This window comes from Magnolia sinica, chromosome 16 (assembly GCF_029962835.1).
Source record: "Magnolia sinica isolate HGM2019 chromosome 16, MsV1, whole genome shotgun sequence".
Classification (NCBI taxonomy): domain Eukaryota; kingdom Viridiplantae; phylum Streptophyta; class Magnoliopsida; order Magnoliales; family Magnoliaceae; genus Magnolia; species Magnolia sinica.
This window is the reverse complement of record NC_080588.1, coordinates 2,334,506-2,406,594: the sequence shown is the minus strand read 5'-3', so window position 1 is coordinate 2,406,594 and position 72,089 is coordinate 2,334,506. Positions and strand designations below refer to the sequence as shown.

The following is a 72,089-nucleotide window of genomic DNA, read 5'->3' as shown; positions in this document are numbered from 1 at the left end:
AGATTCTATGTGAAAGTCGGTCATTCGTGGGGGTTTGCATTGATGACCACCTTCCACCGCCTCTGCCTCAATACTCAAACGCATCCACTATGCCTAACGTACCACCGATCTTGGTGCCTTTTGGATCACCAGGTGACGCAAGGAAGGACGTGAGGTCGAGCACCGTCTTCCTCAAGAGGATAACTATGCCGAATCTACGGAACTTCTCTGGACTCCTCACAGAGACTTCTCGAATCCACGAGGAAAGAAAGTAGAAAATAGAAATAAATTCTAATAAATTTGAAATTGATTAATGAATGAATAAAAATGAGTTCACAACCCTTTAAATATGGGTACCAAGCAATGGGAGAGAAATCAAAGCAAACTACAACTAAAACCCCTAGAATTCGCAACTTACCATAAATAGTCAACATAGTATTTATAGATAGTCGTGATGTCTACTAGTGCGCAAGGTTTTCGGCCAAAAATAGTAAGTGTCCTATTTGGCTTCACCAAACCGTTCTCCTAATTTTTCTAAGCTCTTTTCACGTTGGACGCAACTCCTAAAGCCCAACGGATGAAGAGTTATAATCAAACTAAAACTTACTATTTATAGTAAAAATGAAATTAAAATAGGGAAATGACCGTCGATCTGGTGGTATTTCGCAAATCCGGCTTGGGCAACCTGGCGTAGCGGGGTTGGTTGGCTAAAGTAGCTCGTTCTACCCCAAAATCATATATTTTATGTCAGATAACTCATTCTGGATTGCGAGATACGCCTGATTTAAGGTCCGATGGTTTGGATCACTTCTGTCGTCGATCCACTATGCCTGACGTACCACTGATCTTGGTGCCTTTTGGACCACCAAGTTAGGCATCCCAAGCATCAAAGCCTCTCCTCATGTGTCCGTCTACTGAATGCACAGATTCTTGACACATTAGCCTTCGCCAGCATGTTTTGTAACCCCTCTTGCCATGTGTGCAGGATGGGTTCGACAAAATGATAAGCTCTAATATCTCGAAAGCTCTAGGAATCGTTTGAAACCATGGATTTAGGGGGATTTGAGGGGGTTTCAAATCCCCTGGTTGTTTGGCACCATGAAGTAACCGGGGTTTCAAATCCTCTCTAAGAGGGGGTTTGAAATCCCCAATGAGAGCTTAGATTACATCTAAAATCTTTTCAAAAGTTGCATGTGTAACATGTGTCATTGGACTATTAATTTATTAGGCACATGGCTCACTAACTATATCTCAAAATAATTAGATTATCAATTGCATCGATATAATTACTTTAATATGATGATGAATGCCATTCAAACATTGTCCATGTAAATCAATGGTTAAAAATCATTGGTTAGTCACTCGAACTTCATCTTGTGCTCATGGCCCATCCAAGACTTGGAATTTCTTCATTTTCGGGCAAAGTATATATTTCAACGGACTTATTACAACCACTGTGTCAAACATTACATATGTTCACTAATTAAATATATTAAAGTTGATTTAGTAATTAAATTCAAACCCCTATAAATATACTATGCAAAGCTACTTTTGGATTAAAGTTGATTCTGAATCTAGGGTGTTAAACACAATAATAGGATTTCAAATCCACGGGGTTTCAAATCCAAGGGGCTTTAAATCCACGGGGTTCCAAATCCACGCTCCCAAATGAGCCCTTAAAGTCCCGTGCTGTCTTTTTCCAAAGCCTTTATTGTGGATAGAAATCGAGAGGATTTAGGGGCTACCTCGAGCCCCGCGCTAGTGACGTGTCTAGTTGTGAGGTGTCTTGAGCCCCCATCTACAACTCGTGCTACGTGGCCGCTCCCCATCGAAGAGATGTCAATTTCGGTAGACACGCCTGATATGTAGCATGCAGGGAGGTGTAATATCAGTAACACATTATTTTCCTCGTCAACTCGAATGTAAGGTGTTGCCTTCAAAACTCTTCGGTCTCGAGTGCATCGATTGTGGGGATGACTAGTTCGTATGTGGATGTGATGAACCCTGACCAGGGTATGATTACTAGGATGGACGATGAATCTCTAATTGTTCTAAAGGGGGAAATTTAGTTCCCAACCGAAGAGAGCTCAACAGGAAGCGTTGCATTAAAGTCGTTTAATCTTTGCCGCTATTGAAGACCATTCCTCTGGACCCGCTCTAGCTTCGCTACGCAACACGGCTCACTTGAGCACCCATGAGAAGCTGGGTTTGAGCGGGGCCTCTCCTTCTGATTGTACGATCGGTCCATTTTATACCTTTTGTAACATCCTGAATTTTTACTATTTTAGATTGCCAAAAATCCTTAAATATTTTTTTTATAACTAGCATACGTCATCACTTACTGACTTTTGATGCTCAAAGTGTGCCTATACGTGGGTGGTACTGATAAAGAACCGCACAAATAAGATTAATCAACCATAGAAAGCCAATGAATCCGACCAATCACTTAAACATCGAGTTTAGCCCCATGATTTGCCCACATATGGACCAAATCTAGCCAACCTATCACTGACCAATCAAGATAACCATAACCAAATAAAGACCTACCTAAAGCAGAGACAACTATGGGTCGGATCTTGATTAATAAACCAAATCAACCCGGTCACTCATTTAGCCTAATAACAACGATCTAGAGTAATCATGACCGAATCACTATTTTTGCTAATTTCGAATAGACCACACTATGAACTTAGTTAATCAAGACCCTAACAATTGCGCCCAAGAAATCTCCCTACCCAATTCATTCAAAAAATGCCCAATTATCCAAACAAACTCTAGACCGCTCATTAGTGGGTCACTAGTTCCAAAATTATAGAATGATGTCCATCTCACCGGGCTTCACGTCCATTATGGTGGCGAATCAAGATAGTACCCAGACCTGCATAACTTGGGCCAGAGGCCGAGTGCCTGAAATGCGTAAATACCTAAGGCTGAAACCTGAAACTTAAGTAAAATGAACCTCCCACTCTTTCACAGAGTTGTGGCTTTCCGACCGTTAGATTGTGACTAAACTTGAGTTATAAATTCAAGATATTTCCATGCTTATATCCGTATAGTCGCGACCCCAATCGAACACTGACGACCGTCAATCGTAAGTAGGGTCCCTACGGTCAAGGCATCCGATCTCCACCAAAATTGATTTGATCGCTCATCGTATGATGGGGCACATGCCCCATAGTGAGGATGGGCCAGCAGACCCTTAAAGTAGTCCTATGGGCCAAAATTCAACCCACTAAGGGCATGCATGCTAGAAAAGGGCCCCCATGGCCATTTAGACATAAAATTTGGGTTATATAAGGCCTAGAAATTCACTCCCTCACTCCCATATAAAATTTCAGCTGCAATGGAGAGAGGGAGTGGGGAGAAGTGGATGAAGGAACTCCTTGGGGGAGCTGATTTGGGAAAATCCCCATTGCCGCCGCCCACAACGGACCCCGCAACCACGCCCCACCATAGAGAGTGGCCCACTGGCAATAGAAAGGTAAACCTCCAGCCCTCTCCAAATTTCAGCATTGTAGAACTATTTGCATGCGCCCTTACGAGCTAATTCCGTCAGCGCAGGGCCTCGATATGCCAATCCATGACCTGAAACCTTAGGAGCGGCACCATGAATCGACAGACTACTCCTAGGTGCGGACCATTAACCTTTAGTGACCAATTATCGAACCTAGGTTGCAATTAATGATTGTGTTGTGCGAAATTGGTGCGCATTTTAATTAGCAAGAAATCTTGTATTGTTAGTCTTCTGGGAATTTGCCAAAATCATGCTTAGTATAGTCGATGTTTGCTTCCATGCTAATTTAGGCCAAACTATTGAATTGTTGCCTGTGATTTATTCTATTTTCTGTCACATGCAACTAATTTCTGAATAATTGCAAAGTCTGTGATGAATTGGGGCATTGTGCCCGCATGCCGGTCATGATGTTCGATTGAGTTGAATGCACAGATCTAATGTCCTGCATGCCCGATTTATTGCCATGGATGCCTGTAATTTTTGTTAATTGATTAGCCAATTGGGTTAGCCAGTAAATTACAAAAAATCGCACGGGCAGCCCATCGGGTTGGCTGCCTAGGGGCTGATCTGACCAATCCAGGTCGAACACGGATAGCCAACAGTAGTTGGACTACAAAGGATGCTCGTACCCAATGCCGGATGCTCCGTAGTTGGCCTAAATCGTCCGAATTGGCCCACTAGCTGACCAACCATGTATGTTCACCATGTATGATCACGCCTGTTTGAACCTGAGACACCTCACGCCCCTAGAATGCCCATTTATAACTGATATGAAACGATCCATAAGTCTCACGAGCTGGGCATGGTGGTATGAGACACTATGCTCGCATTGTAGGCCTACGCTGGGGCGGCGAGCCTCCTCTTAGTGACCACGAGCAACCCAGTTTACAACTCGTCATTTGCATGAGTCAATTAGGAGTGACGAACCCAATCGGATCAAGAATCACAAGCATGAGGCCACTACGGCCGCCCCGGGCCTCGCAATTGGATTTGGGCAATGATTTTGTAAGGGTGCCTGAGCTTTCCTAATCTTGCTGGATGAACAAACATAAATAAACACACGGCTAACATGACCATTGTCACATTGCATTACCTAGATGTGGCGACTCGGCAGTTGAGATCGTGTGATGAGGGAGTGTTGGTCATTTGCAAACGTAAGATGGAGTCGCTATGAGGGAGTGTTGGATTGTGAGGGCATGCATCATATCATAATAGCATGCACGTACATTAATAAGAGTATTTAGGGATTGTATGTTTATGTTGCTTTTCATTAATTGTGCCTGCAAAATTGATAATTTGTGTAACCTGATGTTAATGGAACCACTGAGTTGATCACTCACTCCTATTCTGGGACAGTATTTTAAAACGTCAACTAGACACTTTTGTAGATGTAGGTACTAGGAGTCTAATGTATTGGGGGAGGCTCACATAGACTCGAATGAGTCCTCATACTTCCAATTGCTGGATGGGTCGATGTAGGACACTTTCAGGACGTTAATGAGATTTTAGAGTCGATACATTTTGTATTTTTGAAACTGTATATTTTGCTTAGTTGTAGTCTCATACTCTGAATAAACATATTTTACTTGTTAGTTGATTTATTTGCGTTAAAATTTATATTTATTTCAAAGTATATCGCATAGTCTAATTTAATTCCATGAATTGCTCAAATGTCAGGTAAAACGAACTATAGAACCCCGCTTCCTCAAAGCATAAGTGGCACCCGGGATATTGGGAGTCGAGTATCTACTTGGCCCCTGAGATCTGGGGCGTTACACCTTTGGTCCTCCGGATATCTTATTTTAAGATTGTTCGCTTCCCTTCTATCAGCTTGACAATTTCATTACCCCCCTCCCCCACGTCCCCTGTTTCTAGAGGTGGGCATCGAATCGAGTCGGACCAGATTGGGTCCAACTCGACTCGATCCGAATTTTCAAGTAACTAACCCGAACTCGATCCAATCCGGGACCGAGTCTGGGTCAGCTGACTAAATCCGATCCGATGCACGGCTGGCCTGACCCGAACCAAGTCCGACTCAGTAAGGGAAACTGAGTCGGATCGGGTTGGGTCTGTGGGTCAAACTATGAGGTATCTGTTATTTCCAAACCGTCCATCCATTTGGAGAGTCTGTCTTAAGGTTTGAACCGAAGAATAAGACAGATCTAAAGATCAGTTGGACCACATTGTAAAAAACAGTGGAGGATTGAACGTTTACCATTGAAACCATTTTGGAGATTATGAAAGTTTCGGATCAATATGAAATTTGTTTTTCCTCTTCATCCATGTATTTTTAACCTTATTAACGGATTAGATGGAAAATAAATGTTATGGTGGGCCCTATGAATTTTTAAATGGTGAAAATCATTATCCTCGCTGTTATTTTCGGTGTGGTCCATTTGAGCTTTAGATATGATTCAGTTTTTTTTCTAATGCTCTAAAATGATCACAAAAAATAGATAAACGGTATGGATATAATAAATACATCATTGTGGGGCCCATGTAACTTTGATCTCATTTAAGCCGTTCGTACAACTCGGAGCTCGAGGTGCGTCTGCACTCGTCTTCGCATGACACGTATCTGCACCAGCTGTATAGTTGGTGTCGTGTTTCACACGAAATTGGATTGCATGTCTGAGTTACTCAGTACGATCTTATCTACTGAGTAAACTCTGTTGGGCCCACCGTGAATGCATGTGGTTTATCCACGCCGTTCATTTGTTTTTCCAAATCATTTTAGGGGTTGAACCCAAAATTGTTGTATATCCAAAGCTCAAGTGGACCATACCACTTGAAAAGGTAGAAGTATTGATTTCCACCGTTGAAAACTTTCTAAAGCCTCCAGTGATGTTTATTTGTCTATCTATCCTGTTAATAAGATCAGAAATTCGATTCGAATCGGATCGGGTTGGATCTGTCGGATCGGATCAGTTTCTGCCCAGCTCTACCTATTTCCCAACCCCCTGAGTTCATTTTCTAAAGTTGACCCCTTCGACGTTGATTTTATCAATTCGACTGACGGCTAGGACCTTTGTCCGTCGTCTCAGCCTAGGCAAAAACCTTTATCTTGCAAAGGAGGATTAATGACCTAACTTGGTTGTCAGCCCCCCCTTCTGGTTGCACGATCGGTCAATTTCATACCTTTGGTCTTCCAGATGTCTCCTTTCAGGATTGTTTGCTTCCCTCGTATCAGCCCGACACTTCCATTACCCACGTGCCCTGCCTCCCAAACGCCATAAGTTCATTTTCTAAAGTTGACTCGTCTGAGGTTGATTTTATCAATTCGCCCGATGGGTTAGAACCTCTGTCCATCCTCTCAGCCCAGGAAGAAACCTTTATCTTACAAAGAGGGATCAATGACCTAACTCGGTTCTTAGTCTCCATAATCCTAATAGAGTGGAAACGATAACATAATCTAAAAACTAGGCATCCAATAAACAAGTAATTAATTGTCATGCTGTCAAGCTCCTTTCTTGTATATTATATTGGTATTGTTGGAGTCAATGCCCTAGAAAACCATTTATGCCCTTATCCGTTAGCCACAAAAATATAATTTTACAAATCTTAGCCATTGATTGTGGTGACCATGGGTCCTAGATTGAACATGTAATGTGCCCTAAATAGATTTAATATTGCTCTCATTCACTAGGTTTGTTGAGGAGTGATTCCTCCGGTAGTCATTAGGAACTTAAGATTAGATATGACGGTCATTGACCAAGGAGAGTCGTGGTCCATGGATCTCAATACCTTATTAGACCATGATCGTCACGGGTGCGTGATACACACCGGTGGGTATAAATTCATGAGATGCACGGCTATCTTGTGGGGAGACTGACTTGGGTCAGGATGAACAGTTTTCACCATCGGGAGTCGACTTGGTGTCGGTTTTTGCATTGCCTTTACCTTGCACAAGAGTGTGAGTGTGTTATGTCCATATGATTTAGGCTCGGACCTTTGGTCACTTACATTGGCAAATCGAGATCAAGTCAACAGTCTGGGGGCCCATTAGCTTGGACTGTGATCGTGAGATAGGACTTGATGATACATGAAAGATGGTTTAACCCTTATATATGAGAACGTATAAGGGTTATGATTTGACTGGTTGACTTTGTCTCTTCTTATGAGGTCCATGCAAGAGCAAATAAAGTGGACATAGCTAGATACTTCCGTCAAGAGTTGTTGATTCTTACAAGGACCAACAAGTGATCCACTAGTTTGTTTAGGAACATATTTATAGCATTGATCTGAATATATCCAGGACTCATCAAGTGGTTTTTCCACTAGGCCCATCACTCTAAATGTTTTATTCAGATATTCAAAGGATTTTAATCGATGAAATTTTTGTTTTAACCGTTAAAATTGCTTTGAATGCACTTAATGATAACCTAATGGCCCGAATCTAATGATCCACTTTTGATAGGCATGAGATATGATCATTAGTGGATACAACATGATAGTAGAAGGATTGAATCATGAGCATATACATGGATGGTGAGGATTGACGGGCTTCCTTCACAATAGGTTACACCGAAGTTCATAGAGTGGTGGAGCACCATACTGGGTGCACCTCTAAAACTTTAACCCCTCCTTATTTATATGATCATATTCTAGAAGAGATGAAGAGCTAACCATGAACATCCCCACCCAATAGGACGTGTAAGCATGAGGAAAAAGAGAAAATCTGAGAGATAATAAAAATCAACTCCATCTATTGTATTCATATGTGGTCCACTTATATGGATGGTATACATCTTCCATGGCATTTACTAGAGGATTAGACGTTGGGTTATTTCAATTTTCTAGTATTGAGATAAATCAGGGAGAGACTCCTTGATTTAGGAGATCGACATATTGGCATCACAGAATCTCCTTCGTGTACATCACGTGCAAGTATGATTTCCACCATTTATGGATTCGTACTCTTGCTCTGGTGGAAGAGTCTCAGGAGTTTCAACACTCGGTCACGGGTTCGAGTATCCGTAGGTGGTGAAATCCCACTATAGTGTGAGTGTGTGGGGGTGTATGTGCGTGTGTAAAAAATTAAAAAAAAAAAAGATTTCCACCATTTATATTTTTTTATATTCTAAAAGGAAATTTAATGTTATTGCAAATGGGGATTCTTGGGATGGGTCCCATGATCAAATTGTATTTTACTATATTCCATTGCGTTTGCATGCTAGGGACGGAACAAGTTTCTGTAGAACAACCCCGTACATAAAAGTATTATAAACTAAACTAGGTTTTCTCCCAGTCCATGATCCAAATGGGCCTTTCAGTGTGGCCTTACTTGGAACTCGATTAAGGATGTGGATTGCAATTTTGATCGTGTTACCCCTTAAAGATCCACACAATGTTGAAGTATTAATCGTACCACACATCATATCCTTTAGGTTATGATTATGCATTTTAACCACACCATTCTACTCTGATACCCCAGGTATAATTTATTTAGCAATGATGCCACAATCTTATAGATATTTAGCAAATGGTCCTAGATTATGCATTGTTTTGTCATACCTTTCATAGATTAACCACCATGATAAGATCTAAGGACTTTAAATTTCTATTGAGTTGATTCTGTGGCACATGCTATGAGATATTTAATTTTTCATTTATAGGGTATAGGTATTAATAGTGAGAGTAATCATTCATGAATGTGATAATATATTTCTTCTCGTTTTAAGATATAATGAGGAATTCTCCATAGATGTTTGTATATATTACATCTAAAAGTCCTATGTTCAGAGTGGCACCCTTCATCTCGGCTTTGGCGTGCTTACCCTTTGTACGGTCAATGCAGACCCTAAATTCTTTATAATTCATAGAGTGAGAAATTCCTTTTGGCATAAGTATTTTCATCATTTCATGAGAGATGTAGCCTAATCGATTGTTTCTTAATATAGAGAAATTTTCATAACTAAATATACAAAATAGACATGCTCATATGAATTAATAGACATCCATTTTTAAAAATAAATAAACATAAATTAAATATCAAAATTTAAGAGTTATGCATTGCATTATCATTTAATTGACTGAGGCCTTCAATCAAATTCCTAAAATTATAATGGGTTTACTTCATCAATTCTAGCGGAGGGCCTAACACATCATCTCAATTCTTCTTTTGAGTCAAAATCACAACACGCAAGTCAGTCTTCTACATATGCAGCTAATTGGTGATGATTTTATAAAATCAGAAAACCCAACACCTTTGAGTGAGACGGATCTCTTAAACTTATGTTACTACTTACTACTACCAATCACTTCATACCACTTAAATCACGACAAACAACGGCGTTCTTATGTCAACCATTGTCTACAAATAACCCAAATGTACTCATCAAGCCTACTTTAGTGACTAACATGACCAATTTCACTAATGTGATCTTACTCAATCTTAGCCATTAACCTAAAAGTCCATTTTTACTCAGAATAATTGTCTAGTCTAACTGTCATGAGCAATTATAGTTGGAAAAATTCCACAAAAATCGGTGCCTAAGATCGGTCACGGAGAAATGGGTTCGCAACGGCCAAAGTTCCAACCTTTAATCCATGTTGGGCCAATGCAAGTATAGTAATCTTGCTTGCTCCACTGAACTAAAACAAACCTTTAATCCATTAAGGCTAGTCCCACTAAAGCACGTACATGGAAGGGATGGGACACGGATTGTGTAGTGAGGAGATCACCACCCCTGTGGATACTTTGTGGGCTCCACCGTTATGTATGTATTTTATCCATGCCGTCCATCCATTTTTTCAGTTCATTTTAGGGTATGAGTCAAAAATTGAAGCATATATGAATCTCAAGTGGACCACATCACAATAAACAGCAGGGATAATGACATCCATCGTTGAAACCTTCCTAGGGTCCACTGTTATGTTTATTTTCATCCAATATGTTCATAAGGTAACATGAGCCTGGATGAAGGGAAAACAGAAATATAAGCTTGATCCAAAAATTTTGTGCCCCCAAGAAGTTTTCAACTGTAACTGTTCAATCCCTCATGTTTTCTGTGGTGTGGTCCAATCTAACTTTAGATATGCTTCAATGTTAGTATCATATAATAAAATGAGCTGGAAAAACGGATGGACGGAGTGGATAAAACACATACATCATGGTGGACCCTACAGAGTCCGGTCAGCAGGGATATATAAGTGGTGTTCGGGTCACCACCCAATCCACTTCCTTTTGATCACCTGGCAATGCGAATGTGGGATTAGCACCGTCCATACATTTTCTTGGTATGTGGTCCCTGATGAATGGATGCCACATCACCGTGAGATGTCTGGGCCCAAACAATGAGAGGCCCAGACTCGAACATTGAAACCCAGCTATTAAGCCCAAGCTCTAAGCTTTTCTTCCAAAGTCCTTGCCCACAACAAACACCACAAACCCGCCTTGGATGGAAATCGATCAGGCAGGGGCTCTGTTGGACCCACAGCTATGTATGGCTTTTATCGACACCGTTCATCCATTTTTTCAGATTATTTTAGAATCAAAGCACAAAAATGAGGCAGATCCAAGGCTCATGTGGACCACACCACATGAAGAAGCTGTGATAATGACGCCACCGTTGAAACCTTCCTAGGGTCCACCATGATGTTTATTTTCCATCCAACCCGTTCATAACGTCACACAAATCCAAAACTTCTGTAACCCCAGGAAATTTTCAACGGTAGGCGTTCAACCTCAACTATGTTGTCCTCTTGTGCCTTAGATCTGGTTCATTTTTGGGTTCCCATTAAAAAAATCTGGAAAAATGGATGAACGGTGTGGATAAACCCATACATCGCTGTGGGCCCTACAGAGCCCCTACCTGGACGGTCCAGGTGGAGCAGAACGTAATCTGCTTCCAAATCCCAAGACCATCTTACACCAACGTCATCTCTGACTTTAAAGATCTGAATGCGATTTGCAACCTTCGTAATCACAGATCCAAGCAGCATCAATCTCCAGAATCTACGGATAGCGACTGTACGTCGTTGTCCTACAGAGTGGACCCTACAGCCTAGGATGTCTATGGGCGAAAAAGAGCCCAATACCCTCTTGTTAGCTTAAAAAATTGTCAAGTCCTAGGGTACCATTACCCAGGCCATGTATGTGCCTTACATCCACTCCGTCCATCCGTTTTGATAGCTCATTTTAGGAAATAATCATAAAAATGAAACAGATCCAAATCTCAGGTGGACCACACCATAGGAAAGTGGTGATTGACCATTAAAAACTTCTTGTTGGCCACAAAAGTTTTGGATCAAGCTGATATTTGTGTGGTCCCTTCTTCCAGGTCTTTGTGACCTTATCAACGGGTTGGATGGCAAATAAACATTCCGGTGGCCCTTTGGAACTTTTAATGGTGAATATTCGATCGCCACGGTTTCCTGTAGTGTGGTCCAATCAAGATTTAGATCTGCTCCATTTTTTGTATCAAGCCTTGAAATAAGTTGTAAAAAATGATGGACAGTTTGGATGTAAGCCACATACATTACGTTGGGCCCCACAGTGAGGAATCCACCGAAGCTGTGCCCCTCTTTTACTTAGAAGGATCGTGTGTATCCCAATCTCTGGTTGTTGCCTACAAGTGGGCCACAGGCATGTCTCCAACCATCAATGCATCTTCTCGCCATGCATCATATTGGAGGTAGATATCTTTGACCTACTAAGGTTTTCTAGTTCAACCGTCTAATCTCTTGATGTGACATACTGTGAAAATGATTTTTAAAAACCTAAATGAGTCCGGTGGTCCCCGAGCATGTCATGGCCCAGCCCAAAAGTCTAACGGTCCAACGGATCATCTTGGCCTATGGATAACTCAAATGAAATACATTGATGTAGGGAGGCTGCAGGCTTATTTTTGACACAACCAAACTGAAAGAATCTCAAATGAAAGCTAACATGTTTATCAGATTCAGTCCAGTCCTATATATGGTATGACCTACTTGGGATATGTGCACCTAATTAAAGAAATTTTCATTTGAAATGTTAAGTGAAAATCAGCCATAATTTTTTTATTCAGGTATCGTTATGGTACACACCACCTGTAAAGTTTTACAGGTCACCTGGGGTCAACCAACCTGCATCCGGCGCTTGGGTCTGTCTTATGGAAAAATGTTCCTTCCAATTCAAAATTGCATTTTTAAGAAAAGATTAATATTTTATATAAATTTTAAGTTTCATGTATCAATTTCATTTTAGAGTTTTAAAATATGCAGTTTTCTTAAGATTTCCTTCTAACCATGCTATGAACTATTCAACACAATTAAATTAGGGTTATTTAGTTTTATAGATTTTATTATTTCCGATAAATTCTAATTTAGTTGAATTTAGACTCTTAATTAGAGTTTTTGCTTTGTCTTTATAAGTGATGTAAGAGGAAAGCATGGGCAATATTATTGAATAATAAAATTTTAAAATTTTTATTTTTTTATAGATTTAAGAGTAACCTCGTGAATTCAAGGTTTTCTACATACTTAAGGCAGACTATGATCTAACTCTTCGTATACTTCCCTTAGTCATGCATTCACATTCATCTCTATAGAAATGGATGGAAATGAAATGTTTTTGTCATGGACGCATTTCTGAAGTGCTCTAACCATCACCTTTGAAAACTTCACCCTCATGTACTTTATACCACACTTTGGTTTTTTTCGTGATTTCTGTAATAAAATCACCTGCAATTTAACTAGCAAAAATCTGGTAAAGGTCATTTTCAACAAGTTGCTGATATCTTAAATGCGCATTAAAAAACCAAACCTTTTAGTTATTAAAAGCTACTTGTAAAAGTGGAGCCTACATATTCCATGCAAGAGGGGGGCCTTGAAGGGGGAGTTATTCAATACTAGAAATGGTACATGTAACAAATATCAAATCAAATTAAACGGACCAAATTGTGGTTACTTTCCACTTTTAGTTATCCCTGCCATGTATAATGCAACAAGCCAACGATAGACATTTTTATCGACAGAGGGTGTTTGATTTTTCATTTACTAGTCTAATTTATGGTAAATGAATAATGATTATTTACCAATGTATTTAGGGGTCGTTTGGCACCATGGATTTGAGGGGATTTCAAATCCCCTTAATTGTTTGGCACCAAAGCAATCGGGGGTTTTGAATCCACGGGTTTGAAATCCCCTCAATCAGGGGGTTTGAAATCCTATATGAGACCTTGGATTATAACTAAAATCATTCCCATGGTTACATGTATAACATGTGTATCACTAGACTATTAATATAGTGGACAAATGGCCCACTAATGATATCTTAAAATAATCAGATTATCAATCGCATCACTATAATTACTTTAATACGAAGATCAGCACCACCCAAACATATTGTCCATGTAAATCAATGGTTAAAAATCATTGGTTAGTCACTCAGACATGATCTTGTACTTGTGGCCCATCCGAGACTTGAAATTTCATCATTTTTGGCAAAGTACATATTTGAACGGGCTTATTACAACCATTATCTCAAAAATTACATAAGTTAACTAATTAGAGATATCAAAGTTGATTTAGTAATTAAATTCAAACCCCTGCAAATATACTATGAGTAGCTACTTTTGGATTAAAGTTTATTCTCAATCTAGGGCGTTTGGTGCCAAACACAACAAGAGGATTTCAAATCCAGAGGGTTTTAAATTTAGGGGTTCCGAATCTACGGGGTTTCAAATCCACGTTCCCAAACAGGCCCTTAGATTAGTGTTTCAAGGTTGACATTGATAGGGAGTTTGTAATCATATAATTTCCCTATGTAAAAGTTGTGGGGCCCCTTGTGATGTATGCATCTCATCTAGGTTGTCCATCCATTTTATTAACTCATTTTAAAATGAGGCAAATTTGATGCTCAAGTGGACTGCATTATAAGAAATGGGGGAATCGAACACCTAATGTTGAAAACTTCCTGGGCCATAAAAGTTTTAGATTGAGTTGATGTTTGTGTCGACCCTTCTTATATATTAGTGTGATCTTATGACCAAGTTAGATGACTAGATACACAATCTTATTAGTCCTATGAACGTTTAATTTTGAATAGTGAACATCATTAATCTATTGTTTCTTGTGGCGTACTGACAAGATACAATCTTGTAAGCCGTACGAACATTTAATTTTGAATAATGAACATTATTAACCCATTGTTTCTTGTGGTGTACTCCAATTGAACTTTAGGCTCCCAAAATTAAATGGTAAAATAGATGGACAATATGGATCGCAAAAAACATCACTGCAAGAATTAACATACTTTAACAGTATCCAATCCTTATTTGATTTCATGCATTTTGCGTCGTTTTAGAGGCATAATTACGTGGTTATTTTCTTCTTAAATAAACACCTTCAAAAGTCATTATTAGCTATTTAATGCTATTTACATGTATATGTGAATAAATAAATGCTCTATAACTTATGGAGAGCAATAATAAATGAGATTTTATTAAACATTAAATGAAATTTTAAAGATAATTGTATTTTTAAAAATTTAAAAATCTACAATTTGAAAATCCACATGGGACTCACCCTGATTCCGTGAGAAATGCCGTCCATTGGTTTTTTTTTTTTTTTTATCCCTATTAGAACATGATTCACAGACGAGCTAAATGGAAAACTTAAGTGAATCAACTAGAGTAAAATGATAGGATGGACAATTCACTAAACATTGCTAGTTCATCTTAGTTTGAATGTCCTTATGAACAGTTTAGATGGTAAATAGACATCATAGGTGGACCCTAAGACGATTTGGGTGGTGGACATTTCTGAATAGTGTGTATAGTCGGTAAGAGAAGGGGTTTTTGCTTATGCAACCAGGGTTCAAATCTCTTCGAGGATGGTGCGAAGCACCGTCTGCGCACGCGCGGCGTAGGCTGTAGGGCTACTTGGGTGCTTTATTAGGCGCACTTAGTATATACGCATCGTCACAAGGGGCAATAAGAGCCTTAGTCTTTTTGGCACACGGTTCAAATTTTTTGGTCCATGGTACCCTGATGTTTTATTTATCTTTTTTTATGATTGAGAGAAATTGTAACATAATTGTACATGTGACACCTATGTCACATGTCGCTTATGTCGATACAATTTTTCTTGTTGGATAACTGCTCCTATCTGAATGGGTACAGAAATAACTATCATATGATAAAAAGTTATGTCCTTTCATGGAAAGGCAATTATTTGTTGTGAATGAGTACGAATTTCTTAAAGATGCTTTTTAGTACTTCTTCACGAAGAAATCTATAACCTTTCAATTAATATAAATCCAGAATATTATAATCCAGACTAAGAAACTCTTAATCCTTAAGATTATATCATCTCCTGTGCAATTACTCTCAATCTATTTTATTATTGAGCTTTTTTTAAACGTCTTAAGACATATCAGTGTCAAAACTAGAGATCTGTTCAACACTTAAATGTGTAAAATTTCGTGTTTAAAATCAGATTGAGAATTCATTGTATCCTGAAGACAATTTGTAGATTTCCTTCATTTGCACTTGCTGGAATTTTCAGAAAAAAGGCAGGAATTCTGTTTTGAGAAATTGGCTATTCAAGTCGAGCCTTGAACTTGATAGATCTGATCGCTTCGTTATTGTTTTCTTCTATCATCCGTTGTTTATAAGAAACACTTACAATTTTAACAGTTTGGATGGTATATAAACATCATAGGTGGACCCTAAGACGGTTTCAGTGGTGGACTTTTCTACCCCACTGTTTCCTATTGTATGGTCCGATTGAGTGTTAGATCTATCTATTTTTTGGGATCATATCCTTACATTTGTACCGATGGATGGTTGGATTCATTCAATTGGTATTGTGGGCCCCACTTGTTACAAATTGAAAGGAATTGGAATCGGTAGTGACGCCTCTACAACCTATTGATTAGTACAAAAAATAAGCTTTATGGGCCACCATAATGTATGTATTTTATCATGTCCATTCATTTTGCCTCCTCATCATCCGGCATGAGCCCAAAAATGAGGCATTGGATCGCAAAAAAACATTACAGTGGGCCTTGCGAAGTTTTTATTGATGGGCGTTCAATCACCACCGTTTCCTGGTGTGGTCCACCAGAGATTTGCTTGTCCATCCATTTTATTAGCTCATTTAAAAACGAGGCAAATGTGAAGTAAAAGTGGACTACATTGTAAGAAATGGTGGAATTGAACACCCAATGTTGAAAACTTCTTGGGGCCATAAAAGTTCTAGATTAAGTTGATGTTTGTGTAGACCCTTCATATATATTAGTGTGATTTTATGACCAGGTTAGATGACAAGATACAATCTTGTAAGCCGTACGAACATTTAATTTTGAATAATGAACATTATTAACCCATTGTTTCTTGTGGTGTACTCCAATTGAACTTTAGGCTCCCAAAATTAAATGGTAAAATAGATGGACAATATGGATTACAACAACATCACTGTGAGAATTGACATACCTTAACAATATCCAATCTCTATCTGATTTCATGCATTTTGCGTTATTTTCCTGGCATAATTACGTGGTTATTTTTTTCTTAAATAAACACCTTCAAAAGTCATTATTAGCTATTTAATGTTATTTACATGTATATTTGAAAAAATAAATGCTCTATAACTTTTGGAGAGCAATAAAAAATGAGATTTTATTAAACATTAAATGAAATTTTAAAGATAATTGTATTTTTAAAAATTTAAAAATCTACAATTTGAAAATCCACATGGGACTCACCCTGATTCCGTGAGAAATGCCGTCCATTGGTTTTTTTTTTTTTTTTATCCCTATTAGAACATGATTCACAGACGAGCTAAATGGAAAACTTAAGTGAATCAACTAGAGTAAAATGATAGGATGGACAATTCACTAAACATTGCTAGTTCATCTTAGTTTGAATGTCCTTATGAACAGTTTAGATGGTAAATAGACATCATAGGTGGACCCTAAGACGATTTGGGTGGTGGACATTTCTGTCCCCACTGTTTCCTATAGTATGGTCGGATTGAGTGTTAGATCTACCTATTTTTTGGATCATATCCTTGCATTAGTTGGAGAAACTGATGGATGGTTGGATTTCTTACAAACATCTCAATTGGTATTGTGGACCCCACTTCTTACAAATTGAAAGGAATTAGTGGCGCCTCTACAACCTATTGGTTGGTACAGGAAAAGCTTTGTAGGCAGCCATGATGTATGTATTTTATCTTGTCTATTCATTTTGCCTCCTCATCTTAGGGCATGAGCCTAAAAATGAGACATTTGGATGGTAAATAAACATTACAGTGGGCCTTGGGAAGTTTTTATTGGTGGGCGTTCAATCACCACCCATTTCCTGGTGTGGTCCACCAGAGATTTTCATCTGCTTCAGTTTGGGTTCATACCCTAAAATGGGCTAGAAAAGTGGATAGATGGCGTGGATTAAAAAAATACATCATGGTGGGGCTCACACAGCACCGACCAGCACCAACGTGGGTAGTGGTGGGATCACTACCGAATCGAGTCGAATCTGAAAACGCGTGTTACAGGCATCGTACAAGTTATGGATCCTTGCCGCACAATCGGCCCACATCCTGAGTAGTTTGATGATCCAAACCGTCCATGTTTTGGAATTTATGCTATACGCACCATAATAAGAAAATTTTCTATGGCGTCTATTCAATTATAAAGATCAAAGGCTAGGATCACAGAAAACCAATTACCAGCCTATGAAGGCACGCCATGTTTTGTACCTCTATATTGAACTACACACGTGCCACATGTGTATGATCTGAACCATGTATGTTGTCGATTGACCGTAAACCAAAAATTTCTTCGATTAAGCTTTACCTTAACTACACAATAAATAGGCCTTTCCTCATATAATGAGAGCAGTTTCCGGTTTTTATCTTGTAGTGTCCATTTGCATGCCAGCAAGTAAACTACAACACTCTAAACACTGATTTGGGTAGTGGCCAATCACAGTTAGAAGAAAGAAATGGACGGTTTCGATTTTATACTTGTGTGCCACATGTTCAAAATGACATTGATGCATGGAAATGATACGACTCTTCGGCTGTACCAAAAAAAGATGTTGCGATATTTCGGACGGGGGTTCTCTGCGAAAGCCTTTTCAAAGGAAGTTGCTGCCTGTTATGCTAGGTGGGGCCCACCGTGATGTTTTTTAGAAATCAACCCCGTCTATCCGTTTTGAGAGCTAATTTAAGTATAACGGATCAAAAATCAGGTGGATAAAAAGCTTAAGTGAGACACACAAGAGGAAAAATTGGGGAAAGAATTTCCTACCGTTGAAACCTTTCTGGGAACCGCTTAATGTTTATATGATATCCAAACCGTTTATAATGTCATTCCCACTAGGATGAAGTGAAAAAATGAAGATATTATTCTGATACGAAACTTTTGTGGACATAAAAATATTTCAACGATGGTCACTGAATCCCCACTGTTTCCTCTCGTGCGTCCCACGTGATTTATGTATCCAACTCATTTTCCGTGGAATGTTCTAAAATAGGCTAGTAAAGCAGATGGACAGAGTTGATTTCTCACAAACATCACGGTGGCCCCACCTAGCATCCCACCGAGAACTTCCTTCTAGAGGAAAATCCGCGTCCGGAAATTTCGCGGGCTATCATGCAAAGGTTGGACGCTATGTGCCCGGTGACTCCAATACCAGCCAGCCGGCTTTTGTCTAAGCTTCGTGGACCCCACCATGATGTATATGTTTTATCCACACCGTCCATCCATTGTTTCAACTTGTTTTAGGGCATGATCCCAGAGACGAGGTAGATCCAAATCTTAAGTGGACCACACCACAGAAAAAAGTGTCAACTGAATGTCCACCGTTAAAAACTACCTAAGGCCCGCTGTAATGCTTCTTTTTCATCTAACCTGTTGAGAAGATCACGAAAACCTGGATGAAGGGAAACCACAAATATCAGCTTAATCCAAAACTTATGTGGCTGTGGAAAGTTTTAAATAGTAAGCGTTCAATCCCCACTTTTCTATGGTGTGGCCCACCTGAGATCTGGGTCTTTCTTATTTATTGAATCATGCCCTGAAATGAGCTAGAAAAATGGATGGATGGTGTGGATAAGACATATACATCATGGTGGGACCCACGGAACTTTGACACCATGGTGTTGAGATCACAGCCAAACCGCTTCATCAAAAATTGCACTAATTCCTCTAATTGATTTGGCCTTTTTTAATAGCCATTTTTTCCCAAATCAATGATCAATGTGATTCTTTTAGAATAATAAGCAATCTGTTATGAGTCCTAAGAAACAGATGAATCAAATTATTAATTGAACCTTTTGTTTTTTAATCCAGGAAAGTGGTCCTGATCTGATTTATCAAAGGCTACTGATCAAATGGTTAATATTAATCTGATTATTATGATGTTTGCATGGTCGCCCATTAAACGTGTGTTTGACATAATAAATGATTTAGATCAATTATCAATCCATGTATTCTATCCTATAATGCTCCTGTAAGCACATTATATCAATTTTCAAATTAAATCTTATTGTATACATATAGTTTTTTCATATACAATTATAAAACATCCATGTTTAACTTATATCAGATAAGATGATGTTTTTGATATTAAGTTTGTAGAGATGATAGAAATTATCATTTTACCTGTGCACAAATATAAAAAAGATTATCCCAACATTCAAACGGTTGTGATCCACCACTTTTTAAATGTCTAGATCAAATGCCATGCATGGCCCATCACTGGATGATCCGGATCAAGTGGGCCATACTGAGGTTTATATAACTCAAGCGATTTAAATATATTTAAATCGGTTAGTGGGAAATCTCTCTATCTATGTAAAGGACAAAAGTGTCACTTTACGTGGTCAAGTATTCTCTTTATCTTTTCAGGTCTGTGGGGCCCAGCGGATGGCGACAGACGGACGCGGATTGCCTGAAATCGGATTGCGGACTGGGTAAGTCAGCACGCTAGTCACTGCACTACAGCGTACTGGGTAATTTCTGTGGGCCCACTGTAAGCTGTGTCTTATCCACACCGTCCATTGGTTTTACCATCTTATTTTAGGATGTGAACCCAAAATCGAAGCATGTGGAAAGCTTAAGGGCCTGTTTGGCCGGGTGGAATGGAAGGGATTTAATGGTATTAGGGTGGATGGCATGGATTTCAAGGTAATGATGATGTTGTCAGTGGATTGTCTTAAGATCCATGGGATTGTTATATCTCGCGATTGCTATATCAAGTCTATTTGGCATGCCTGGCCAATCTTGGGATTAAACCTTCTCATCCCTTTTAATCCTTCTAAACAAACACGTCCCAGGCAAATTTGAACGATAAAGGTGGATTAGATGGGATTTAAAGGTATTGATGGTGTTGTCAGTGGCTTGTCTTAAGATCCATGGGATTGCTATATCACCGGATCAGGTCACCTTGGGATTTAAGGTAATGATGATGTTGTCTGTGGATTGTCTTAGGATCCATGGGATTGTTATATCTTCGGATTGCTATATCAAGTCTGTTTGGCACTCCTGGCCAATCTTGGGATTTAACTTCCAATCCATTCCGGTACCATCCAATCCCTTCCAATCTGCCCAGCCAAACGGGTAAGGGTACCACATTGTAGGAGATCGTGTGAATTTGAACAACTACCGTTGAAATCTTAACCCGGCCACAAATGTTTTGGATGAAGCTGATATTGTAATTTTCCCTTCATCCATGTTTTTGTGATCTTTCAAACAGGTTGGATGAAAAATAAACATTGTTGTGGGCCTTAAGAAGGTTTTTACGGCGGACATCATTATTTTCACTGTTTCCTGTGGTGGGGTCATTTGAGCTTTTGATATGTTCAAATTTGGGGTCGACCATTAAAATGAGATGAAAAAACGGATGGACCGTGTGGATAAGACATTACGCTCATGGTGGGCCTAACAGTTTACTCAATAAGACAATGTGTACTGGTTTCCACTTTCCAGTACACAATCCCATTTCGGGTTGGCTGTGACGCTGTCAGTAGCCAGTTGCTAGTGCCATGTGGACCACCGTGTATTTGTTTCATCCAGGCCGTGCATCCATTTTTCCTTAAAATTTTGGAAGACGAGACAAAAAAAGAAATCGGGGTATATACAAATCTCATGTGTACCACACCATGCGAAGCAGTTGCGTTTGAACACCTAATCAACGGAAGCAGTGCTGCGAAGACGAGCGCCAACTAGAGTAGTTTAACAAACGATTGCAAAGAGATCAAAGTTACATGGCCCCTATAATAATATATTTATTATATCCATACCGTTCATCCACTTGGGGAGATCATCTTAGAGGGTGAGATCAAAATTGAGTCATATCTCAGGCTCAAATAGACCACATCACAAATAACAGTGTTGACAATTATTCTCACCTTTAAAACGTTTGAGGACTTACGTAGCGTGTATTTTTCAAAACCGGATTGCGTACTGAGTTACCCGGCCATTTTGAATTCACGTAGTTTATCCATCCGTTGTTCTAGACCATTTTAGAATTCGGATTGCCTACTGAATTACTTAAGTACACTTTTATCGTACTGAGTAAACTCAGTTGGGCCTATTGTGAATGTGTGTGGATTATCCACACTGTACATCCATTTTTCCAACTAATTTTAATGGTTGAGCTGAAACTTGAAGTATGCCCAAAGCTCAAGTGGACCACACCACAGGAAACGGTGGGAATAATGACTTCCATCGTTGAAACCTTGGTAAGCCTATAGTGATGTTTATTTGTCATCTAACCTGTTCATAAGATCACAAAGACATGGATGAAAGGAAAATATAAATAACATATTGATTCAAAACTTCCGTGGCCCCTAAGAAATTTTCTACAGTATAATTTCAATTCACACTGTTCCATGGTGAGGTCTGGCTGAGATTTGGATATATTTCATTTTTGGTGTAGAGCCTTCAAATTATTTTTTAAAATATATGGACGAAATGGATAAAATAAGTAAATCATAGTAGACCCCATAGAGTTTACTCGATACGCTTAGCATGCTAAGTTATTGAGTACGCAGTCCACGTCCATCATTTTACAGGTGGAGTTCAAAATTGAAGTATATCAAAAGCTGATGTAGGCCCTACCACAGGAAACAATAGAAGCATAGTGTTGTCCACTTAATCTATGTATATGTCTTATTTTCGGCTCAAGTCTGAGAAGGAGTCATAAAATGGACAAACAACTTGGAAATAACATATACTTCATGTTAGACCCTATTTGGTGACGTCGACATATCAGCCAGTTCCGTGGTGCATGGTACACAAGCCGATACTGGCTTGAATAAAAAATAGGTGGTGGAAAATAAACATTACAGCTGCCCTCAGGAAATTTTTAATAGTGGGCGTTTAATCACCTATGTTTTCTTGTGGTAAGATACACTTGAGATTTGAATCTGTCTCATTTTTCGGACTCATGCCATGGAATGATCTCGAAAAATAGATGGACGGAGTGGATAAAACAAATATATCATTGTGGGGGCACGCATCCCTGTGTATCTACCTCGCCAGTCGCCCTTAGCAGCGTCAGTAGACAATGCGCGCTGGATAGTGCGTCGCGACTGATGGAAAACAAAGTGTCGTACAAAATTCTGTCTCCCTCTCAAACACCAAGAGGAAATCTTTCTCCCTCTCTCCCTCTCTGCAGGTAACAGAAAACTAGGGTTTGGGATTTACATTGTCTAACGTGGCTTTTCATTTCGAGAATATATTCATCTGAATTCTCATTATCTGTTTTTCGGGCATTTTTCTATTTGAATTCATGCTTAGATTTTTTTTATTTTTTTTTTTTGAATTTTTGGAAATTTCCCGACATTTGATAACTGCAGTAAGGTTTTTACATTTTCATTGTTACCCTCGTCCAGCAACTGCACTGGTGGGCCCCACAATTTTGTGACTCTGGACGTTCATGGGGTGGGGCCAGTGTCCTAGATGGGCCATGCCCCGGAAAATGACCTTAGTTACACTGTCGGCATTTCGTTAATGGTGATATCTGTACCACTGGCTGATACATCCATTCTCATGTTGCTGATATGATGGTTAGGATGGTAAGATGCTTAGTAGCACTGCCTGTCCTTTCTGGGCTTTGCTTGTTCATCAGGTGCGTCATGCCCTGAGAATGACCTTAGTTGCACGGCTGGTACTTTGCTACTGGTGAAATCTGCACCATTGGTTTGTCTGTCCATAAACATGTTGCTGATACAATGGTTAGGATGGTTAAATGGTCGGTACCACTGCCTGTCCATTGCAGGACCCGCCTGATGGACAGTCTGCATCGCTGGGGTCGTTTGGATGCCTGTAAAGTCCCTAAATTGTAAAGGGATTACAGGTAATCTAATTACAGGGGCTGTTTGGATGTATGTATTTGCCTGTAAAGCTTTTACAGGCTGTAAACAGATTACAACTTTTAGCTGTAATCTGAAACTGGTAAAAAACCATGTTTCAGATTACAGGTAAAGTCTTTATAGCTAAAAATGCATTATACATGTTAGAACACAATGGTTAATATACACTCATGATATGTGGGGCCCACTGTAATGTGTATGGTACATCCAATCTATCCATCATGTACTTCCCTTGATGCTTTCCTGTGGCCCTAAAAAATAGCTCGTCCATTATCAAATGGACCACACGAGGGAAGGATGGGACATCCACCATTGAAAATTTCTAGATTGCATTTGGGGCCCACTGTGATGGGTGGAAAACATCCAATCCATTTAGTGTGTGCATGCTTTAATGCTCTCTTAGGACCCTAAAAAAATCAAGTCCTTATGTGATTTGTGGATTTTGGAAGGTTCACCGCCCAAGCTCTATGGTATGAATACCTACTATATTCATTGTAAACACTTTACAGGCTAGCCAAACACACAATCTGTTCACCTGTAAACAAATTACCACTTAAAAGCCAAATGGAACAACATGTATACCGATTACACTTGAAGCTCTTTTCAGGTGTAATGTGTTTACAACTAAAAAAATTACAGGCATCCAAAGAACCCCTAAAATGTGGGTCCAGTCTCTAATGTTTTGCTTGTTCATTGGGTGGGACCACTGTCCTAGTTAGACATGCCCTGAGAATGACCTTAGTCGCTGTTGAAATCTGCACCATTGGCTCATCAGTCCATTAACATGTCGCTGATACGATGTTACCACTGGCCACTGCCTGTCCATTGTGGACCCTTCCAGTTGAACGGTGGGCCCTGCCAGTTGAACGGTCTGCATATGCTAAATTGTGGGTCCAGTCTCTACTGTTTTGCTTGGCTGAGCATCATACAGAACCTCTTCATTATGTAGGCTTTGGATGTTTAACTTTGTCTGGGAAATGGTAGTGCGCGTACACAGTGTGCATTGAGAGTCGGGCTCACGATTGTGCTACTGTTCAACGACAGTGGGTGGGAATCCAGAAATGTATTTCAAAACAGGGGTTAAAATCCAATTTTGAAATATTTGCTGGATTCCCGCAAATTGTCACTGTAGGGCATGGGATGTGCACTAAGATTCTGTGAACCTGCTCTGCAGCAAAGTTGGTCCCTCACAATTAGGAGCATGTGCGCATTACTGGCATTGGTGGAAAATGTCTCACTCCATGCAATGACAGTACGTAGGACTCTAGCACACATTTTTAATCTCCATTTCGAAATACGTTTCTGGATTCCCGGCCACTGTCGTTGAACAACAAGAGAAATGTGTGCATTGAGTATTGATGAACACCACGTTCATACAGTCTTTTCCCTTTTTGGTTTTTTGTTAGAATTATTTGGTACTTAGGGCCCGTTTGGACTCAATTCGCTAAAAGGAGGTTTCTGAAAAAGGATGGTTTCAACCCTTCTTTTTGGATAGATTGGTTTTTGCTGAGTCCATGTTTTAGTGCCTATTTTGTCTAGCGAGATGAGATGGAAGTTTGCAAAGTGCATCCAACCACACAACATAAATTGCTGTTTTTGATCAAAACCACATTCTGGCCTCAAACGCCTCCTGGGAGTGTGCGTTCAAACGAGCCCTTATGTTCAATTAGTATGCATGTTAGTGGGGACTGAAGCTAGTGCCTCTTGATGCATCCGGTTACAATTCCTCCTCCATGCCATTGCTTGACATGCGGCTGATCAAAACTGCTCATTTGATAGGTCAAAAGTGAATGGGAGAAAAGGGAGAGAGTTGAAGAGCTCTTCTCTCTTATCATCTTATTTATAATAAAGCTCAACCACAAAGAGACAAGTACGGTTGTTAAAAATGATAAAGAATACATGAAATAAGAACAAAGAGTTTGGTACTCCACAGGAGCACCAAAGCCAATGTAAACCACGTGTCATTTCCAACAAATTGGAATCCTAGTTACCTATGGTGCATTTTGCTTTTCTCGACTGCATGAGGACCCTCTGATTTTGATGCAAATGCTTTTGTTAATGTCATCATACAGACTTCCAATTGCTTATTTATTTATTTTTATCAATCCACGTGAGTCCAAATTTTGGCCCTATTAGTATTATAAAAATTTCCCCTCCTGATGTTGATTTTTCTTTTTGAAATTCAGTATCACAGAACATGAAATTGCTGTCAGATTCGTTTCCTATCTATTTTGCATCCTAATCTATCATATCTAGATATTTGTGATTTGTGAATAGTAACATTTGTTTCATATCCATGATACTTAAATATTTAGTAGTAAAACTGTATTCATGTTGTATCCAATCCATGTCGTGCCCATGCCATATCTGGGCATAATATTGCTGCTAATAGCTGTGTTTTTTCCTTAAATCTTAGACCTGCAGAGTGGTTTCTATTTTCTTTTTCCTCCTTCTTCTTCTTCTTTTCTTTTCTTTTTTCTTTTTTTTGCACGTTTTTTTTTTTGTCTTGCCTTTGCATATGGTTTTGACTTTTGATTTGGTTTGGTTTATTGGATAATTACGGTCTCTGTTATGATTTCTTCTTTTCTTTTATTTATTTATTTATTTATTTTGTAGGCCATTCATATAATTTGGGTAGATGAATTATGGCTTCTTCGGATGATGAGGAAGAGGTTGTTCCGCAATCTGTTACGAATTACCACTTCGTAGATGATAAAGATGAACCCATCTCATTCTCTGTTTTGCCGATGCAATGGGGCGAGGGGACAATCTTAGATGGGACGAAAAAGCCGATATTCCTTCATGGGATCGCTGATGGTGGGCTCCAAAAAATCTACAAACGGGTCACCGCATGGAAACTGGACCTGTCAGATGAACATCCTGAGATTTCTGTTCTTTCAAAGGAAAGCTGTTGGATAAAGCTTCAGAAGTCAAGGAAGAGCTTTGAGAATACAATCAGAACAATCCTGATCACTGTCCACTGCATTCATTTTGCTAAGAAGAATAGACAAGCATCAGATGCAACTGTCTGGGAACACTTGAGGAAAGTTTTCAGGTTTGGCAATTGATGCTATTATCATATCATTATCATTAGCAATTCATCGCCATCACACCACCATCACCACCACTGCTGCCCTTCTCCTAGTCAATGGGGGTTAGCTTTTAAATCATATAATGGCAAAAGTTCTATGGTGGCTGTCCATTGGACATCAACCTTCCTCTTTTACCTGGGCTTTTCAGCTGGTAAGGGCCGATGCTTGCTTGGGCACCGTAAGAGGATGGTTTAATCGGAAAAAATGCATATAAAATAAAATTCAACTTCTTGGTTGACCAATAACAGGTGATATGTTTGTTTAAATTGAAGTGAGCCAAAAAAGACAAATGTTGGATCCCCAAAGTTATTTACAACTTTATAAGAGTGCCACTTAAATTTCAGTGGCAGAATGTTAAAAGACACCTCCTAGTAACAACAAGGACAATAATAACAAAGATTCCAGTAATGCCAGCTTGCTGGAGGATTCTGAGTCCAGATAGCTTCCCATGAAAATTAGTTGACAAGCAAAGCTTGAGGATAAGGTGTAATAGGCCTTTTGATAAACTGCACCGAATCATGTGGAGAATCAACTATTATTTTCAACTGTTCTCAGTTTTATGTTTGTTAGATTTGCCAGTCTTATGGATTTCTTCATAACTTGCAGCTTATATGATGTCAGACCCTATGGAAATGATCTGTTGTATCACCTGCCTCTGATTAAAGCGCTGATTAAAAGAGATGAAGCAGTTGCGAAATCGAGGGTTTGTATGCTTCTCTCCTTAAATTCATCTGATTCTTAATGCAGCAAATACCATCTTTTTATTCTTTGGTGTGCCTTGAATTATTGGTTGGTGTTGAATTATTTCCTTTGGACATGTTTCCAACCATTAATTTCTTATAGTCAATAGAGATCATGGTAGAAGAGGAAATCATGGTGGTGCAGCTCCCTTGATCTCTGCCCCCTGCTCAAGTTACAGGGAGGACTGAATGAATCTTGGCAAGACATTTAAAAATCCTTTTGTAACATTGGAGTAAGATATTTTATTGTTGAGTGCTGAGGCCTAAAAAAAAACAGAAAAAGAGAAAAAAGAAATCCATAAATAATCATTTACCATAGAGAAGTTGATGGGGACGTCATGCGCACATGTGCATGCAGGCCGGGCCTCTATGCACGTACGTACGAAGAAGGAGGGCTCCACTGTCGATTTGACTTGATGGCGACGTATAGGGAGGGCCTCCTAGTTAGAAGACGAAGTTTGGTTCAAAAGAGTGGGCCCGATAGTCAAATAAAGCCCATCATGGGATCTCATGATCATGACCCACTAGTCGGATTGATCTCATGTTTTAGGTTTTGCTTATTTATATTATTTAGAACATCATGAACGTTTTGGATTTCTTTGTTTGGTTTTTATTTTAGTTTACTTCATCGCTAAGTAATAGGTTGCGCACATGGCGCGAGTTTTGGGTATAGGGTTTTCCTATAAATAGACACCCCTTGTAGCTCTTTTGATTCATTGAAGTTTAATAAAAATTTCTGCAAGTTTTTTTCTACTATCTGAGCTTTTGAATTGTGAAAAAATTCAAGTGGGTGCGAAGCCTTCCCTTTTCGAAGGGCTAACTACCGTAGTGCGAAGCCATATATATTTCCATCCACTCCTACCCTCTTCCATCCATATATCTCAACTCCTACAACTATCCTCACCTCAAATCCATCAGTTTTGCAGCGGATCTTTTCCCTATAGCCAGTTTCTAGAATTTGGCCCTGCAGGAGGGTTGAAACTTCAGCGGAGCATCGCGTACAGCCTGTAGCTCAGATCACCTTGAAAGTTTGGGGGTTTGGAGCCCACCCCTGGACGACAAGGGCCAAGGAATCAATTTTCTGGTGTGGGACCCGCTTGCACGTGCGGCCAGGCTAGTGCCCACGTGCGTCAAGCCTTGGGCCATTGTACGCTCACGGGAATTGTCTCCCGGTTCAGGTTTTCTCTTATTTTCTCATTTTCATACCTATTTTCATAAACCCTAACCTTAGATTGCATCTTCCATAATTTACTTGCCCCTTTTCTCAAACTAGGGTTCCTTAATTTAAAATTGGGGAATCCCTTGGATTAGGAACTAATTATTATGCATGTGTGGATGATTATTTCTTATCTTTGAATATCGTTTGGTTTATAATTTTTATTGATCTAGCCCTATCATGTGTAGGCCTGGACTCACATAGATTCCCCTTAATTGAATGTTTGGACTTTCATGTGGGATATGGAATTTGTGTAATTGTTTTTAAACTAACGTGATCTTCAGCCTAAATTCTCACATATCATATTTAATTTTCATGTCCTGCATCAGAAGTCTGCAATTCAACCAAAGATTTGTAGTTGAAAATAGCTGATACAGGGACATGTGATGGCCTAACCCTATACGCATGTATAATCAGGTTGAAGAGATTCAAATAATAAAATTAACCAACTAACTGTTTTCAATCAAGGATATTAAGCAAATCTCAACACAGACATGAAATCATTTAATCAGGATCATGCTCTTTAGCATAAAATCACGCAAATAGTAAAAAAAGGATGACCTAAGGATATGAGGATGTTTCAGATCTAGCATAAGTCAGCCCACAGTTAAGTTTGGATCCGATTATCCTGACTAACCATCCCTCTTTTCCGTTCAAATAAAAAAGGAATATCTAGAGAGGAACGAAAGTGATGAAGAAAAGATGGGTTCGAGATGAAAGAGAGTACGGATTCTAAGGCATCAAAGAAAAAGAAGACTGATTTGTACATTTTCCTGCACTTCGAAGATCTAGAAAGAAGGAAAATCTGAAACCGGGGTGGAATCCTTAACACTCAATGCCCAATCCTGAAATCTTAATATCTTTGGTAAAAGAGGAAGAAACCATACGAATTCTCATTAATTCAATTCTAAAATATGGTTTCTCACTGTGTATATATAAGTCACGGAAAAAACAAAAAGTGCACTAAAGCCCCTAAAAACAAGGAAAAGAACAAAAAGATGCCTAAAACTAAAACGCCCGCGCGACAGGGTGTGAAATCTACCCCATGGGCCTACAGTCAAGGTGCGGTCATGTTGCTCCTCCACTTGTAACACGTCAGAAAATGGGTTCGATGGACTTGACGCCCATCCACATCAACTCCTCAGCTCTGGTACTCTATCGGTGACGCCTCCTCTGGTACACTCTAAAGGGTGCACCACTGATGTCCGCATCACTAGCTCAGACTTTTGCTGCCCAAATGGGCAGCTGAAGAAGTGCCTTGTCTGGTCAAATAATGAGAAGATGATTAAGAACTTACTGTCATTTTGCTTACGTGGCATTGAAAACTGACACATTTGTGGTAATTCTGTACTTCTTGGCAACTTCGTGGTATGTACCTTTAGTGTAGGCTTTGTTCTTAATGTGGAGAATGTCAATCTGCAATTGCATACTTTTCTTTCAAGTTGTTTTATGCATTTTGGAGAGCGAATTATTGTTTAATAAAGTCAATTACTGAAATGCAATAGCATCATTTTCAAGAAGGCACAGAAAAATTAATGGGAAATTATCAACAAAATAACTCATTTCAAAGTTCTTTGTCCAAAATCTACTCCTCCATTGGAAATTTTCCAAAACTCTTTGGGGTATATTCCAAAATCGCTTTGCTATCACCTCTACTCCACTCTTTGTTTGCATCTTTTGATGAGTTTGCCCCCTATTTTGCTTCCATGTAGAACACCTACACAATCTGTTAGGCTCTCATCTAAAAAACATACCTAGCATGTGCTTACTGGACAATGCCTTTATTCCCGACAACATTTTATGTACATTGGACATCCTACCCATTGTAAATGTTGGTATCATCAAGAAGATCGCCTGGCCCGAAATAAGGTTGTTCTACTCTTCAGGTGACTCAGCGAATGATTAGACTCAACATACCTACTTGGCCTCATAATGGATTAGAGATGCCCTAAATAACACTTGGATTGGAATATATCAACCCTTTGATTATTTAAGTCTTTTTCTTTGAATATGGATCGTCTTCTTAACCATTTCTTTGTGGCCATAAATTTACATTTTAGGATTCTCCAATTACCTTTAAATCCCATCCAATCCACCCTAATCCTTTCAAATTTGCCTAGGACGTGTTTGGTTTGAGGGATTGGAAGGGATGAGAAGGTTTAATCCCGGGTTTGCCCGGGCGTGCCAAACAGACTGGATATAGCAATCCAGGAATATAGCAATCCCATGGATCTCCAGACAATCCACCGACAACACCATTATTACCTAGAAATCCATGCCATCCACCCTAATACCATTCAATCCCTCCCAATCCACCCGGCCAAACGGGCCCTAAAGGCAACAAGGGCCCGTTTGGCCGTTTGATTATTTAAGTCTTTTTCTTTGAATATGGATCGTCTTCTTAACCATTTCTTTGTGGCCATAAATTTACATTTTAGGATTCTCCAATTATGATGATCTTAGGCAGCCATCATATGTGGTATGTCTTTCTAGATAAGCGGTTTGGATTAGCGTATATGACCTTAGAAAGCTGTCCATACTGTTCCATGTATTGATGACTTTGGATATGTATACATGTATGGATATTGTGGAAAATATCGCAGATGCTGGGAAAAATATTGCTGTTTGAGGGAAACATTGAAAAAAGATCGAATTTTTTTTCAATCAAACTTTAGTAGATGTTAAAAAAAGACACGTTTACACACTTATGACTCAAAAGACACACACACACACAATATATATATTTTTGTGTGTGTGTGTGTGTGTGTGTGTGTGTGTGATCCAGGGTTTCATCCCTTGTAGTGTAATTACCTTTCAAAAGCAGTGCAATTGGTATCCAAAATGAGTTCATTGCATTCAAATGTCATATAATGCAAATACTAAAACACACAATCAATGTTGTCAAAACACATGTGATCTTGGGCCATCCAGTTGGGTTGATCACTTATGCGATCCCATAATTGCATAAGTGATTGCTCAAGCTTCTTTTTTTTTTTTGGATAAATTAAAAAATGACAAATGGGGAAAAATCGTAAAAAAATTCTAAAAAATTAAGAAAAATTGTATAATTACAACAAGTTATTGGATTTATTTTTTTATTTTTTTATATACTTATTTTATTATATTTTGTTACATTTCATGATTATATTCACAACTAAATAACTATTGGACCATCTATAAGTTACATAATAAAACAATCAACAAGTTACACTAATGAACAACAACTTATTAAAAATTACAAACACAGGAATTTTATTAATGACTTCTTGATGAGTTGACTTGTTGTATAGATACTTAAATAGTACAAACGAGGGAGTAGTGAACTACAAAATTAAAACAGTAAAAAAAACTAGACCTTACAAAGTTACAACTTAGTGACTTACAAAATTTAAAACCTAAAAATTAAACATGGACTACTAATTAATATATTACTGTACACATCGATGCATAACCCATTGTGACACAACATCATCACCACCATCATTGTCATCATCGTCGTTATCAAAGTTATCTCCTTCTTTGACATATGCCATTTTTATTTTTTTTTTCTATTTCTTTATCATCGGTTCGGACCAGTTGACGTAGGGCAGCTTGATCTACCATAGATGTGTGAAATTAGAATTTAAGATAAAACACAAAATAAACAATCAATTTTCAGCGTGATTATTCATCATATATAAGAATTATCTGAAAGAAAACTCATCAATGATCATGACCATCCATTACAATCATGTAGTACTAAATATTCAAATATGAAAAGTGGATCCTACGAAAGATAGGACTTTCATGTCTCACAAGGGTCAATTTAACCATCTAACGTGATGGTCTAATCCTTTAACAAACTGTTAGATTAAATAGGATTATCAGTTGGGGACATTTGAATAGGTCCAAGAAATAGGAAATTCACAAATAGAATTCTAGATTTTTGCAAATAAACTAGATGGAAGAAATAAGAAGTAAGAAGAAGATTAGAATGATTAACTAGAGAAAAAAAGTAGGAGGAGTAGGAGGAAGATGAAGGTCTTACACCCGGTTGTGTAAAAGCTCTGTAGCTTTATTCTTTTCTAAAAAAAAATTAACCCAATGTTTAGGGCTGAACTCCCTTTAAATAGAACTTGCAAATAAAAGGCAAATACCAAAATACCCTTAGTTACTTATATTAGAAACAACTTAAATAGGAAACTAACAAAAATAGAAATTTCTTAAGACTAGAATGTTCTGAAAATCAGGAAATTAACTAAAATATAAATTTCTAAAAACAGAAATATCCAAAAATAATAATTTCTGAAAATAGAAATTCATAAAAACAGGAACTTCTAAAAGTAGAAATTTCTGCAATAGGAAATTAACATAAGACTATCAAACTAGATATTTTTTTTGCAACAAGCTTCTATTGATCGTCAATTTCATCCTATCCATAGTGATGCTTGTGAGGCGCGCTTCTGTCGATGATAAACTTTAAACGGTTGGATATCCTCATCACTAGTACTTCATTCCCATCCAATTGCTGATCTTGATCATCTTCTTCTTATATCTTCTAAATTTCATTTACTTGGCCTTGACTGTTATTAGGCCTATGCTAGGTGCTGATACAAATACGACATCTTCTACTCGGGCCCATGTTAAGTCCTTACCTGTAAAGACTGGATTCTTTGTCTCTACAAGTCATTCACCATTTGCCTCTAAAATTATCTAAGCAATTAAGATCATCAAAACTAGACTTTTCTTGCCTAGCTTAGAATCATTATGACAACTTCTGGTTGTACTGGACGAATATTAGGCCATTGAGCTTCTTTTGTTCAAGAGGATTCCTTTTTTAAAAAAAATTGTTTTTCTTTTTTCTGTTGTGCATCTGTATAACATTCCAATTGAAAGTGAATTAGAGATGAGTTGACACCCATTTACTTTTAACTCCCTGTTTAAATTCCACATTTGATGAGCGAATTGGAAAACTTACTAATTCAAATGACTCTAGTTGTGCTCACAACCACTAGCTGAACATGTAAGGCCGGGAATTTTCATGGTTAGCTTCTTTAGTGTTGGATCCTTCCCGTTCGGTTTCAGTCCTTATATTGACCACTAGTTAGCTGTGCGAATAATGGTTATGTAAGTTAGACTTTGTATATTATAAGAAATTATTTCTTAGTTAGAAATAATTTAAAAATTAACTTAGAAACAATTTCATACTTGGCAATTTTATAGTTCTATGCATGATTGCTACGTCTCTTGAGAAAATCTCCGCACCCTTCATATCGATGTCCAGTAGAGCATAAATCTTATCTTGTTCATCTTTATTTGGAACCGTTCTATCCAAAACGTTAAAAACACCTACCGTATACGTCGCTTTTGCCTCACTCTGATTGATGAAAGTGAAGAATGAGGCTAAATTAAGAATGTAGGCAGCCGAATATAATGGAAATGACATTTAGCTATTGCATCTCTTATCTATAACATCTAAGGGCCTGTTTGTTTTCATAGACTACCGCGGTAACATAGTGTAAAATTCACATCATTACATCTTACCTGTGATTGGATATTACCAATTGTCAAATCACTGTAATCCTTTTGAATCATGCAAGACATGGATTGGCGGAAATGTGTTTGCGTGGCATAGTTTCGTGGGCCCCACCATGATGTATGTGTAATATCCACATCGTCCATCCATCTTGCGTGATGATTTTATGGTATAAGACAAAAAATGAGGTAGATCCAAAGCAGAAATGGACCACACTACAACTAGCAGTGGGGATTGAACACCTGCCATTGAATTTTTTTTGGGGGTCCACAGAAATGTTGGATCAAGCTGATATTTGTGTTTTCCCTTCATCTAGGTTTGTTTGACTTTATGAACTAGTTGGATGACAAATAAACATCCTGGTGGGCTATAGGAAGTTTTCATAGGCATTTTGTTCCATAAATTCTTCTTGAAGTACTGCACTATCATGTTTTTTTTTTTCCCCCCTCTTGCATGTTTGTCCATGTACTCCATGATTTTCGTTTGGATTTTTGAAGTAACACCGGGACATGCTTTTACATTTGATCCTGATGTGCGTGCAAGGTGTTGCTTGTGCCGTCCAATGCCACCGGCATTTACATACCTGCAAAGCTCACACGCTATATAAGACTTTTCAGTAACACTACGATAATGCCCGTACTTCCAACCCGAGTATTAGACTTGGGTTTCAATGAAAAAGATTGAAATGAAGTTGTAATGAGAGAGAGTTATCCCTATACTATAGTTATAGTTACGCTTGTAGGAGAGAGAGAGAGAGAGAGAGAGAGACTCTTGAAGAAGAATCTTGTTCTATCTTGATTTGAATATTCAATTCTACAATCTTTGATTGTTGAAACTTGATTCCTCAAAACTTGGAAGAGTCGAGCTTGAAACTTGACACTTAAACTTCAAACTTGAAAGAGAATTTGGGAAAGGACAATGAGAGAATGAGAATAAGATTATGAGAGAGAGAGAGAGAGAGAGAGAGAGAGAGAGAGAGAGAGAGAGAGAGAGAATTCAAGAGAGTTTAGAGTGAGAGAGAGAGAGAGCATTAGAAGAAGAAGAAGAAAGAAAGAAAGAAAGATCCAACAGTAAAAAATATGACCGCTGGGCAGTATGTATGTGATGGTATAATTGCATAAGCCATTGCATACTCCAAAAATTGCAAATGCCACCATTGATTCCCAATGGCCCTCCTATAGTAGACGGCCTTAGAGAAAAGTAGCATGCATGAGGGTTCACCAAAGGAAGTTAAATGGGGCCTTAATCTTAATCTGAGCATGGTTCTCCTTCCTTCTAAGGGAATTCTACTATGGGATTAAGCCCCCTGGCACATGACAATGTTGCACAAAATACATCGAAAAACTAAATAGAACAAAAAAAAAACCTTTGCTTCAAACACAAATAGAGTTACAAGGCTGCTCGAGATCGTAATCCAGTCATCTATATATGCACACATCCATCCATCAGTACATTTGTACATGCATACATACATAGGTACATACATGCAATGTTTGAAATATCGGTATAACGTTACATATCGCATCCTTCGGATACAGATACGTATCGATTATCGCACGGGATATATAATTTGTAGCGGGTAATTTATCGCACTTTTTGGGAAACATGGGAAAACATTGGGAAAATGGTTGAATTTTTCAACGAACTTCAGGGATCATTAAAAAAGACATTAATACACACTTTTAAATCATAACATCCCAAAGAAGAAGTGCACACAATAGGTTTCCTTTGTATTGGGTCCTAAGCTATGCGTTGTCTGATTGAACTAATGCAACTATATTCAAATTGAATGCATAACATTTAGAGTGTATATGATGATCATTTCATCAAACACTTCTAAATACTTCGAAATTAGTCTCGATTGACAGCTGGTTGAAGGAAATTTTTGAAAAAATATATTTTATTATTATTTAATTAAAAAATGATTTTTATTTTTTGAAAATTGACAAGGACTTAACAAATCAGTAGATCAACCGTCATACATGCTTGATTTCATGCTTGGAGTGCATCATTGCAAGCAATATGGGAGAAATTGGGAAAATTTCAAAATTTCTCCAAATTAGACCACCTACACTCAAATTTCAAAATTAGAGTATATGTGATGATCATTTCATCAAATACTCCTAAATACTTCGAAATTAATCTCAATTGATAGCTGGTTGAAGGAAAATTTTGAAAAAAAAAAAAAAAAAACCATGGAGAACATGAAGAACCAATGGATATTGAAATCAGAGCTCCAACTCCATGATTCTTCATGCAAAACATGGAGAACCAATGTATTTATAACCATTTGATATTGATTTAATATAATTTCAACTAAAAAAGGGATCGGATATTGAAAATGCTCACCGGATCAAACATGTGGGATCTATCTTCATTCCCTGTGTGTTTCGTATCGCACAGGTGGGATACAAGATCTATCGGCTGATATTGTCGATATTTAAAACATTGCATACATGTAAGAAATAGTTTACGAAACAACTTAATCATTTTTTTTTTCCAAAATAAGAAGATTTTTTTTCTCATATTTTAATATTAAATTTAAAAATACTCCAGCCCTAATTAATTGAGATAAGGCTTTGATGATGATGAGGAAATGATTAAGAATATATTTTTTTTAAAGGGAAAATTTGTGGCCAATTGATAGATCAGCCAATGCTCATTAATATATAAGTTTTGCACATCAATTAACACTCGTTAACATCTATTTTTAAAATAAAAATATTTTTATATTTTTTTAATTTCAAGAAATTAAAAATATTTTTGTAAAAAAGGAAAACTTGTGGTCAATTGATATTATTGACTACCATTTATGAATATATTAAATTTCTAGACATGGAATCTCATTTTAAGGGGTAAAAATGGAAAATTAGGATTTTAACAAATTTCTCCATTTTTTTTGCCACTTAAAATTTTATTTATTTTTGTCTCAAATCCTTGTCAATGCATGAGAATCATGCATATACATGGATTTATAGTCCAATCCATGCTACCACGTTTAAAAAAATAGAACTTCTCTCATCTTCCTCTCATATGGGAGTTCCGTCCCGTTTCCTCTCAAGTTGCGATTCTCTCCCAAATTCAACATTTGGTTTCGAACCTCAGGAGTGGTTGGAATCACCCTAGGAAGATAACCCCCAAAATATTGGATTTTTGTGAATGTTTTCAAATTTCTCTCTATTTTCTATGTATTTAGATAGGAAGTTTTGATATTGACAATAACATTGATATTGTTGTCGATACCATGTATTTATAATAAAGGGGTTGGCACGATATATCACGATATCTAGAATATTGCAAAACAGCAGCAATATTATCAATAATATCACCGGTATGTATAACACTGAACTCATATCCAATGGATGTTCATCTTCATCCTTGAGTGGAAAATGGGCTTTGCAATGTGTGCCTCACGCTCTATTAGAACAGGCCGGGTGTACCAAAATCCCCAATTTCAAAACCCCCAAATTTGAAATGTGATTAGGGTACCATAATCCCCAAATTCGAAGTGGGAGTTGGGTACCCAAATCCCCAATTTCAAAACCACTAAATTCGATTTGGGATTAGGGTACCAAAATTCCCAAATTCAAAATGGGATTAGGGCACCAAAATCTCCAAATTCGAAATAGTAATAAGGTACCATAATCCCCAAATTCGAATAGGTATTTTTCCTAAGGGCCCACCTTCATTTTGTCGGTGCGTGCTTGGGTCATCGTGTCCCATGCACTCGACACATTACGCTGTAAAGAAATGAAAAAGTCTAGAGGGCCCCTACAAGCACAGTAAAAGCACATGGGCCCTGCATGTGCAAACTGACCTTGTAAATATTCACGCTTCACCCAATTACAGCCACATGGGTTAGGGTTTTTACCTTTCGAGGTGAGAGGAAGAGAACGAGAGGAAGGTTTGAGTTGGAGCCCCAATCGGGTAGACAGCAGGTTGTAAATACAATAACAGCTGCTGAAAGATAGGCAACCTCCTCCAAATAACAGACCAAAAGGTTGGTGGGTTTTTGTAAATAACTCTTTAACGAATTAGGTAACTATGGGTGCGTGTTACTTGTCGAACCCTAATGGTGACAAACTCGGCACAAGAAGCAAAAATTAATAGACAAGAGAGGAGAAGTGTTAAGGAAGTCTATTTTGGCAAATAATCTCATATCAATCATATGTTTTAGGAAATCTTTAATAGTATATAGTTTTTGAATTAAGTAATTCAAAATAAATTTGTTTGGAAAATTTCCTAACAGTTTGAGAAGTAAAATTCAATTCAGAACTGCTGCACTTAAATTCTGGAGTAGACATAAATATCTAGAATGACTTAGGTTCAAGATTTTAATTCGATGTTCCTTACATTTGAACTCTCAGTTCCTTTATGCTCTGTTTGTGTATGGGACCCTGCGGCAAGCCTTAATCCCATTTTCGGTGGGCCCTGTGCCTGCATGTTAGATTAGTGTACACCAAGAAAAAGGTGGAAGCTTCCAAAAAAATGGCTCTTTCCATGCTTAACTGTAATTTTGGGAAGTTAAAACTAAAATAAGAAGTCAGAAAATTGCAATTAAGAGAATGAAATGGCTTCTTCTTCTTCTTTTTAATTTTTTTTTTATATATATAAAAAAAAAACACGAATTTTGTATAGAGAGTTTTTGGCTGCCAAGATCAAGATCGGGCTCTTAATCCTTATTTTTCAGGATCTCCTATCCATTTGGGGCATTGTATACTATGTATTTCTTCCCTTCCTCATGGCATTCTTGTTACTAAATCTTGTCTTTCTAGTCATTTCTAGTATGATATAGTTGCTCCAGCTGGCTTTTGGTTTGAAACTCTCCGTTTCAACACTGTTTTTCCTTCAGTTTGCTTTGAAAGCCCTTTCGCTACAGATACATTGTTTGTTGTCATGACAATTGTCTTTTGAACAGTTTCTATGCGTATTTTTGGAGAATTCCAAGAAGAGAACCTTTTATGAGGTTAGTGCTTCTCTCTTAGCCTCTTTCTTGCATGCTATTTTGATTTCTTATCTCTTTCTTAAGCCAATAAGAACTATTTTGTTTTAGAGCTTAGATATGGAATCTGCTCCTGGCTTTGGCAGGATCTATGCAGTGGTCCAGATGCCAAAAAATCTAACTTTATAGTTGATGATGATGAAGACATGGATGAGGAATTAGAGGATGAAGATGAAGGGTCTGACATGTTTGATTATGTTTGTGCCATCTGCGACAATGGTGGTGAAATCTTGTGGTACACTTTCTGTTTCCTTGCAGTTTTTACTATTAGTATTACTTCCAGTCTCCATGGCATGCATGCATAAATACACACATACAAACATTTCATACATGTCCTTATGTTGGCCACTTTTAGAACAAAACTTGGTGGCGGAAGACGTAGTCTAAAAGTATGCTAGTGAGAAACAGTTATGTTACAAGGCTAGGCAAGGGCCTATAAATGAGCAAGATTTATAAGAATATAGAAAAGCAAGAATGCTAAAAAGTAGTGAGGCTAAATTTAAGGCATATGATGATGTGTAGAATAGACTGGGGAGGAGAAAGTGAGAAAGATTTCTTCATACTTGCAAAAACAAGAGAGCGTAAGTGTAGGGACTTGGATCATGTTAGGTGCATTAATATCCATGACTCAAAGGTATTGGTTAAAGATGACAAGATCAATGAAAACTGGAGCTGTTATTCGTAGAACTTGTTAAATGATGACTGCTTTGAGAACCTAAGGATAGAGGGAATCATAAACTCAAACGAGACTAGTGGTCATGCATACATTTCTAGGTTTAGAATATTTGAAGTGAAAGAAGCTTTCATTTCGATAAAGAGATAAAAAGCCCTTAGGACCAGATGGTATGCCAGTATAGGTTTGAAAGTGCATGGCAGAGATTGGCTTTTTTAGTTGACTAAGTTGTTCAACATGACTAGAAAGAAAACGTCAGGTGAATGGAGGAAAAGTGCTGTGGTATCTATTTTTTTGGATTGCCAAAGAGAAGATATTAGAACTAAAAAATTGCTTCTGCCTATAAGCGCCTGTAGAAAGACTTACTTAAAAGACACACATCGGAATTTTCTTAACAGAATCTCATGTCATCCTCCAAAAAGGAAAAAAAGAAAAGAACAGGATAGATGTCAGATCCCTTTGCCACACCCTTCTCACTAGCCACCATTGGGCATACACTTTTTCCAGCATGTTCAAAAGCTGCACAAAAAGGAATCAACCCCTTCATCCCTAAGGTTTCTTCTCAAAGGAGGAGGCCACAACCTTAAAGCTTTGATGAGTTCGGAAGATACTATTGATAAATATTGACAATTTACAATTATCATCTGGTCCATATATGATTTTTAATGTGAGGCAGCTATGATGCTGCAGCTGCTGCTGCCTCCATCATCATCATGTTCACTATTTTATTGTGATTTTCAATTTTTGTATGTCATGTGCATTCTGATATTTATGTAACACAGTTGTGAAGGGAAGTGCTTGAGGTCTTTTCACGCAACTAGAGATGCTGGGGTTGAGTCCGATTGTAAATCTCTTGGCATGTCTATGGCTCAAGTAAAAGTAGGCACCCTAATGCATTTCTCTCATTTCTACATTTTCTCATCCTTTTTCTCAAGTCTGCTTCCAAATTCTAGAGATGGTAACTATGCCGTTTTTTATTTTCTGCAGGCAGTTAAGAACTTCTTCTGCCTGAATTGCCAATATAAACAGCACCAATGTTTTGCATGTGGGAAATTGGGCTCTTCTGATAAATCTTCCACTGCTGAGGTTTGGAACATCCTATTAATATTTTCACTTTTCTAGTTCAATCTCTCTTTATCTGCTTTTATTTGAAATATTAGTTCTAAACTTCAATTCACCATTAATATTGGATCTTGATAACAGAATTCTTGTTGCCTGTTAAAATTAATTTATAAGCTTGATAATCGCTGCAAATTTTTTATGGTAAAACTTGCCTAATTACACTTTTGTGCTGGTTGCATGTGTATCACCAACTCTTCATTGTTCTTTAATTCTATCTTCCAAGTGGACTCCATGGCTGTAGCTTAGATATGTTTGGGTCCCTTTCTAACCTTGTCATTTCGTTATGTTTCAGACTTGCTGAAGGATATGTTTGTTCTTGTCTTTCAGGTCTTTCATTGTGTTTCCGCAACATGCGGGCATTTCTATCATCCAGAGTGCATTGCCAAATTGCTACATCCAGAGAATGAAGCTGAAGCAGAAGATCATCAAAGAAAGATTGCTGCTGGAGAGTCATTTACTTGCCCTGTCCATAAATGCCATATCTGTAAACAAGGAGAAAATAAAGACATTGAGGAGTTGCAATTTGCTATATGTAGGCGCTGTCCAAGGGTGTACCACAGAAAGTGTTTGCCTCGGTACTTTCTAGTTGTCTACAACAGTCTTATTGGGAGCAATCATATGATCCCTGGTCTTTAGTGTGTGTGTGCGCACGAGCGCATGCGTGCTCAGTCCCGAGTTCTTGCAAGTGAGGTCGGCGATTTGGGATCCTGACCTCTGATCTTATGGACCCCACCCTTTATGGATCATGGTCTGGAAATGTCCCTATGGAACAGTCCTAACCCTTCGATCCATAGCCTGCTAATAAACAATTAAGAGAATACAGTCAGGAACCTGTTTGATTAAAAAGAGGCCAATTTTGTATGGCTAGCTGCAAGATTTTTTTTTAATCAATGGTCCATCCATGGTGGGCCCATGCATCTAATGATCCAGATCACAACTTGGGCCCGAGGAATAGATATCCTTAGGCAAGGTTCAAATAATTCCTGATGTACATTCATGTAGAAAAATTGCCTGCATGGAAATTACTAACATTGGAGTACCTTTGACCAGGAAGATTGGTTTTAGTGATTCATCAGATGGTGTACAGAGGGCTTGGCTAGGTCTAATTCCGAATCGTATCTTGATGTATTGCATGTAAGTTTACTTTCTCTTCTGACACTTTGGTTGCTAATGGTCTGTGGGTCTTTGTGCACTATTTATAACCAAATATGCATTATCCATGAGCAAATGTATCTTGTGACCAGGAGGCACAAGATCGATGAAGACCTTAAGACACCGATAAGAAACCATATAATATTCCCCAATATCGTAGAAAAGAAAAATCTGCATCTATTAGATTCCCAATTGATCAAAGGAAAGGTTATGTCAAAGAAGAAAGATGCAGCATCTGGGGACTCTTCCAAAGAAAGGATTTCCACAAAGATGCCAATGATGATAGACAAGAGTCCTGAATCTTTGAAAGAGAATGATTCTTCAAATAGGATAGAGAAGCCACTTTCCAGACTGGGATTTGAACCATCCAAGAAATCCAAAACACTTGATGCTTGCAAAAAGCCGCTGAAGGATGGTGTCAAGCCTACCTCACTAAAAGTGGAGAGGTCATCTTCAGCAGAGGAGAATAGGGTATCAATGAAAGAGGTGACGTCCACAAACTCTAAGGCAAAAGTCATGACTAGCAGTAAGCTTCAAAAGATCGCATCCCCGCTTCTGAAGAAGAAGTCAAGTAATTCGGCTCCTGTAGTAGGCATTGAAACAAAAAACAAGTAAGATAGCCTGACCTGTTCATTTCTTCCAGTTCAGTCTTGGTCCTTTTTTGTTGGATTTTTATTTTTTTCAGTTCAATCTGGTCCTTTTCGTAGGAATTTAATACCGTGATGCTTTTATTTAGTACCAACCTGGATATATACTTTATCAGTCTTTCTTCTCTCTCTATTCTTCTTTATTGTATGTGAATTGTTACATTTTCTTGAATAAATTTTGCTTGGAATCTGGATGTAGTTCTACAATTAGCAATTAGTTTCTGTTCTTTAGACCCTGGTTGCATCGCAAGTGATACTGTTGGATGAGTCGTTGTCAATGATAAGCTGACCTGTGGACAAACTTTTAAACAACTTATATACAGAGAGCTGCCTGAAGGAGAGATCAGCTTCAAATATTATTTTTAGCAGTAAACTAAGCTTAGCTTTTAAATTCATAATGCACGTTATAAGGGCTTTGAGCTCGCTGTATATTCTGAATTTTCTTCGAATTCAGGATACTGGCTTTGATGGAGAAGATATCATCTGAAGTAACATTGGAAGAAATCATGGCAAAGCATAACCACCCATCCACACATGTATATACATCAAGAAATGTGGACAAGACCATTACGGAGGGAAAGGTGGAGGGTGTTGTTGAGGTATATCATTCATCTAAAGTGTGAAATGTCACCATTGTCATCATCGCAAAGTCCCATCTATGTAGGGTTGGCTTATAATGTTACATATAGTTTATTTATTTATTTTTAGATTTTTGAAGCTCATAATGTTTATGTTAGCGTTCATATATTTGCAGGCTGTTCGAACAGCTCTACAGAAGATAGAAGGGGGCTGCAGCGTTGAGGATGCCAAATTTGTTTGTGAACCCCAGATTCTCGACCAGATAATTAAGTGGAAGGTGTTTTGCCATTTTTGTCCAACATGCTGTTTCTCAGATTTCAATTCTTTCTCTATTATGCTTTGATTATTATTATGCACAGTGGTTATACTTCTTTCCAGGCCAGGATTATTAATTATGCTCTCTTACCATTTAATTGTCTTGGCAGTTAAAAATCATTACATCCTGTAATTCTGCATACAATGAGGCTGACTTGATAACCAGTACACAACGTATCTTAAATTCTAAGGGATGCTCTTATAGCTTGCCTGATTGTAAACTTTGCAATTTGATGCTGATGTTGATAATGAGTACGAATGTGGTTAATGCTTTGCCAAGACTGACATTGTTCTTCTATGGAGTACAAATATTCAAAAAGAAACCTATTACATTCTTCTTGCCGGATTTTAGTTTAGTGGACTTTGTATTGTAATTGGTGCATTTGGACTTCAGAAAATGCAGCACAAGAAGTAGATGGTAATGGACTCAATCTGGAGGATGCAATTCAATGTTTCAACTTTTTGTTATGACTTTTTCTCTGTTCTTAGCTGTTCCCATGTTGGTGAGCAAGCCAGTTCACCATACTCCCCTATGTTTTCACCTTTAACTTTTATAATACAGAAAGGCTACATTCACCATACTGGCATACTCCTGTATGCAATTCCATGTTCTTTTGATTTATTTTATACTAATATTTATTTGGAGTTCCTTAATATTTCAGCATGGAGACCATGGTAGCATGTGGAAGCTTATTTTTGCATCAAATTCTGCTATTGTGCTCCACTATCTATAGAATAGTTCTCTACCACAATAGAAATGTACCAAGTTTCTATTTACATTGCTGCAGAAGAAACTCAAGGTTTACCTGGCACCTTTTCTCCACGGCATGCGCTATACATCCTTCGGTCGCCATTTCACAAAAGTGGAAAAGCTTAAAGAGGTATGGGAAAGGTTGTTATTTGTAGCAGTGACCTACTTTACTGTGCCATGAATCCAAATTCCTTCTGCAGTTTAATGCTACTAGTTTATTTCTATATTTCTTTTACAACATATCAAACAAAATCAGTTATGCTTCTCGACCTGATTTAATAGTATTTGCCATGATATGCTGTATTGTTTGAAGAATTACCCGTCTTGGCCTTCGTCGGTCATTAAAAATATATTGAAGAAGTTTTTCGGAAGTCAATAAAATAAAGTTACTGTAAACTAGAGGAGAAGTTAAACATGTAATTTTATTCAACAAATTGATTGAACAAGGACTGTCCAAGCCATAGATTATCTCTACGATTTGTACCCATTTTATTGCTTCATATAAATCTCAAAAGGTTACAGGCACCACCGGTTTATGGTTATACATGTGTTTGTGTAGCGAGAGCAGGTGTGAGAGCGATCGCCGCTCACCAGTGTCTAGATCTTCTAGGCGTCTCTTTCCTACGTCTAGGGTTCCCACATATGAATCTTGACTTCACAACCGCCACAATCGGGGTCATCATACATCCTAGGTATCTCGTGCAAATTTCTCATCGCATCAAGAAGAAGCTGAACAAAGGTGTGGGAGATCCCGCCTTCCTCGGAGAAGAAAACATTCACCCCACTACTCCCAACGAAGTGGAAGGACTCTCAGCTCAACGAGCGAGCAGACAGGCAATGGATCCATGGAAGATTCGAGAGACCTTGACGGAGATTTCATCAACGAATATTCAAGAGTCTGAGCAAGAAACAAAGGAGGTAATCAATCCTCTTAGGGGAACTCCGGGCGCCACCCAACGACAAGAAACCAAAATGACAATACTCAACCATCATCATTCCATCGACCAAGCAGCACAAACAGAGAGGGCCTGAGAGATAAAGGTATATTTGAAGCTTCCGTTACTGCACCTGTTAACGACAAAGGTGGGTGGATCCAAGTATCTAAGGTAAGAACTAGGTACAAAGGTAAGAAAAGGTATCAGAGGTAATCCCTTAAAGTAACTACCAACCCTCTTTGTTAGCCATTTCCCTGAGGAGTGGATGGAATTCCATTTCTTCAGGTTATTTGGGAAATATGGTAAGGTTAGGAAAGTTGTCATTCCAAGAAACAAACAAAACTTCATTATCCGTGGTTTTGCGTTTGTAAGGATGGAGGAACAATGTCTGTTTAAGGCTATAGAGGGATTGAACGGCCAAAAGTTCTACGGGAAGGCCATTCAGGTTCAAATAGCTCACTATGGGCCTAAAGAGGTAAATCGGGAAATCTATGGTTCCGGCGTAGAGGGAGATTATTCTAAGAGAATCCCTCTCCTCCCTTCGGCATCTACTCCTCCCTCTAATGTTTCGAATTTCCCTCCCCTATCTCCAATTTTGAAAGGTTCAGAATCTCAAACCAAATCACCGCCTTCCTACATGGAAGCCTTGACAGGAAATCAAGCCCCCTCTCCCAAACCCCCACAGTTCTCAACCTCACCACCGTGCTCTGATTACCCATCGGTCTCAATCTTTCTCTTCTTAAGGAGGTTATCTCTAAAGTCTGGGAATCATATCAACATTGTATCGTTGTTCTTATCCGTCCTACCTTTTCCATAGCTGATCTTTAGGTTTGGTTTCAATTCTATTGTAATATTGGTCCGAAAAACATAGTTTTGCGATTTCTCGGTGAAACATCGGTTTGGGGTCCTCTTCATCCGTTGGCAGATTTGGACAAAATCGTATTTGCAAGTCTTTTACATCGGGTTGGACCGATGGTGTCGATTTGTAGATAGAAAGATTGGTCTTAGTTTGCATTTATTAATTGTTGGTTTCGATTTTCAGGGGTTCCCCTAGAAATGTGGTATGCCGATTTCTTCCAAGCTTTAGGCTCGTGTCGGGAAAATGATCATGGTGGACCTAGCGACGGAGAGGTGGGAGGAGCTCCACTGTGTGAGGCTTTGTATTCGGGTTAGGAGGTCGAAGATGACTCGGTTCAGATCTCGCTCCAAATTGGAGAAGATACTATTCACATCAGCGTGCAGAAGGAAGGATCGCAAGCTGAAGAGGGCGATCTCTCAGCTCATTCGAAGAAGGATGGAGGGCGTTCGTTGAAGCCCTTCATTGGCGAGGAAGGTGAACAAACTCCACCATGCTCCTGTGGACCAGCATTCATTTCCCATGACATGTGCGTAGCCCCCCACTCCCTCAACAAGAGGCGGGAAAAGACTTGGAAATGGTGCGGTCATGTAGCCAACTCTCAGTGAATTTGGAGGATTCTTTTCCTCGATTCGACTTTGTCGTCCAATACATGGTGTACTCGGGCGTTGCATATATTTTGGGAACGAGTCTCATGTGCGACCTACCCGCTTCGCTCGCCTGTGCCACGCGTCAAGAACGAAATCCATTATCTATGGGAGAAAGTCACAACAAGGTTTCAAAAATATCTTGCCAGATGGAAAAGCCGTTATCTATCCTTGGGAGGTCGCCTCACCCTTATCAAAGCGGCCCTTTCCAACTTACCATTGTACTTCATGTCCGTCTTCAGATGCTCGAGATCGGTTTTGGCTATTCTCGAAAATCTTAGACGGGACTTCCTTTGGCAAGGTAAGGAAGACAAGAAATTTCATTTATTAAAGTGAAAGAAGTGTGCAATCAAATTCAAGGAGGAGGAGCAGGGGTTAGAGACCTTAAGTTGATGAATTGGGCTCTCCTAGGGGAGTGGATTTGGAGGCTAGGGTCGGAAAACGGAAATCTTTGGAACATTATCATCAAAAGCAAATATGGCAAATCAGCGGGTGGGTGGTGGACCAAAGACTCTTCGACCTGCAGGGCGTCGGCTATTTGGAAAGACATTCTTAAAATGAAAAAGACGGTTCTCAAAGGCGTCGGCTTCGATCTTGGGAAAGGCTTTAATTTCAGTTTCTGGGAAGATATCTGGTTGGGGGAGGCCCCTCTCAAGGCTAGATTTCCGAACATCTACCTTCTTGCTTCCTTTAAAGATAGTACTGTGGCTGATTGCTATTATGTTGTTGGAGACAAGATAGTCTGGAATCTGCATTGTAAAAGGTATCTACAAGACTGGGAGGTTACAGAATATACGAACCTTCTGGAATATATTTATTCTGTTAGGCCTTCTCAGTCAGACGACGACATACTAATTTGGAGACTGGATAAGTCTTGCTGATTTTCTGTCAAATCACTCTATCGGTTGATTCACAGTAACTTGCTTGTTACAAAATCTTCATAGCCCTCGCACATTTGGAGATATCCAACCCCCCCTAAGATCGTCGTTTTCGGGTGGTTAGTCAGTAAGAAGAAGATTCTAACTGTCGATAATTTGAGAAAAAGGGGGATGATGCTTGCTAACATTTGCCTTTGCTGTATGAGGAATGAAGAAACAGTAGACCATCTCCTAGTGCCTTTCCCTTTTATGTACAGAATTTGGTCTGAATTCAGCTTTCGGTTCAATATCTCCTGGTGTGCTCCTGAAGCGGTCGATCAATTTCTTTTTGCTTGGCATGGTGTAAACATAGGCAAGAAGAATACCAGGTTATGGAGGATGGCCATTCTTGCCATTTGGTGGTCCGTGTGGGTAGAAAGAAATGGGTGATGCTTCTTGGACAACACTAATTCAGTTGAAGTAGTTATTTCTAAGTCTAAGCGTCTTATGATAGAATGGGCTACATATGTAGATTCATTGAAGGTTAGCGATCTTAGCTTTTTTGGAGTTTAGAGAGTTTGCATTCTCAGCAGACTCTCTCTCCTTTTTGTATCTTTCTCTTTTCTTAATACAATCGTTATCTTTTAAAAAAAGAACGAAATACATTAGCCACGCTTTGGACGAACGAGATGGAGTGCCCCCGCCACATTGAAGAACAGATGGATGATCAGGTACTGAGTCGTACTCTGGTGAGAGATAGAAGCAATGCTGCCGGATCCTCTCATCTCATTACTTTCAAAAACGAGAATCTCGAGACGAGATACCGGGACGAGTTGTCGGATCCTTGTATCATCCATAGTAGAGTGATAAAAGAAGGAAATTCTCTCGATATCAATGATATTTTGAGCATTACATAGCTAGATCTCATGAATCTCGAAAGGGCGGGAACGATAAAGTCAGTAGTTGCGGAGCAACGACTTTCACCAAGTACTCTTTACACATGTCAAGAGGATTTTGATTTAATCCAAATTCGGGGCAGGGATATTTATATCTCTGATGGACGTGGCTTCACCTCCTGCATCCACGACGATTCCATTCACGACATGTCCCATCCTTTCTCCTTTGGGTATGACAACTTCGATGCTCGAGAGAATGGAGTGACTCTCACTGTACACGCAGAGGCTTCCAAGGATAAGCAAGTAGATTTTCATGTGAGTAACTCTGACAAGTATGAAGGCCATGCTCCAAGAGGCGAGGCGATAGAACTTAGGGGGAAGCCCACCTTCTGGTTTCAGATCGTTCGACGCAGAATGATTCGATTCCTTCTCGTCAATCTTGGTTGTTAACGGAAGGGCCCACGTCTAGGATGCAATTCGACGGTGTCGAATTAGAATCGAATGAAGAGGGGGATCGGAGTCTGTTAGAGATACCTAGTCCCTCCTTTCACCGAACCAGAGAAAACATTATCCTCAATTAGCGAGATGCCCCCCTCCATCTCTCCATGATTGAGGAACCGGGTCCCTCCCTGCAGGTCTTTTCTCATCTTAACCCTCTCTCTGTTATCATTTTAGATGACCATTTCTTCCTTCCTGTCAAGTATTGCCTTGTGATGGTTCCTTATTCTATTAATTTTGTCTTAAGTAATGTTGTACATGATGACTTGATAAGGGAAATGGGCTTGGTAATCAGATCGGAAGGGGAGTTACTACTGGAGGCCCTATTTCTATCCCAAGACCAATTGGAAGTTTTAGTTGATATGATTAAAAAGAAAAGGTGGGTGCGAGAAGCAGTTTGTCACATCGGCAAATTGTTGGGAGGTGTTTTCGGGAATAGGGATGATGACTATTTCCACTTGTTTTGCTTGGTGGCCAAAAAAGGGCCTTCGAGATCACTCTGAACATGGTACTGGGAGTGGAAACTGAGGGGGATGGAGGAGCTCTTCTCAGGCCTCAAACCTTTTCATTTTGAGAGGGCTTGGTTAGAAATAGAAAACTTTCATGCCATCTCCTCCATCAAGGTGGACAATAGGATTATCTCGGATAAAGAAGGAATAATGGAGATTGTTAATTTCTTCTTGTACCTGTTATCCAAGGAGGTGGTTGATTGTACTCGGCCGGATAATCTCGGCTTTTCAAAGCTCTCGAGCGACGATGCAAGTTCCTTGGAAACAGAGATCCTCATGGAGGAGATCAAATAGGTAGTCCCAACCCTTGAAAATGAGAAGGCTCCTGGGCCGGATGGCTACCCCATTCTCTTCTTCCAATCATTTTTTTAATGCAAGACACATAATTTAGTGTTGGCATGCAACGTGGAGATTATGAAAGAGTCCATAAAGTAGTTCAATTAACAAAAGATGTTTACCCATCAAGTAATTGAGAGTAAACTATAGGAAATAAATTTGATTCAACCTAAATCATATGCCCGCATGCTAAGAAATCACATAAATCAATTAAAACTAGGCCCGATGGAAGGATAAAACTTCCAACTTAGCATTGGCACATTCCACACTCAAGGGACATTTGTAGGTTTTATGATTAGGGTTAGGAAGGGGAAAATCTGAAATTTGAAAAATTAGAGTTCATGGGAATTAGGGATTTTAGGATTAGGGTTTTTATAAATTGGAGAAAATAAAAAATTGGGGATCTAGGATTTAGGGTAGGGTTATGGATGGGGAATTAAGGGGTTTTGATGGGGAAGCAAGGAGAAATCAAAAGGATTGAGCTATTGTCCATACGGTCAACCTAGGGGCGCTTACATTTGGTTGTTGGATATGATATATATATATTTTTTTTGGGTCCTCAATGGTTGATTTCACTTGAGGTTGAAGTTGGATGATGAAAAGTAGAAGAAAAAGATTATTTTGATAGTCTTGGATAGGAAGGAAAGAAGAGAGATGAAGTTTTCTGGGAAAATACCTCTCTCGGATAAAAAGGAGGAGAGAAGGAAGATGATAGATGGAAGCCTTGCACCTCCGTTGAATAGGAAATGGAATCACACCACATCCAATATCTAAATCACATGGAGTATTCTTCAAATCACATGAAGAATAGAAAACACAGCTTTTTATTCAAAATAATGGCATTAGGGCTTCACACACCATCTTTCTCTTTTATAGTCTCAGAAAAGACTTTTTACAAAAAGATGCTCTCAAATAAGATTCTCAACATAAAGACGTATAATAAATTAAAAGTTGTTCCTAACTCCCTAATCTCAACACAAATATAAGGTATACCAAAAATAACGAAGTATGTAAACAAAATAAATAGCTAAATTATTTCGTGGCCTATAGGGGTCCACGATCAAGATGTCTGATGATGATCCAATAATCTAATCATCGTGTCCACCCAATCCAACGGTCCGATGTGTCCATCAAGCTCCTATATGCAGTCCACTTGCATCTTCTCAGTGTGGGGTCTTCAAAGATGCACGAACATGCACAAGGGGTCTTCAACATGGCTAGGAATGTGAATTGAGCCAAGTGGGCCCCATGTAATGGTTGTCTAACCATAAAGAGACTGGCTCAACTCTCTTCCTCTAGTATGGTGCTCGAATGTCCTCATCAATTCCCCTCGGTTGAGGAGATTTTGCATCTGGCGAAATAAAGCTGCAGTGATGCTCGAGGAGATTCGGATCTTGTTGCTGAAGCTCTGCCTCTATGATCCACGTACTATTTGACTTTGGTATGCCCTTCCACTTGACAAGGTACTCCTGGTAACCGCCATGTCATGTATAAACTGCTTCATCTAAGATATCCTCTATCTCCTCTTTTCTCGTAGGTACGGATGCTAAAGGTTGAAAAGAGGCGCCAGCTAATAGCCATGGTTTATGGGATAGGTCAAGGGCAGCATCATCAAAGTTCATGTGGGGGTTAGGGGAAGGTCCATGAAACAGTACAAGAACTTCCACATTAAATGTGGAACTGATACCTATGTTAGGTGGAAGATCTATCAAGTATCTGAACCCAATCTTTTCAAGATTTTTTATAGTTCGGTGTTACGGGCTTGTAATTTTTTTTATGTTTTCCTATGGAAACCTTCTTAGATGTATTATAATCATGACTTCGTCACCCATAATAAACTGTTTAAACCTTTGGTGTGAGTTAGCAATCATTTTGTATGTTTCATTACTTGTATTGATTCTTCTAATCTCCTCATGCTAGTCATACATATGTCGTGTAGATGTATGTGCAAACTCTAAAGGCCTATGGAACATTGACATGGGTATGCAATTTATAGGAGTCTTATGCTCATTTGCTTGTCTTTCCCGATCCACTCTCTCCCTAGGACTCATTTGATTGCGACGAAGGTTTGGTAGAGTCAACACGTGAATGTCCTGCACAGGTGTAAGATCTACCGGTATGTCCTCTGGAATAACAACATTAAACTTTTCCAATTCCGGGCTCACCTCAGATGATAATTCTACACTATCCTCGGGTGTAACCTCAGGTGACATCTCTATCATAACCTTGGGTGTAACCTCACTTGCCACGTGAGCATACAACGTCAAATCAGTTTGTCTCTTTCAGACTCTTTGGCATTAACTATAAGAAGAGACTCAAGCTGGAGTTTCGTCGTATCTTCAGGACCACGTTTCTTGATGTCCTCCTTTTCTGGGGTGCTTTTGAGCGGGAGAGTCTTCAAGACAATAATTTTGCCTTTATACAGAAATCAACACATATTTGAGCGACTAAATAGTGTTGTCCCTGTCATACAACCAAGGCTTGACCAAAATGATATGACCTATTATATCCGTAGGCAAAACATCACACCACAGCGTATCCATATAGAAACCAAACTATATGGGAATGAGACGACACTGAGAAACAGGAATCAAAGATGCATCAAACCATGAGACTCAATATGACTGAGGGTGAGGAATGACTAGCATTCCTAAGAGCACCACCACATTGATGCAACTGCCACCATCAATGATTACCTTGCAGTTTTTGCTACCATACTTGACATAAGTATGGAAAATTGAATTCATGTGCCAATCATCACTTTCTACAATCTGGCTCAAGGTGCAGGCCACGCGACCATCAATTGTAAGTAGCACCATTTCAACTCCTTCAATTTGATCCCCGGCTTGTGATTGGACATCTTCCCCAGTGTTGGGGTTCGCCTAAAGGGAGGGCTTCAAGCTTATTGACACGTGCATTGGTCACGGTCAATTGAGTCACGGTGGTCCTATTGTGTGCTTCAATTGCTGTCAAACGGTTGTTGATAACGTTGAGGGCCTTAATAATCTGTTCTAGATTCATAGTGGGATGTACACCAAAACCACGTCCAGAACGAGTGGCCCTACACAAGGTAACTCTTAGGGGAAAACCTAAATCCTAAGGTAATATTATGACAAAGACAAAACCAACCTAGGAATCAAGTTGGACACACTAGGGACACTAATCTGAAAATTCAGCAAGCCGTTAACCTAAAATACTAAGTTGAAAATTCAGCAAGATAGCAATTTGAAAGTACCAGGCTGAAAATTCAGCAAGAGTGTAATTTGAAAACCTCAAACTGAAAATTTAGCAAGGCGACAACCTGAGATTACTACGCTGAAAATTCAGCAATGGTATAAGTGGAAAACGCTAGCTAAACATTCAACAATGGGATACTCCAAACTAGGAACAAAATTCAACAATATGATCCTAGATCCTATATGCAATGTATGCTCTACCGACCCTAGATGTGACTCTAACCTAGATGCAACACAAAAATCATTTGCTAGATATATGGCTCTGATACCAAATTCGATGCAGGACACATGATTTAATGCTAGCATGCAACGTGGAGATAATGAAAGAGTCCAGAAAGTAACTCAATTAACAAAAGATGCTAACCCACTAACTAATGAAGAGTAAACAATAGGAATCACATGCCCGCATACTAAGAAATCATATAAATTAATTAAAACTAGGCCCAATGGAAGGATTAACTTCTAATTTATCATAGGCACATTCCACACTTAAGGGACATATTTGTAGGTTTTATGATTAGGGTTTGGAAGGGGAAAATCTGAAATTTGAAAATTTTAGGGTTAATGAGAATTGGGGATTTTGGAATAAGAGTTTTTAGAAGTTGGAGAAAATAGAAATTTGGGGATTTAGGGTTTATGGTAAGGTTATGGATGGGGAATCAAGGGGAAATCAAAGGATTGAGCTGTTGTTCATACGGTCAGCCTAGGGGCTCGTATGTGTAGGTTGTTGGCTAGGGTTTTTTTGGGTCCTCAAAGGTTGATTTTGCTTGATGTTGAAGTTGAATGATGAAAAGTTGAAGAAACAGATGATTTGGATGGTCTTGGATAGAAAAGAAAGAAGAGAGCTGAAGTTTTCTGGGTACTTTTTTCGGATAAAAATGAGGAGAGAAGGAAGATGATAGATGGAAGCCTCGCACTTTCGTTGAATAGGGAATGGAATCACACCACACCCAAGCTCTAAATCACATGGAGTATTCTTCAAATAATATGAAGAAGAGAAAACACAGACGTTTAATAAATTAAAAGTTGTTCGTAACTCCCTAATCTCAACACAAATATAAGGTATACAAAAAATAACGATGCATGTAAACAATCTAAACAACCAAAACTATTTCGTGGCCCATGAGGGTCCACGATCAAGATGTCTGATGACGATTCAACGATCTGATCATTGTGTCCACCCAATCCAACGGTCCGATGTGTCCATCAAGCTCCTATATACAGCCCACCTGTATATTTCCAGTGTGAGGTCTTAAAAGATGCATGAACATGCATGTGGGGTCTTCAACGTGGCTAGGAATGTGAATTGGGCCAAATGGGCCCCACGTAATGGTTGTCTAGCTATAAAGAGACTGGCTGAGCCCTCCTCTGGTATGGTGCTTGGATGTCCTCATCAATTTCGGTCTATGGTCAGTAACGACTTATTTCTTATTATTTTCGACCTTTGCAAAACGAGCTATATACCTAAGGAGCTAGGCAGTACATTTATTGTACTCATCCCTAAAGTTGAAGGTGCTTTCAAGATGAAGGACTTTCGTCCTATCAACCTGGTTAGTAGTTCCTACAAAGATTTGATGAGGATAATGTGAAGAAGAGATGAGAATATTGAGAGAGGAGGAGGAGGAGAGTTTGGGAGAGATGATCTGTGTTAGGCTTGCATGCCCTAACACATAATATTTTATTATGAAAAAGCATATAGTACACTGCAGGGAATAAGGAAGTGTGCACATGCACTTACACTAAAAGGACACACTATAAATATAATACCCTAGCATTCTCTATACTCCCCTCAAGTTGGAGCATAGATGTTGATCATGCCCAACTTGTCACGAACACGATGAAGAGCATCTCGACTCAAGGATTTTGTAAGAACATCGCAAGTTGATCCCCAGATCTAACAAAAGGAGTGACAATTTCCTCGACTTTCTCCCAAATAAAGTGACAGTCAACCTCAATATGCTTGGTTCGCTCGTGGAAAACTGGGTTACGAGCAATATGGATAGCCGCTTGATTGTCACAGTGAAGAGGAATAGGACCCGAAGGAGGATAGCCAAGTTCTTCAAGAAGATTGCGAAGCCACACAAGTTCACATGTCGCATGAGTCATAGAATGATATTCTGCTTCAGCCGAGGACTGGGCAATAACTGGCTGCTTTTTGCTCTTCCAGGTTATAAGATTGCCACCTAGGAAGGTACAGAAGCCGGATGTAGAGCGGCGATCAAAAGTATCAACATCGGAATAGCCAGAAAGATGAAGATGACCATGCAACTGAAAGTAGAGGCCAAGACCCGGGGCTGATTTTAAATACCGAAGTATGCGGTAGACAGCCGTGAGATGAGAAGTACAGGGAGCTTGCATGAATTGGCTAACAACCCCCACTGCAAATGAGAGATCTGGGCGAGTAATGGTCAGGTAAATAAGCCGGCCTACAAGTCGTCGATTCATCTCGGGATCAGTAAGGAGAGGACCATCTGGTCGAAGCTTCTGTGAAGTATCCATGGGAGTGGTAGCAGGCTTGCACCCTAACATGCCGGTCTCCATGAGAAGATCGAGCGCATATTTCCGTTGTGACAAGACCAATTTGGATGATGAGCGAACAACTTCAATTCCGAGGAAGTAACGAAGAGGACCAAGATCCTTGATTTCAAACTTGGTCTTCAAAAAATCTTTGACCTCTCTCATTCCAACAAAATCACTATCGGACAGAACAATATCATCCACATAGACAATGAGAATTATGATGATCGTCGATCGATGGCATATAAAGAGAATGATTGGCATGACTACGAACAAAGCCGAATTCCAAGAGAACTTGACTGAATTTTTCGTACCATGCGTGGGGATTGTTTAAGTCCATAAAGAGTCTTTTTTAACCGACATACAAGTGTAGGGTTGTGAGAAGCAACAAAGCCAGGGTTGATGCATGTAAACTTCCTCTACAAGGTCCCCATGGAGAAATGCATTCTTAACATCGAGTTGAAACAAGGGCCACGATAAATTAACGGCTAAGGAGATCACAACGTGAATTGAATTAAACTTAGCCACTAGAGAAAATGTCTCGAAGTAATCTACACCATGAGTCTGTGTGTAACCCTTAGCAACAAGACGGGCTTTATAGCGATCAATGAAGCCGTCTGGAAAAAACTTAATCGTATAAACCTATCGACATTCAACAGGTTTATGACCTGAAGGAAGTGGCACAAGGTCTTAAGTATGATTTTTCTCAAGAGCAGACATTGCAGGACTTTGAAGAGCATGTGAGAGAGACCGAGGAATAGTCTGTGATGAAAGGGAAGCTGCAAATGACTGAAAAGACAGTGAAAGATGATCATATGAAATGAAATTACTAATGGGGTGTTGAGTACAAGATCGTGACCCTTTGCGCAAGGCAATGAGGAAATCTAAACTCGAGGTAGGAGAGTCACCTGAGGCAACATCCAAAGTAAGCGGAAGAATGGATGACTGAGCGTGTAAAGATTTATCTCGACGATGATAAACCCGCAGAGGCTTAGGCTCACCCAAATCACTAACAGGATGTTGAATGGAGGGGAGAGGAGTTTTCCCATGATCACTAGTGGAAAGAAGAAGAGGATAAGAGTCATACTCCCCCTGACTTGCAAGAGGATCACAAAAGGATCGGCCTGGAGCTGAGAAAAAAAAATATCCTCAAAGAAGGTTACATCAGCAGAGACATACAAAACATTTATACCCTTTCTGACTCCGAGTATTCCCTAGAAAGACACATTTAATTGCCCTGGGGCTAAGTTTATCATTACTTCCATCCAAAATTTGAACAAAGCATGTGCAACCAAAAACTTTAGGTGGTAGAGGAAATTGATTATCATGAGGATACAATATAGTAAATGAAGATTTATAAGACAGAATACGTGAGGGTATACGATTACTAAGAAAAGTAGCGGTTAGGAGAGCATCACCCCCAAAATGTTTGGGTAGATGCATACCAAGTAGAAGGGTGCGAGCAAGTCAAGAAGATGACGATTCTTTCGTTCGCAATACCATTTTGTTGAGGAGTGCGAGCACATGACGTCTAGATAAAATACCATGTTCCTGCAAGAAGGAAGGCAGTAGACATGTATTCTCCCCATTATCGAATGGAGGGATTTGATGGAACAATGAAATTGAGTGCACTTCATGATAAAACACTTTAAATGCATCAAATACTTCACTTTTAGATTTCAAAAGATAAATCCAAGTCATGCGGGAATAATCATCAATAAAGGTAACAAAATATCTAAATCCAAAAGTCGAGGTAACCGGAGCTGGTCCCCAAACATCCGAGTGAACCAGAAGAAAAGGTTGAGATTTCCTCCCAGAAGAGCTAGGAGGAAACGTGGCACGATGATGTTTAGACAATTTACAAATATCACAGCATAATGGTTTAGTGACAGGTAAGGAGGGAAATAAAAGTTTCAATCTAGCAATGGATGGGTGGCCTAAGCGGCAATGCCACCGAGTCATGGACTCTTGATCTAGAGAAAGGGTACAACAGGTGTATCATCGAGAAGATAAACGCCTCCTCGCTCATGCCCCCACCAATCACTCTCTTCGTCTGTAGTCCCGAAACAAACAATAAGAAGGAAAGAAGGTGATGGATCAATTGTGTGATTTAGTTAGAGAGCTAATAGAACAAAGTTTAATGGAAAACGAGGCACATGCAATACGGAGGACAAAGACAAGGAAGAAGAGAGAGGGATGGAACCAATCCCAGATGGGAGATTGGGTTCCATCTGCGGCTGTGATACTGAGTGGGAGAAGAAGAAGAATAAGAAGAAAAGAATTGCAACTTACCTCATATGGGAGGAAGCTCCAGTGTCAATGACCCAGGAGGTAGGAGAGGATGACAAAAGAAGAGCATACCTGACTGGGCTGCATGAGAAGGCTCAGGAATATCCCGAATGTGAAGCCGCATAAGGGCTCATATGCCGCCCAAGAAATAATAAGAGACTCCCCAAGTAGTTTTTCGGGGTGGAAAAGCGTGTCTCGGAAAGCAGGTGGAAGCAAAGCGGATCGTGGGGCGACCATGTAAGTGTGATTAGTTCCACCGCAATGTGAACAAATGCGGGAACCATCACGTCCTCGTCCACGTCCACCACGACCACGAAGACTACGGCCGCCGCGACTGCGATCTAGATCGCGGCCTCTACCACGACCACCAAAACCAGAAATGCGCCCTGAGCTCAAGGATGGTACCCTAAGACCAAGGGAGTACTGATCGCCAACAAGATGTGCCGAACACTCGGGTGGCACAAATGAATGAGAAGGAAGAGTAGAGATCATAGCACGCTGACACATGGCATAGACTGTCGTCAATGGGGGAAGAGGATCCTGCATAACAACCTGATCGCGAACGTGAAGATAATCAGAACTCAACCCAGCAAGGAACTGCATGATACGAGTATCATCCCGTTGCTTATGAGCATGTTCATGATCCTCTTTACATTTGGAAGGAAGAGGCTGATACATATCCAACTCATCCCACATACCCCGAAGCATCGAATAATAGTCTTTTAAGGATCTGGAGTTTTGTTGAAACCGACCAATTTCTTGAATAAGCTGGAATACCCGTGAAAAATTCTGAGATTCCGAGAACATATCATGAAGCGTATCCCAAATGCCTTTAGCCGAGGATAAAAACATCACTGAGTGGCTAATCGAGGAATCCATGCTATTCAACAACCATGCAATAACTTGATAATTCTCCTTTGTCCAAGACTTGTAGGTAACATTTGTAGAGCTTGGGGAATCATCCAAAATATACGACAACTTGTCACGGGCTCTTAAAAATACTTTTACAGATTGTGCCTATTGAAGATAGTTGTCACCATTCAACTTAATGGAGGTAATCTGCAAGGGATTAGATTCAAGAGACCCTATGCCAAGAGATGAGGGCCCTTTGTCAGCCATAATAGAGTCCAAGAGAAATAAACCTATGCCGAAAGATTGATTCAAACAACTTTATCTCACTCAATCCTTCAACATAACAAGAGATAAACCTCAAACAAATATCAATCATCCAAAATACCATGAAACGCAGTCAAATAGGGCCCGACTGAGTGAAAAACGGCCCAGCCGCACCCCATTTGAGGTTAAAAACCTCTCAAACATTGATCTTAAGTAAAAAATCCACTATAGTAGCTTGGGAGGTAGATTTCGGTCCATCTTGAGCAAAGAAACCGAAGAAAAGCTTACCGATTTGAGGTAGATCGAAGAAAAACGGAATTTGGAACCGATTTTCGAATTTCTCTATTTTGCCCAAAATACCATGAAATGAGGTCCAATAAATTCTGAAAAAATCATGACAAATCTTCTAAAATCAAGATCTATCAAACCCCTAAACTTTTAGCTCAAACAGAGCCCATGCGTCCGTACAACGCTGACGTCAGCAAGGTGACGTGTCGCCTCTCAACCTGTTGGATGCGGAATGCCTTGAACTTGCTCTGATACCAAGTAGAAAAAGATTTGATGAGGATAATGTGAAGAAGAGATGAGAATATTGAGAGAGAAGGAGGAGGATAGTTTGGGAGAGATGTGTGTTAGGCTTGCATGCCCTAACACATAATATTTTATTATGAAAAAGCATATAGTACACGGGGAATAGGGAAGTGTGCACATGCACTTACACTAAAAGGACACACTATAAATATAATACACTAGCATTCTCTATAAGTAGTTCCTACAAGAACCTAGCTAAGGTTTTAAGTCAAAGGATGCAGAAGGTGATCCCCTCGGTTATTTCTAGTTTTCAGAGCACTTTCGTTTCTGGTAGACAAATTTTGGAGTTTGTCTTAATCGCTAATGAATGTGTGGATTCTTGTATTAAGACAAAAATATTTGGGGTGGGTGTTGTGCAAACTGGATTTAGAAAAGGTTTATGATAACTTTGATTGGTCGTTTTTAGATTATATGCTTAATCATTTAGGATTTGGGCAAAAATGGATATTATGGATGTCCTCTTGTATCTCTTCAGCTAGATTCTCAATTCTTATAAACGGCCCCCCCTTTGGTTATTTCAGGTCAGCAAATGGACCGCGAAAGGGAGACCCACTTTCTCCTTTTATGTTCATCATAGTTTCAGAAGCCTTGAGCAAGATGTTATGCCGAGGTCAGGATATTGGCCTTTATAAAGGCTTCAGGGTGCAAAATTTACCACCTCCTATTAATCATCTTCAATTCGTAGATGACACGCTACTTTTTTGTGAAGCTAAAGACCATATGATCGATTTTTTGAGGATGGATATATGTTGGTTTGAGGTTATTTCCGGGCTTAAGTTTAACAAATCCAAATGTGAACTTTTTGGGATCCACATTCCCTTCAAAACTGCTTCCCAATTGGCAAAGTTGGTTGGTTGTAAATTGGGAGTTCTTCCAACGTCTTATCTTGGTCTTCCATTATGTGTAGGAAAGCCTCCCAATTTCCTCTGGGACAAGATCCTCGAAAGAGTTCAAAGTAGGTTAAATGCCTAGAAAGGTAAATTGATGTCCCTAAGGTGTCGCTTAACCCTCCTTAAAACTTACTTACCTAACCTCCCGATTTATTCATGTCTCTTTTTATTTGTCATTCTTCGATGCTGCAAAGAATAGATAAAATTCGAAGAGTTGGCAAGGAGGATCGGAAGATGGAAATTCCATCTTTTGAATTGGAAAGAGGTGTGCTCTCCTACGAATTAGGGAGGAGCAAGAATTAAGAAGTTGGATTTGGTTAATAAATCTTTAATGGGGAAATGGGTGTGGAAGTTTATTCAGGATAATGACAGCCTCTGGAAATCCATTTTGGTTGCCAAATATGGGACTTCCACTAATGGTTGGTGGCTAAGACATTCTTCAGAGTATAGAATGTCCTATACTTGTAAATCGATCAACAGATTAGCCCCCTTGATTTTCTCCAGATCTAAATTTCAGATAGGCAATGGTAGCAGAATTCGCTTTTGGCTGGATTCTTGGATCGTGGACCATCCTTTGACTTCTATTTTCCCAGATATGGCAACATTATCCACACATCCAGATATTCTGGTAGCGGATTGCTTTGATAGGAATGGAGAAGCGTTTTTTGGTCTCCTCCATTGCGGAGGAATCTGTATGACGATGAGATAGAATCTCTCACTTCTCTCGTCTCTTTTGCAGAAAGCCAAGATGAACTTTGATTCTCTAGATTCAATAGTGTGAAAGGTTGTTGCTGATGGACTCCTCTCAGTAAAATCTCTCTACGCAGACCTAGCCAAAGATGGAGGAGTTGGTGCAGTTGTCCCAACAACGCAGATCTGGAAATACAAAGCGCCTCCGAAAGTAGTGGCCTTTGGATGGCTAGTGGGGAGGAAGAGAGTGCTCGCAATCGATAATCTTCAAAAATGTGGAATGATAATCCTGAATGTGTGCCTCTTATGCCATCAGTAGGCGGAGTCAGTAGATCATCGATTTCTAAATTGTCCTTTCACCTCTACTGTATGTAGATTCTGTCACTTGCTTCAGTTCTTTGGGTTATGCCGTGCTCAATCAATGACCTCTTCTTAGCTTGGAATGATGAGGATGGAGGAATGTTGGGAAGGAGGAAGTGGCGTATCACTATGCTTGCGGTTCTTTGGTCTATCTGGGTTGAAAGGAATGACCATTGCTTCCAAAATAAGAGGAACTCGGAGGTGGGAGTTTTTCTAAGGGTTACCCAATTTTTTAGGAATTGAGCGCCTTAGTCTTAGGGTAGGTAGGGGCCTATCTTTAATTTTTGGGTTTTGGGCTAAGCTGTCTGTGGGAGCCCTTATAGTGGCAGGTTTGGGTCAGTCTTGGCTCTGGTGGTTGTTGTATTTCTAGTTTTTCGTTTTTCTAGTATTTGTTAGGTTTTCTTTCTCTGGCTTTGCTATCTCTTCTGTCTCATGTTTTCTTCTTTTCCAATAAAATTTCACCTTTAATATAATATACTATGAGGTCGACCTCATGGGAACTTCCCATGAGGTCGAGCTATGTGGGCCCCACCATGATATCTGTCAAACATCTAACCAATCAGTCAGGAGCACCATTCTATGGTGGGCCACGGGCTTAAAAATCAAGTCACTTCATGAGTTGGGTGGGCCACACCACATACAACAGTTGAGAGGGGTTACCCTCCCATGAAAACATTCATAATCATTTATTGGGCCCACTGAGTTGTGGTTCACAAATCCAACCCATCCATTGTGTGTGTCCCACTTGGATGAGGGGTCAAACCAAGCTTCAGCTGCATCCAAAACTCACGTGGCCCCAACCAAGTGCTTTTATATGTTTTAAGCATGTCATCGCATGGTTTTAAATGGTATGGCCCACCTAAGTTCCGTATATGGCTGATTTTTGGGATATCCCATAACCTAAAGGGGACCCATCAAATGCACAGTGATGATGTTCAACACACATCACAGTGGGGCCCACACAGCTCGACCTCATGGTAAGTTCCCATGAGGTCGACCTCATAGTACCATTTCCCTAGAGAGAGAGAGAGAGAGAGAGAGAGAGAGAGATGCTTACGCGCACACCTTTGCACACATGTTGCGGCACCCCTTGAAACTCTATTAGCCCAATCTTGTTAAACAGCGTTGTTATATCATACGCTTCCAAATCTGTACTGTTATATCATCTTGCAAAATGTATGCTCTATGTAATTTATTGATTGCTTATTCAGGATAGCAACCTTGCTGACTACTCCTCATGTCCATGTCTCAAGACATTGGGACATTAGATCCTGTAATTTTTATTTTTTTTCTTTTAGATTCATTGAAGTATTCAAGCTGTTATTCTTGTTGTAGCAATCATTATCATTCTTGTTGCTCTATTATGAATTTATTATTGTTATTATAATTTTAGTGTACACTCGATGTGTGTTTCCAGAAGTCATTGCTGAATGCTTACACAATGAGTTTTGACATGCAGATTGTTGACAAGCTGCATTGGTATGTACAAAATGGTGACATGGTATGGATTGCATACTCATTCTTCTCACTTCTCTACTTTTTTTATATTGAAGTTTGTGCTTTAATATTGGCTTTCTATATGACTTTGTGGTTCTTCCTATTATTTGTATATGAATGTGCAGACCAAATCTTCCATAGCTGTGTTTTTCTAGTTAATCATCATGTGTTGCTGTATAATTATCTACTAAAATACTGCACAATGTATTAGTAATGGGCCATAGATAATATCGGCACTGTTTGTCTAACATACGAAGTTTAGAAAAAACCGATATAAATAATTTGCAGTCCCATGTGGATTGGGTTTACCATCCAATTTCATTGAATTTTTTGTTTAAAAGCTAGGTCGTGCACTTGAAAACTCCCAGGAATTGACATGGGTGACACTGAATTCAAGTTTAGTTGAAGGTCCTTATGTTGAAAATGAGAAAAACTAAAAAAGATCAGGATCCTTGTGATTTTTGTGGACAAATTTGAGTGGAAAGCGGAAGCATGATATCCTATTTCTGTTTGAATTTGTTGAGTTTTTTAAGTTTTGGGGGTTAGACTTAGAATAACAACCCCCCGAACCCTTAATTTGTATCAAAACGCTAGATCTGCCAATTTTCTTTAGATTTCAAGAAGAGGTCCCCAATTGTAGGATAACCTTCTGCCTGTCTTTTCAAAGTTTTGGGTGAAGATATTAAGGCGATTCACAAGACATTCGTTTTATATTTTTAAATGTAAATGTCTAAAATTTCACTCCTACGAAATCTTGGCACTTCTGTAAGAAGACATGAGGATCTGTGTTAAGCCTGTAAGATCTATTTCCTCTTAGTTTTTTTTTTAATGTCATCTCGTTATTCCATTTATATAATTGTTGTCCGTTGGGAGTATAGTAGTAGAAATTAAAACCACCTTCTATTCAACATCTGTATGATCGTGAGAAAGTATGAATGTTGAAGGATTTACTTGCGGATAGGATTTGATGAATTTCTCAAATCCTGTCATGTCCTTTTCTTTTTCTTTTTTCTTTTTTTCAGTTGCACCTTACATCTTTTAATGGTCTTTCTGAGTTTTTTACATGTTCCCTTTTACCAGATAGTCGACTTCTGCTGTGGAGCTAATGACTTCAGCGGTTTAATGAGAGATAAACTTGCAGCATCTGGGAAGAAGTGCTCATTTAAAAATTATGACATTATTCAAGCTAAGGTAGTCTTTACCTTTTCTAATAATAGTTTGTCAAGCTGCAAAGAGCTGACTGTATCCTTGTTTATAAACACTGTTTTTCTCTTGATGATGAGCTCATAAACATGGTTTTCACATGCAACTAGCTGGATGATAAGTTACCATTCCACTAGCGAATAAGTGCCAACTTGTCAAGTGTGTATCAGATCCAATCTACCCCAAAGATTAGTATCACACCACGGTGGGCCCCACATGCAACTAGTTGCACAAATTTTTCATCACAACTCTCTCTCTCTCTCTCTCTCTCTCTCTCTCTCTCTCTCTCTCTCTCTATGCACAAAGACACTTGTATATAAGATTATATTATGAAAGAAATGTTCACATGCAACTAGCTGGACAATAAGTTACAATTCCACTGCAAGTAAGTGCCTCCCTGTCGAGTGTGTATGAGATCCAATCCATCCCAAAGATTCGCTTCACCATGAAGAGCACCTGATGCAAAAAATCAAGGCAAGCTACTCCTCAGGTGGGTGACACCTTAGTAAACAATGAACAACCCCCAATCTGATCCAAGCAGGTGTGGCTTACATGATGAGTGGATTTGGATAAATTTTGCACTAGGTGATTTAATGGTGTGGCCAACCCATTGGATGGGCTGGACGTCATACACATTTGACAAGCGGGCAGTTTTCTGCTACCTGGACTATAACTTGGTGGAACATTTCTTATTTATTCAGATTACAGATTTTCAATAGGGAAAAGACTTGTTGGAACAAACTAAGTTACACCAAGTATATGATCAATGACAATAATTTGAATGGCCAATTGCCATATATTGTGCTCTAGTTTTAAGTGGTTGCTTATGGACCCAATGCAATACAAACTGCACACTTCATAGTTGTTATAGCAATTGGACTTTAGTCAGACTTGAGGTGTGCCCATCTTGGCTTTTCCTTACTCAGATCAGAAAATTGAATTCATTAAGGGCATGTTTCAATATGTGGAATCCGAGGAAAAGAAAGGAAAAAATAATAAATTATTCAATGACAATTTTCATGAGAACTATTAATACATGGATTCCAGTTTTGAGTCCTTATTTAGATGGCAAGTAGATATCTCATATTTCTCTCACAATGCTCACCTAGTTTCCTGTTGCAAGAATCCAAATTATGAAAGTGTAATGATTGCTGAATGGAATCACCTTTTTTTTTTTGCTATCCAAACAAAACAAATCATCACATAAAAGGGAAGCCCTTTTCGTTTTTCATTATTTGTCATGGAATCCATGGTTTCTAAACATGGTCTAGTTGAAGTAAAAATGTCTGATAGTTTATACGAAACATCCCATGATGGGACTGATTTCTGACAACAAGAACCACAACGGTCAACTATTTGACCTGATACACGTGGTTGTGGGTGATTGCGTGTATCCGCAAGGATTAGTCTCACTTCAAAAAGAGGTGGGGACATCCTGTGTCTTCCAAAAAAAAAAAAAACGGTTAACTATTTGACCAACTCTAATGTTTGCCTCCCTGAAGATGTTAGCCACCTGCAAAAGACTGCACAATATGTTATGCCACTATGTTTCTTCAACAAGTTTTCCACCATTTGGATCAATCTTCTAATAGTCAGTCTATATCATAAAATCATAAGGGGGCTGAGATCATAATTGTAAATTGTAAATCTCTAGATTCTAAGACTTTTTATGCTTCTTTTTTTTTTTTTTTTTTTTCCTTTCTTTCAAATAAAAAATCTAAAATAATCTTAGAAAAGATTTGAGGGATATCATCAAATCTCCTATGTTCTATCATAAGACATCAAGTAATGTGCAAAACATCAACACAGTGCCACAACAAATACGATTGAAAATCAAGTATGATATGGCTGACTTGGATCCGCATTGGACAGATACAAGGTGTTTCGGCATCCTTAGTGCAATTGCATCTGTACTGGCCAATACGACCCATGCGTGTATGGCTTGATATGCTTATAAGAGGTGTTTTTAAAAATTTGTTTCACTTTTGTCTCACATGGTATTTTTGATATTGTCTGGTATTGCCTGACAAGCCTCATATTGTATTGTTCCTTAGGAGGCACTTGGATAAACCATCAAATCAAATTGCAATAATTAATTCAATGAAATGGAAATAATCAAATTGCTCCAAATTACACACACACACACACATTCTATGTGTATATACACACATTCTATGTGTATATATAGTTTCCTTAGGATTCATTTATATATATGGGGACTTGCTCCAAATTACAAGAAGTTGGTTGGAATGCTACTGCAATTTGAGGGCTACATTCTCATTGGGAATCCTAAGTAGTCGCTGTAATTTGTTATTTCCTCTTGATGGACCAAATGTTCTCAAATCAATTCATTTGTATATTGAAATGCAGCCCTACGTGGTGATTTTGATTCGAGTTAGACAGTAGCAAATTTGATGGCTGCAAGTGCTTTTATGCAGGATGATTTTTGTTTTGAAAAGAAAGATTGGATGTCAGTGGGGCTGGAGGAATTACCTACTGGGTCTCAATTGGTAAGGAAGTATTAAAAAAAAGAAGCATTTTCCTTATTTGTCTTGAGTGAATTTTTAGAAGTATTTTCCTTATTCGTCTTGAGCGAATTACCTTTCAATGTTGATAATATCGAGATTCTTATCATTTTTTAATGTAGATCATGGGTCTTAATCCTCCTTTTGGGGTTAGAGCATCTCTCGCAAACAGTTTCATCAACAAGGCTCTTGAGTTCAAGCCGAAGCTCCTTATTCTCATTGTTCCAGCAAAAACAGAGAGGTAAGCTCATTATTCTCATCGTTCCAGCAAAAACAGAGAGGTACTGCCTCTCTCTCTCTCTCTCTCTCTCTCACACACACACACACACACACACACACGCACGCACGCACTCACTCGTTCATTTGTGTTTTGAAACAGACTAGATGAGAAGGGATCACAATATGATTTAATTTGGGAGGATGATAGAATTCTCTCGGGCAAGGTGCGGTGGACAAGCAAAACCTTACTTTGTATTCTCACCTATTTTAATAGTATTATATGATATGCTTGATTGAAAGATGTGGCTTTTTTTTCACTTGACCCAGAAATGGAAACAGGTGGGGTCCGCCTTTCAGTTCGGCTAAAATAATCTAACTGGGGTTTTTTTGGCCAAGCAAACCCTTGATATAGCATTGTATATTTTCTGTCACATTTTATACCATCAGATGACCATATCACTGGTGGCTAACACCCAAAACCTTCTCATCTGTTCAGTCCTTTTACTTGCCTGGATCAGTGGATGTGAATGAGAAGCAAGTGGACCAATGGAACATAAAAGCTCCACCACTCTATCTCTGGAGCCGACCGGACTGGACTGCACGGCACAGGGGCATAGCCATCAAGCGAGGACACATATCAAAGGACTGGACTGCACGACATGGGTCCACAGCTATCAAGCAAGGACACATATCGAAAGACCGGACTGCACGGCATGGGTCCACAGCTATCAAGCAAGGACGCATGTATGAACCTCAGGAAGAGTTGGAGGAGGATCATGGTTTCAATATGGACATCTCCGAGTTATTAAACAATTTGCCTGAATGGAATGATCGAGCAGAAGCATCTGAAGAAACTAGAATTGCTGTCCCCAAGGAGAAGACTGAGGAATGGAAGGGAGGTTCTCTGCCCAAATGCGATGGTGGTCGACTTGAGCAGGGCAGATGCGAAGACAAGGGGAAAAGAGGAGCTGCCTATGAAAACCACGCACATGGGAAGAAGAGAGTCCATGAAGATGGCAACAGTAGGGGACAAAAATGTAAGCACGCACGGCGCATGACCGAGAAATTTCCAGTGACCATTTCCCCTTTTAATGGAACAGATGCTGCGATGTTATTGGAACAAGGCTGGTTGGGACGTGGAGGGAGGCCAGTCAGCATTCCTGATAAAGATTCTAGAGATGTAGGGACGAGGTACAGCTCGAATAGGGAAGACCCATTTGCAAGTGGGACCCACAAAGTGCTTGCTAGTGGCGGTAGCAGCAGCCTTGGTCACGGTTACGGTATTCAGGACAAGGAACACTTTCCCAGTCACTTTGGAGAGAGGAATGTTGAGACTTCCAGTTGTGATGGTTATATTGGTGGGCGGGAGCTGGTTGAGAAGTTTGGGCGTCCTGACGCGGATCGACTACGGCAGCAGGTCCAGTTGTATGGCTGGCAGGGGCCTGACGATTTATCTCAGGTAGGTAGGCAACCATTGGGTCAGTATCCTGGACTGGGCAGCCTGGGTTCAGTGCCTTGCCCAGCATTTGGGCTTGCAAGTCCAGTGATCCGACCGTCCAGGCCAAACTTGTCAGTGTCACAGCGGTATGTGGCCCCCCTCCTTGAGGAGACGAACCATCCAAGGGCAGATCCTGGTGTTTATGAATCTCCTGTCTCTCAAGCTGGCTTACATGCAGGCATGTGGGGATTTGCCCCGGGCCCATTGCGCTCTTTCTCACCTCACCAGAACTCAGCTGGCTGGCTCAATGAGTGAGGTATATCATCATACTAAGAAATTCTCTTTTCTTTTTGTTTTTTGAAATGTTACTTGGATATTTAGAAAAGGTAAAATGGGATTTTTACTGAAGTTCCTAGAGAATTCTGATTTTACTAAACAATGCCTTGGCCTTCATTTAACAAAACAAAAAATTCTTTAGAGGTGATTCATTGGGTTCAGAGCATTGTGGGTTCCATCTGGTGTTTGAATGGAAGTCCAACCTGTCCACAGGTGCGCTCAGTCATGGTTGTCAAACCAAAAATCTGGAAGTTTTTCGGCAGTGGACGTTTTTTTATTTATCATGTGGCCTGCCTGATGATCTGGTTGGTCTAATCTTTGGTGCGACTGATTGTCACTGTGGGTTGCAACTGTGGGAAGGGTTGGATGTCACCCTTACACTACATGGGCCCCACATTGCTCTGACTCAACTCTGAAAGTATGTGTATGAGGTCATTTAGGCCATTTCATTAAAAAATCAGGCAGTGTTGGGTAAAATCAAAATTTTTAGGTGGTCGCTGGTTCGTAAGAGGTGTACAGAGAGGTAAACACTACTGCGGATTAGTTTGGTGGGGACCGCAGAATATAATAGTGATGAACGGGTGGGATGTTGCTCAGACTTTCTTGTGGAAGCTTTGTACAAGTAGTTGCATCGGATGAGATTGCAATTGGTGTACAGATTCTTATTTGCTGGCCATTGATTTGATGGTCCCCACCATGTGATGGGTCATGCCTTGGGAATCTTCTATATTGTAAGATCCCAAACCTTTAAAGATGATGGCCTTCATTTAACTGTTGAGGGGACTATATAGCAATGGTCCAAAATCACCCAAATAGGAAAATTATCAAATTAATTTATGGTGAATTTTCGTTATATGACAGGGCCCATAAGATCAAGGGTCTTGATCATGAAAACATGGTGCCACGTGTATGGAATCCTCTGCAGCAGAATAAGGTAGATTTGCTAGAGATTGTACAGCAGGTTTCTTCCACAAGAGGGCCCATGGTTCAATGATCCAAGGCGTTGATATGATCGGTCACTAACCTTATATGGCCCAGATCGGAAGATCCTAGCGCCTTATTTTCATCATCAACTGTTATCTTGTTGGGCGCCTATCAAAAGGCGTAGGATGTTTCTATCGTGTTGTGCCCATCATATTAACGAAATATTGCATATTTGGTTCGTCTCTAAGATATGTGTATGTCCAATGCTTGATCCAGACTGTCCACGTGGTGGGCCTGTGGCTTTGATATGTCATCCTTCAAAAAAAAAAAAGAAGGAATAATCATATGGTTTGAAGTGTTTGATTGACGGGCTTTACCGTCAAATGCAAACTGTTGCTCACATTTTCCTTGTTTGTCCAATCAATGTGTCTTTAGGGGTATTCCCATCTGGGTGGGCTGGGATTTGGATGGTCCTGATTAATTTTCACGTGTGCCAAGTGCACGATAGAGATTGGCCCGGATATCTAATGTCAGTCCTATTTCTATTGTGTACTCTAATCATTCCTACCTGGTCATTTCTTTACTCAGCCGTTCCCTGTAAAGCACTACTGATCAGTCACGGCCATTACTTCGATGGCCTACAATTGATAGGCTGATCCCGTCTGGTCTGGTCTGGTTTCTTTCCCTTTCAATGTGGCTTGCTGCTCAGCTGTTGCTCAATTTGTATTAGCCAGCCATTTGCTGGTCATCTTGGAAATTCGATGGCTTAGACTATCTGGTTGTTGTGATTTTTGGGCTGTGGCCCATCTATGCTGACCCAGAAAGTCAATGGTCCAGATCACTATCTATGTGTACTTGGTAGAAATGCTGAGATTGGTCACTGGAGAGAGAGGGAGAGTTTTGGATAAGTTTGGTGGTGGGGTGTGGTCCACTTGAATATCAAGATGATTAAGACATTTTCATTATATCAATATCAAGCTTACATGAAATATGATGATAATATGGAAGAATGAAAATGAATGAAAGTGGAAACTAATTCTCACAAACCTGCTTACAGCTTCCAAAATCCTCAAGGAAAACTGGATTATCTAAGGCAAAATCCCCCACCCAAACAATATTTAAAACTTTATTTGAAGTCATTTCATGGACGTGCAGATTGTCATGATAATGTATGTGTTATATCCACTCAGTTTGTTTAGTCAACTCCACTTAAGAAACATATCCAAACATGAGGCAGATCCAAAGCTCAAGTGGACCACATCATAGAAAACAGTGGAGATAAAAGACACCCGCATTTGAAACCTTCCTAATGCCCAGCGTGATGTTTATATGTCATCCAAACCCTTTATAAGTTGTGTCCACTTCGATCAAGCGAAAACACAAGTATTAACTTCATCCACAACTTTTGTAGCTTTGTGAAGTTTTCAATGGTGGACATTCAATCCTCACTGTTTCATGTAGTGTGGCTTACGTCGAGTGCTGGTTCTACCTTATGTTTGGGCTCGTTTCCTAAATTAGCTCATGGAAAGGATGGATAGAGTGACACCTACATCTAAGGTAGTTCTTAAGGTTTCAGGCAATCCGCATCTTAGAAAATCAACATAGAATCCTTTGGGAAATGAAAAGCCAATCGTTCAAACAATAATTTTACTATTTGATTTAAAGTTTGTAATTTTATTTTATTTTATTTTATAATTTTAAAATGTTAAAACGTCAACATTCAATTGATAAGAATTGTTTCGGATGGCTTTGAAATAATTATTTGCCGATGATCTACGTGGATGTACAAGTGTGGCAAAGTCATCAGACATTAGGATCCGTGCCATCTACTGGTATGCTTGACCTTGAACATATCTGCTATATTCCCATGTACGAGTCTCAAAATCACTGTGTAGTGCACCCCCTCAACAGGCCAGTGCACTTCACGGTCCAGGAGAGGTTATAAAGCGATTAAGTAGTTGAATTTTGTGTATGTGGGACCATCGTTTGTAATAATCCATTTCTTTTTCAACGATGGGCACACCTATTTCTGCTATTCCCTGTGGTGTGGCCCACTTGAATTTTGGATTTGCCTCATTTTTTAGCTCATGCCTGGGCATGATGGGGCAAAGCTA

General features: G+C 39.3%; 1 protein-coding gene across 7 annotated transcripts; it reads left to right on the top strand.

Moving 5' to 3' along the window:
- Window positions 1-22,993: 22,993 nt before the first annotated feature.
- LOC131228535 (protein ENHANCED DOWNY MILDEW 2-like) lies at window positions 22,994-70,860 on the top strand. Of its 7 annotated transcripts, none has more exons than XM_058224256.1 (20): window positions 25,036-25,058; window positions 26,423-26,861; window positions 27,505-27,601; window positions 39,288-39,335; window positions 39,458-39,606; window positions 40,827-40,923; window positions 41,032-41,130; window positions 41,494-41,741; window positions 42,217-42,300; window positions 42,411-42,929; window positions 43,420-43,564; window positions 43,720-43,821; window positions 44,648-44,740; window positions 63,293-63,334; window positions 64,411-64,521; window positions 66,972-67,043; window positions 67,181-67,299; window positions 67,438-67,501; window positions 67,774-69,031; window positions 70,564-70,860. In XM_058224256.1, exons 2-19 carry the CDS (start codon window positions 26,452-26,454, stop codon window positions 69,028-69,030), a joined length of 3,756 nt encoding a protein of 1,251 aa, XP_058080239.1. In that variant the 5' UTR covers window positions 25,036-25,058; window positions 26,423-26,451; the 3' UTR covers window position 69,031; window positions 70,564-70,860. The 7 variants fall into 7 exon arrangements, with proteins under 7 accessions (XP_058080237.1, XP_058080239.1, XP_058080240.1 ...); XM_058224257.1 differs by having other exon boundaries at window positions 70,627-70,645; XM_058224255.1 differs by lacking the exon at window positions 70,564-70,860 and adding an exon at window positions 69,913-70,277.
- Window positions 70,861-72,089: the final 1,229 nt, after the last annotated feature.

What these genes read in the sequence shown, in the direction of transcription:
- LOC131228535 (XM_058224256.1), top strand. Translation starts at nt 26,452, where the DNA reads ATGGCTTCTTCGGATGATGAGGAAGAGGTTGTTCCGCAATCTGTTACG. An exon ending in ACCAGATAATTAAGTGGAAG is followed by an intron (nt 43,822 to 44,647) that starts GTGTTTTGCCAT and finishes ACATTGCTGCAG; the next exon opens with AAGAAACTCAAGGTTTACCT. An exon ending in AAGTGGAAAAGCTTAAAGAG is followed by an intron (nt 44,741 to 63,292) that starts GTATGGGAAAGG and finishes TTTGACATGCAG; the next exon opens with ATTGTTGACAAGCTGCATTG.